The 72,089-nt window shown below is 27.9% G+C and overlaps 2 protein-coding genes across 2 annotated transcripts; both read left to right on the top strand.

The window, feature by feature from the left end:
* The first annotated feature begins 12,818 nt into the window (after positions 1-12,818).
* LOC111623904 (synaptotagmin 1-like) lies at positions 12,819-59,547 on the top strand. Its single transcript, XM_023366636.1, has 10 exons — positions 12,819-12,971; positions 31,634-31,852; positions 31,930-32,105; positions 32,289-32,417; positions 32,490-32,657; positions 33,227-33,229; positions 35,447-35,620; positions 55,705-55,822; positions 58,161-58,294; positions 58,408-59,547. Exons 1-10 carry the CDS (start codon positions 12,953-12,955, stop codon positions 58,597-58,599), a joined length of 1,332 nt encoding a protein of 443 aa, XP_023222404.1. The 5' UTR covers positions 12,819-12,952; the 3' UTR covers positions 58,600-59,547.
* A 455-nt stretch (positions 59,548-60,002) lies between these two features.
* On the top strand, positions 60,003-61,948 carry LOC111623903 (sushi, von Willebrand factor type A, EGF and pentraxin domain-containing protein 1-like). Its single transcript, XM_023366635.1, has 4 exons — positions 60,003-60,242; positions 60,322-60,479; positions 61,017-61,215; positions 61,299-61,948. The coding sequence occupies exons 1-4, from the start codon at positions 60,016-60,018 to the stop codon at positions 61,483-61,485; spliced, it is 771 nt and encodes a 256-aa protein (XP_023222403.1). The 5' UTR covers positions 60,003-60,015; the 3' UTR covers positions 61,486-61,948.
* The last annotated feature ends 10,141 nt before the right edge of the window (positions 61,949-72,089 follow it).

Below are 72,089 nucleotides of genomic sequence, written 5' to 3'. Positions count from 1 at the left end.
GGGGCAACAGTAATGGGGCAAGATAGGCACGTATATAAAATTATGTTATTAACAATGTATAAGTTGGAATTCACTATTAAAACAAAGAAATACAAATCCAACACCCATTTAATATTATTACAACGAAATGCAAGTTCAAAGACATATATACATGAATAACAAATGCAAACATGTTTTCATTTATCATCTGTTTGATTTTTATCCTTTGCTTCTAATGTGGCTTTATGTTGCCGATCTTACCCCGCTAGTCATGATTTCGAAACATTAAGTACAACCCTGAGAACAGAATGCCAAGCCACGATCTGGCCACGTGAATAAGTTGAAGTTACATCCTTCTAACAGAAAAAGTAACTTTCGTTATCATGGAATTATAACAAAACCTGCCAATTCAATATAAATGGAAAAAAAAATATTATATGGAATTCAACGAAAATGAAAATTTGCTTGATAATTCAACTACGCTTGTTGGAGAACAATAAAAACACTACACTCAACAAGCCACTAATAAAACTCAACTGCCTAACCTATAACCAAAGTCTCCTTTTAATTTGTTTTTTAAAAAAAGCGCTTGACAAACTTGCCCCGCTTGCCGAAGTTGCCCCGATCTCCCCTATATTTCTTCCTCTTCTATATGGAAATGAAAAAGTAAATAAAATTATTATAAATAAAAAAATATGCACAAACATATAATCAAGAAAAATTTTAGGAGAAGAATGCACCAAAAATTAATTAAATGATAAATTTATTTCAATTGAAATCAACATAGATTTAAGAATAAGAATGTAAAAATATTGCGACGGAACGTGAGACTCAAGAGAAGTTTACCAACAAAAATATCTGATGCTAATTAGACCTACTTGACAGCAAATTCTTCAATTAGATGATGGTTTTAGAGATAACACCACTGCAATTTTTCTTCTCTTTTTTTTTACACTACTCTTCTTATATAGCTAGAATATATCTATATCTAAAAACGTATTAAAAATAGATTATCTGACAGAATTTAAGAAGATAAATAAACCTGTACGAGAACTCGGTAATTAGAGTAAGTTAATGTAATAAGAGTGAAGTAGAACTAGTGAGACAAGAAAGAACAACCACAGAGTTTTAAGGATGACTTCTGTACATTTATTAGTAATAAACTCCAAAAATTTAGCAAAATTTACTCCTTTTTCTATATAAATAATAACATCTATCGACTTTTTAGTATTAAATTTTTCATTTATACAGAATTTATATAAAAATTTTTATCGAGAAACTCAGGTAATAAAATACAATAATTTTGTAAACATTTTATTTGCCATATAAAACTGAAGATATGTGTTCGATATCTGTATGAATAAACAAACAAAAGTTTTCAGCAGAATCTGAAGTTACTAACTGTACAGCTTGACGTTGGATTTTCGTGTTTAAGAAGCCTATCTCTGTACGCAAATATCTAAGATAAATACAAAATTAAACAAAGCCGAAGGAAATGGATACGAAGCAATGCTATTTTCGTACAAAAAACAAAATAGTTCTTTATCCTTTCTCTATCGAAACTTATAGTAGTGGTAGAAACAAGCGGAAGGAGTTGACTCGAACGCCTACACGTTCTATTCTATCAGATGAGTATCGGTTCCGTGACATTGGCTCCACGTTCTTCATGCAGACATATTTCCTACCGTGACTGTACAAAAGTCACGCAGTCGACCTATAACCTGGCAACAATTAAAGTCCCCCGCCACGCTTTGCAATCTACTCTAGGATCTTAATTAAATTAGACATATTTCCCTTTCCGAGTTGCTCGTGTCTTTTGCCACCCCCTCAATCAAGGTTGTCGTGAACGACGAGTAACCTCTGTCATTTCGATCGCCTGACGTCAAACATGTCGTATCAAAAATGGCGCCCGTAATTTGTTATTACGCTATTCCAGTATGTCAACGCGATAAGATCAGGATAGCGATGGACCCCCCTTTCTTTTTATCTACCGAGAAAGTTTCTTGGGGGTTAAGGTCTTTCTAAACAAAGATCCGAAACGTAACTGTTTTGCAATTAGGAAAAAACCTTATGTATTATAATTATTAAGCACGAATACGTCATCTTATGTTACGTCACTTTATATAATTCGTCAATCAATACTTTCACCTTAGATTACGGAATTTATTTAAATAGCAAAGTGAATAGTAATAATAATAAATTTTCCATGTATTAGATTGATGTTGCGCCTAATCTTGAAAGAGTTGCAGATTTCAATTAATCGAATATTTGGCACCATTTTCTATGGTAAAGCGTCAAGCTATGATTTGTAGGCTGGGTGTAACTCTTGAAATACTTTCGTCGCCCAAATCAACGCCAGCTGTAGAAAAAAAGGCATCAGCTTGAGCAGACTTCGCAAAATTAATTCTATAAAAAATAAATTAATTATATTAATAATTAAAATTTAAAAACAGAACTTTTAAGAAGTCCTGTTATTTTGAATAAATAAACAAATCATATTTTCTGAGCCAATTTTTTAAAACACGAGGGTTGCAGACAACTTTGCTTGAGCGACAGAAATTATACAGTTGGTCCTGTGTGTGTACTGCATATAATTTTACAAGAGAAAACATTCTCACGTAAGTAGTTTGAAGTTTATAGTGCAAAATATAAATTAAATAAAAGGCAACATCTGTCATATTGTCTGTCTGTTACACCAAATTCAAATTCAGATGTTAGGCTCTACTAGAAATTCTCATCTCTCTAAAATCTATTGGAAATAGTTTGTTTAGTCTTTATATCCTCAATCTCCTACTACACTCGACCACTTCCTGCTGTAGGCCTCGATTTATACGAAAAAAAGTTACGAAAAGTAGCGTGTCTCTTAACAGCATTATCATTTTATATTTAACTTATCGAATCTTATCCAAATACAAATTAAAATTTTCACAAAATACTGTAAAAAATGTACAAATTTATGATTTGTAATTTCATAGTACAGTATGTGGTATTTTACTGCATAAAATTAACTCAACTGTAGGTTAATCACCGCAATGCAATAGTGTATTGCATTAATTAACCATAATTATGCCTACATCTGATATTTTATTTAAATGCTTTAACGTTTTTGATGTTTATAACTTTCATTTTTATATTTTTACAAATTTCTGTGTTATTATTTTTTTAAATGAAAATTTTTATGGTTTAGAATTTTTACGTCACACGTTATATCAAAATTTCTACGTAAAAATTAATAATATTATGCCATAATTCGAAAATTTTCTGTTTATGTTGGTCGCCATCTTGGAGAAGCAATTTTTTTCCCCGAAAATCAGGCGTATTCTTGACGAATTTTGACATTTTTATTTATTTATTTTTTACAGGAATTTGACTAAAAACATCTGAGGAATGTAAATAATTTATGTTTTTTGATTTCTAAGAGATCAAAATGCAAGAAAAGAAATAGACTAAGTTTAGTTGTAATATCATTATACTGTAATTTTAATAAACTTACTCATTAACTTTTACAAAGGGATAATATAAATTTAATGTTATAAACTTGATAAATGTGTAATAACTGTGATAAAATAAAACTATAGTCTTTACATTAATCCTGTAGTTAAAATGTAAAGTTAACTTATCATCACGTATCATCAAGTTAAGGTGATGGAGAAAGAGAAATTTCTCTCTTCTTTCTATAAGAATATATTTTTCATTCAATTACATTCAACTTTATAAGTAGTTTAAATAAAATACTTATAAACAGAGCATACATAAATACGAAAAAGTCAACGTCTAGGTCCTCGTGCTTGCAAGGACCTATCAAATTTGGTAGTATATTTTAGTATTTAAATCATTAAATTAGCAACTATTGAAAATATAATTGTACCGGTATCTGCAAATTACTTTATTGTTTTACTCTCTGTTCCTATATTTAAAATTTTCACATCATTGTAGACTGTCTACATCCATCGCTCTTTCAACCAGTCTCAAAAATAAATTTTGTCTAGGGACGTCTCTGCTTATGTAAAATATGAATAATTTTATTTATATTTTAATTTAAATAAAATAATATCGTTGTTACATCATAGAGTACATTGCTTAAGACTTACAGATAGGAAAATACAGTATTTTTAGAAACTTTAAGTCTTCACATGGAAGATCTTCAATTCGATTGATTCTCTGACGATTCTTAGAATACGTATTTTTGTCTTCATCTTAAAGTAAGTCATTGTTATAAACATAAATTATCAGATCGACATGAAAGAAGTGAGAGAAAAACATAGGAGTAATCAAAAATGTACGGTCTCATCCCTCTCCGAAAGCTACAGAAATGTGTGAATGAAATCAAATTTAAAAAATAAAAGCTTCTTTTCTTGCTACTTATTAAAAGAAACTTTATATCGCTTTCGTATCTTTTTTTTTCTACATAAAAGATTAAATTTTGGAGTACGAAGACTAAAAGGCGTGTTTCTGAAGAGGATGTTGGAAGAAATAGAAGGATGCTTCATGAAGTAATAATGAAAAAGGTTTTAGTACAGTACTGATTACGGAATTTCCAGAGTACAAAAAACTTAATAACTACGAAAGAAACACTACAAATAAGTTGAAAGAAAATGAATGTTTTATTATCTAATTATAAGTAATTTATATACTTGAAATCATGAACACATTTATCTAGTTAAAAATAAATGTAAATTTAGTTATTTATTATATAAAATTTATGAATTTACGATAATATTTTCTTTATTTAAGTATAGAAGTATAAATTCATGTAAATACATAATTACAAGTTTTGTATTCAGTTAAACACATAAATATGGTATTATTATAATCATTTATAGGCCTAATATATTTTATAATTATATATTTTAATGTGTTGTATAGGGGAGATCGGGGCAACTTCGGCATGCGGGGCAAGTTTGTCAAGCGCTTTTTTTAAAAAACAAATTAAAAGGAGACTTTGGTTATAGGTTAGGCAGTTGAGTTTTATTGGTGGCTTGTTGAGTGTAGTGTTTTTATTGTTCTCCAACAAGCGTAGTTGAATTATCAAGCAAATTTTCATTTTCGTTCAATTCCATATAATATTTTTTTTCCATTTATATTGAATTGGCAGGTTTTGTTATAATTCCATGATAACGAAAGTTACTTTTCCTGTTAGAAGGATGTAACTTCAACTTATTCACGTGGCCAGATCGTGGCTTGGCATTCTGTTCTCAGGGTTGTACTTAATGTTTCGAAATCATGACTAGCGGGGTAAGATCGGCAACATAAAGCCACATTAGAAGCAAAGGATAAAAATCAAACAGATGATAAATGAAAACATGTTTGCATTTGTTATTCATGTATATATGTCTTTGAACTTGCATTTCGTTGTAATAATATTAAATGGGTGTTGGATTTGTATTTCTTTGTTTTAATAGTGAATTCCAACTTATACATTGTTAATAACATAATTTTATATACGTGCCTATCTTGCCCCATTACTGTTGCCCCTATACCAGGGGCAACTTTAATAAAAATAATTAAAATAATTACAACTTTACAAAAAGAGAGAAGTTGCCGATCTTGCCCCTATACCCGGGGCAACTTCGTCAATTTCTCTCTTCTTGTAAAGTTGTAATTATTTTAATTATTTTTATTTCCAAACTGATTTTAACCAGTTCTATAGTAAGGTAACATTCCAATAGACAATATGCAAAGCTTATTTTTCAGTTTACAGTAGTATTTATTACACAAAATTTAAGTAAAGCTTAACATGCCGATCTTGCCCCGATCTCCCCTATATAATGTTCGGGGGCATAGCCAGGTTTTAAAGTTTGGGGAATGAGAACATTAAAAAATATACATTGTGACACATACCAAACAATTTTAAACATTATATATTTATATTTTGTGTTTAAAATCTTAAAATCACAACGCAATAAAAAATTTACAATAAGCTAATAAATCTCAAAATTTAATAAAAGCACGTGAGTTATTTAATTATTTTAATTTTCAATGTAAAATGAAAACAAAATGAAGCAATGTGAAAAATTTATGAAGGAACTACAAGTCTCTTGTGTCTAGACTTTATTCTAGCAAAGTTATCTGCTACTTTATTATAATCCATCTCACAAGTCAGTAGTGAACTCTCAATAGAGAACAAAGCTAACTCAGACAATCTATCCTCTCTCATCGTAGAACTAAGGTAGGACTTTATGTGTTTCAGCCAACGGTTTCAGCCAACTGAAGGATCGTTCCTCAACTGTGCTAGTTATTGTAAAGTTAAAAAAATGTGATACAATGTGGACAGGTTAGGATAAATGGACACTCCTGTGGAGAGACAACATGGACATCGATAAAATTTCCGAGCCCCTTCCCTAACCACATTTTCTCACCTGTCCCGTTCCAACGATGCAACCGAATCCGACTCAACAATTTTTTATTTGGGAGAGATTTTTTTCCATATTTCTCTTCCACAATTTCACTTTGACGTCTGAGTATAAAACCTCACTAAGTGGCCAAGCGGTCTTCGTACCCTGAATACTGAGAGTTTTCTTTTTCTCAGTTTCTGCCATTTCTGTCTAAATTGAGAAGAAAGAAAACAGACTTTTTCCTTAAAACTTATTTTTGGTCGGTACTGCACTACAAATAAGTGGTCGGTGCTTGACAACTACCATGTGGAACATTTTGGAGATTGTCCATTGTATGTAATTTATATTGTGAAACTAATACGATTTATCTTAACCTAATATTACTATAGACAAAATAAATTTTAAAATAAAATTAACTATGAATAGTTAATTTCATCTCCAAAGTAGAGTTAAAGTCCCGAAAATAACTTTTGATGCACTAAATACCAACAAACATCTTCTTTGGCTCGTGGTTCCCACAATCCGAACCAAACAAAATAGTCCCCAAAATATGTGACCTATAACGATGATATTCTTCTGTGTATGTCTGTAGAATATTGCTATCTATAATAGTTCCAGTAGCGAAAACGTAGTAATCGTCAGTACTGTACGACTCTCCCCTAAGTGTAATCGGAAAAATAAATTTTAAAAACGGTTTAATATTATATGATATTTATTTGAAATTAATTGTTTTAGACAGAACAAACAAAAATATTAATATTTTTCTTATATAATTAAGATGCTATACTTCAATATGATATGTAGTGAAATTTCTGTAGTGGTTTCAAAACTGTAATGAGAAAAGGCACTCATTATTTTACTACCTACTTTTGAAATATTGCTTTTAAATTATGTTTTCAAATGCTGGATAATTGAAATCTGATTGCTCCCCATTGATTGACTACCATCCTTCTTTAATTGCCGAAAGTGAAATCAATCTAAGAGCTGCCATTGACTTGACTAATGCATTTTACTTCAGGCTCATTACTATAATACAAATTTTAATTCTTGAATTTTTCTCTATAAACATTGTATAATAAGAAAGTGGCCTTTATTCGAATCCGGGAGAATTTGATACGTAGAATTAATTGCAGTTATTTCGAAATCGAGTTAACACGTTTGCAGACGAAATTCTGTATGAAATTCAAGGCCAGGCTGCAAGTATTAGCTTTAGGCGGCTTTTCTTAAAAGAAATTAAAGTAATTATAATTAAAATTTAAACATTCTAGCTTTTAAAAAATCTAGCTTTGTATTTAAGATAAATAAATACAGACTGTAAATTGTATTTTTCTTTGTCACTTTTTCAAAATAAAAGGTAGCTTTATCTGGGACGGCAAAATCTAGAGCCAGTGTTTCTTGTGACATTAATCATGACCATTAGATGAAAATTTATGAAGTAATATTTTGTTTTCAACTAAAATTATTTTGAAACTTTTTTTAGATATAGCACAAAACTCTTCAATAGCTTAAAATATACCTAATTTCACGCCTTCAGCCATCTCTACTTTTTTCATTTTTTGACTCTTTTCGTTCTGTAGACATTAAGAGCATTTTTTACTCGTGCTCATTATGGTCTATAATGGGAGCGGCTGGGTGGCGAGGAACGGGGCTCGATATATTCAGGAATATATCGAGACCCGTTATAAAAATTTTCATTGGTTGCTCCATTATCTTTGCTCCCCAGTTCCCAGAGCGTAGGCTGATGTCTTCACTTAACCACCTCGGCCATACAACCATCTATCTAAAATTATTTCTCAGCATTAGTTAATAATAATGATTTGAAAACTAACTACAAACAAAACTAAAAATTTTGGTTTTCATAATTCTTCTGCATAAATTTTTGCTGTATATTTTTGATGAATTCTGAATATTTACTACAGTTTTTACTATCGATTTATGTACGAATATTATTAGGTTAATTTTAATGTAATTATTAGGTTAATTTTAAATTCAAATTTAGTACAAAAATCCAGGAAATAATTACATTGAAAATGTAACTTTTCGAACTTTCGCTGTTACAAAATTCAATCAAATCTGAAATGTTTAAATTATTAACAATGGCACTTTCAATCGTAATCATCGCCATGATTTTAAGTCTTTGTTGACTCATTATAGACATTAAATAGTTTTTAATTATTTTAATCTTGAAAATGCTTCGTTTCGCAGCAGCAACTGTAATGGGTAATGTTAACACGATTCTTAATGCGATAAATCTATTTACGTAAATTTCATTCAAATTGTTTTTGTAAATAAAATTCAAACATTTCTCTGGATCCATATATTCGTTTAGCTGGGATGCAGTTTTAACTCTAATTCTTCTTCGGAAATATCTCGTTTATTTTCATCTGTTAATTTTTTTCTAAATTTTCACAAGATGTCTCTAAATCTTCATCTGACATAAAATAAATATTTTTTATGTTGAACAAAAACTTGAAATGTTCAATACCAGTTTGAAATGTTTTAAATTGTTCTTCCAAAGAAATAAGAGGACAAATAAACATTTTATCACAAATTTCTTTTTCGTATTTCTGAATCTGGCTTAAATTTTCTTCGACGTTTTCCTCATAATCAAAAAACTTTTTCTTTTCCGTCGTCGTCTCAAAGTTTCTGTAGAAAAATCAAACTCGTTTTCCGCATTTAAAATACCAGCAAGTTTTTTTTTTGCAATTGAATCAAATTTGTTTTGATTGCAGTTTTCCTTCAAAAAGTTAATTGTTCGTTTTAGCGATTCTAATCTTTCTGAAATATTTATTAAAAGGGATTTAAGTTGTTTACTGCATATATTGACTTCAAACAAGATGTCATAACAAATTATAATTGAACATAAAAAAGTTAAAATTTGTGATTTTTGATGCGATGGATTCACCTGTAATTTTTGTGATTGCATCATTAGATTTTTTTGAAACGTCTTGTAATGCTTCATAAATTTTAGGTAATTCAAATCTTAGAGTCTTAACAGCATTAATATGAATTTCCCATTGTATATCACTTAATGATTTGGCTGTAAATGATGGACACTTAGATTGTAAGATGTCCCATCTTCTCGTAGAAGCTGAGAAAAATTTAAAAACTTGTTCAATAACGTTGAAAAATAGTGCGATTTGGGGTGAACTGTGCGCTGAATCAACCCCCAGTAAATTCAAAGTGTTATTGAGGCATGAATGTACATTGCTCGTGGATTTTTTTAAATATAGGCTTGAACGCCATTTCAAATATTTTTCATGTTGGCACCATTGTAATAACTTTGACCCCTGATGTTCTCTACTGATAAATTTTATTTTTCCAGTGAATCGCTGATGGCGTGCGTCAATTCAATTCCTGTTGAACCTTCGACTAAATGAAATCCATGAAAACTTTGATTAATTTGAATATTATTATTGGGATCCACATCAACTATCGAACCATAACTGGTATTTGTTCCTGATGGCTTGTGTCTTTTGTACAATCAACGATCGATGCATAATAATTAGAATCTTGCACTTTTTTCAAAATTTTACTTTTGGTGCTCTGTCCGATCAGTTCCAAAATTTCATTTCGAATGGTTTTTCTTAAATAGTGAACAGAATTCGGTTTTCCCTGAACCCTCATTAAATGTTTTTCCAAAACTGGATCAAATTCAGCTAAGAATTTCAAAATTTTCAAAAAATTCCCATTATTTTCTTTATAAACGTTATCTGATGAACTTCTAAATGGAATATTTTGTTGTGCCATTATCATCGTCAATGCAATCAATTTTCTTAAAACCTTATCCCAATGTTCCACTTCTTTTTGCAAACTTTTATTCATCAAACTGTCCACTGATATTGCTGTTTGCAATCGGTTTTTGTGTTCCACCCAATTGCTAAAGCTATCAAAATGTTCAACACTTTGCTCGTGTCTTTTTAAAATTTGAGAAATGTATCGCTAATCGTTGATACAGTTTCGAGCCAACATGATTGTAATCGAACCAAATATTTTACAACAATAACAAAAGACTTTATCAGCCTTTTTCGAATAAACCAACCACGATCTTTGAATGCGTTCGCCATTTTCTATGGTTCGGTGAAAATATTGATTAGAGAAACATACATTTTCAGAGGTTTTAAAATATTGATTGAAATTATTATTGAGAATAAAGGGTCTCTTTATGACAGTTTATTGAAAAACTTTGGTCATAAGTTTCTGCCCAACCAACGATATCATCAAAACAATTTTCTGGTTTCAACTAATTCAGTCGCTAGTTCAATTGTTGGACTAATTTCAACAAGAGAGATAGAATCATTCAATTAGACAACATTTTCAGATGCGGGTGCAAAAAACTCAATCGTTTCAATTATTGTTCAATGGAAACCATTGAAAATTCAGATTCCAATTCATTATTTTTAACATCTACTTGATTTTCGCTTGTCGTTTCTTGACGACAAGCGAAACTGTGTACAGTACAAGTTATAAATGATGAGCGTTTCAATTGTCTCTGTCCCTACGCTCGAAAAACAACACCATCTGTATTTTCAAATCTGTTGCCGAGATCAGGTCGCAACTTTGATCTTTGTCGTATGAAATAATGCAACATAATAAAGCGAACTGAGTTTTTTCCCGGCCTAAAGCAAAACAATTAATCTAAAATATGCACTGTACATTTTATTATTATTATTAACGATTTTATTTAATTTGCTCTATATTACGTTCTCAAATCCTGCAATTCAAATTTCATCCACTACTAATTAACATCTACAACTGAAACTTTGAGGACATATCTAACTTGTAAGTCTGATTATGCATTTTATGTTTTATAGGAGTGCTTCACTCACATCATTCTCCCCGCTTCGAAACCTGATAAACACTATAAACGTGTGTGTAAATGCACTGAAGTGATGTACAGTACAGTACTGTATATGGAGGAATGACCCACCTTCACCATCCTCCACCTTCACGTTTTTTTTTTTTTTAATTTTTTTAAAATACATTAAAATTATTTTAAATGACTAATGAATTCTAGTATAATTATAGTATAAATGTATTTTAGGTACAAATATTTTTTTGAAGTAAAGAAAAAACAGTTCATCTTACAGATGCAAAACGTTATTTTCGGAAAGTATAAAAGCTCAAATTTGTGTAAAAATTGAATAAAATTATTGACACGTTTCAGACTTATTTATTCGTATTTTAAGTAATTTTTAATATTTTCACGCCATTACTTCACACGTGGAAACTGCATTTGCTATTTTATTGTTTATTAACATTGATATTTTCGAATGTCAATAACAAACTCTAAATCTTTATTATCAATCGCAATTGTAAACATATGTCATGTAGAATCAATTTGTCCCTTGGATAAACAATACGTGATATCATATATTTGATTAATAGAAATAGTACTGTACTGCCTGCTCTAGTATTGTACTTGATGAAAGTGTTGAGAAAGTTTCAAATTAATAAATTTTTATTAAAGTGTTTGGAATAAAAAAAAAAGAATTGTTTACATTAGTTAGATATAGGCCAACTTACGTATAAGGGCAAACAATTTAAAATATTTTAATATGTAAATGATATTGCAATAATTGGAATTTTTGTTTTTGCTGTTTTTTATATAGGCCTATTTGTTAAATGTTTAATCGATATAAACATTTCAAAAGAAAATTATCGATTTTATTTTATATCTTCAGTTTTAAAAAATGGGGAAAACGAGAGAAATTAAAGATTTTGGTTTTTATATGAAAGTAAAATTCAATTTTCTTCCAGGCTATTACTCCGTTACTTTAATTAATCATACCAATATGTCGGCCATTTATTATAAAGTTTAATTGTGTACAATTAATTTTATTCGTAATATATGCGCTAAATCTCTAAACGATGAAAAGTTAAAGAACACATTTCAAGAAGCTAAATATATTTTTTATAGCCGGGAGTGAAACGAGCTGTAAATAGATATAATTATTAACACCAGATGGCGACACAAATGAGTAAAAAACTAAGTTTTTTTCTTCCAACGGTATCAAGTTTTACAAATTTTTCTTTCATTCCTATTCATTGATTAACGTATTTGATCGACATTTAATTAAACCAATCAGCAAGTTCTTTTTATTAATTTAAATAATATTTGTCAATACGTTATAAACCAATAAAATTTCTTTTTATTTTTTATATATAAAATAAATTATTCATTAGAATTATCAATATATGTTATTACGTTCGCGCACGTGATTTATTAAACGAGTTAATATTTATGAAAATAAAATTGTTTATAAATATCGAATACATCATTGATTAAAAATTCATTTTGATAAAATAAAAGTTTCGGAGTAATTTTATATTTCGTAGAATTCATTAAGAATTTAGAAAATTTTATTCGAATAAAAATAATTTTTTTGGTATTATATACGAGTATAAATGAGTCGATGTTATAATTTTAAGAGAATATTTTTAAATAAAAGAGAGCTTAATGAATAATTCGTGGGCGAAGCATTGATACTGTTACCATGGCAATCATATTTTCAATTATTGATCGGTAAGGTTAAGTGGTCGCCATTTTGGCGTCTGGTTCCGCAGCAGACGTCAAACAGATGTGTGTTTCTTGAAAAATAATAAGTCCCCCCAACGTCTTTCAATTTTTAAACATAATGAGAATGTTTCATAAAGGTGAGTAAACATTCGATTGATGGATTCATTCAGATTGTATTTAATGTCGCCATTTTGTATAAAGGATCATTTAGATTGTCCGCAAAGTACCGGAAATGTATCAGTATTTAAAGTTATAAACTCACTTGTGGTTTCGCTTACGTTAATTTCTAACATTTTTCCTTATAAAATACACAATAATGAAGAAGTTTGTTCATATTTTAGTATTATAAAAGTATTAAAAATTACGATGATGATTACGATAAATTACAAAATTACGACAAAAAATTACGATAAATTATGATTTAGTTTAGTCCTTTTTATTTACTCCTTTATTCACGGGCGGATCTAGGTTTTTCGGGGCTTAGGTCTTATTAAGTCCAATGGGGCCCCATTTTTTGTTAATACAAATAATACTATAAATTATCTTTATTATTATTAATATTAACTATACGATAACTGCTCATTGTTAATGAAAAAGTATTAAAAATTTATGATAATACAATTTTTGTGGGCCCTTGACACTTGGGGACCCATGGCTTAAGCCCTATTAATCCCTATGTAGATCCGCCCCTGTCTTTACTCCATTCTTTTTACTAAAACGGACGTAATGGATGTTAATCCTCATCAGTTTATTAAAAATCTCCCAAACAATAATTATGCTATACGGCTATACGGATAATAATATCTGATGTTGATTTTTTTACAGTTTCTGCTGTATATTTTATACAAATTCTGCAGAGCGGATAATTTATCGTAGATATTATTGATTAATGCGTCAATTTTGCCGGTTTCTTCTGTATACTTGCATCTATATTTTACAGATTTTTCTCCGGCAATTCTAAATTTAATCTCAAACTTATCTACTTTTAAAATGAGATGAACTTGAATGAATATGATCGAATTGTCGGAAGATGTGAATTTTGTCATCAGGAGGGACCCGGATTCGAATTCCGAGTAGACGTTAATTATTTTTTATTGGATAGTATTAATTGGAACATTGTTTTTCGTCTCTGTCTACGATAGCTGATTAAATTGCGAAACACTCTTGCCCTTATGAGCGAAACTGAGTCCGACTATTGTGTTAGTACCCTGTAAAATTGATCGTAGTTCAGATCTTAAAATAGTAACGTAGTATATTGGAGAACAGTATGATCAAACTGTATTACGAGCATTAAGTTCTGATGGAAGATTCGAAATCTTAGAATCTTTATCATCGCAATAACAAAACATTGAACAGAATAGTGTTTTCGGCTATCATTATAACTATTATTTAGTTTAAAAGATATAATACAAAGATGCAGATACTTATACAGTAGACTCGATAATTCGGCCATTCGTTGTACATAGGACGCCAAATTTGCAAGAATGCCGGATTACTGAAAGTTATAGGCCTGAAGGCAATGAATGATGTGACCTGTCATTCTTCGCTACTGATTCCTTTTGTTTTGGAGACAGACGGCAAATAATGAAGCGTATTGACATACAATAATGTGCAAATAAATGATTTCTTTGCATATTATTGTATGAGTTTATTCTTGGCTCTGTATTAGTACAGGCAAGAATAAACTCATGTTTTAGTCTTCGTCTTAAAATTAAAACTAAATAGATAATTAGGGACTGTAGAAAGCCAGATTCTTCTTCCGTCTATTACAATAACTCCTTTTATCCGCATAATATTAAATTAGTTTCATTCAGAGACTTGGTAAAAAGAGGCTTACACATATGTTTTAACATAAGCCTAATTGATATGCTGCGGGAGATTCATCATATTACTTTGGCACTAAAACACAGTGGTTATAATAAGTAACATATTAAGAATCTAATCAATATTCTTTACGACGACTCGCTTTAACATCAAAGAAAAATAAATACATTTTACTAACTTAAAATATTGTATAACATATATGTACTGTACAGTACAGTTCACCATATGAATAATATACACAAAAAGATAAGTAAAATAAAAAATAAAAAAAACCCAAATGTAACCGTTAATTTATTATATTAAATGGAATGAAAAAATCGTTACAAGGTTAATAATCTGTCTACCAACTTTGCTCTTAATTAATTCATATTATTTCAGATGCATGTCAAAAGATCTTAGCGCTAGTATAAATACAAGGTAACAAATGTGACATTGTAAAATTAAGAAGCACATAACTTTTATTAATATATTATTTTGTATTTCTGAATAATTACATAGTGAAATTGGATGAAATCGGATTATAATAAAAAGTCAGAAACAAACTACGCTATTTGCAAGGAAATATATCATATATATGTAGAGTTGAAAAAATCTCACTATTAGAATTCACTGCATCATTATGCTATTTTCCACATCTGTATTTGTAATATTAAACTTATTATATTTTTTATTTTTTAATTAATAATGTTATTTTAATGCTCTTATTCTTTTAAACGGATTTAGAATATTCTCTTCTAAATAATTTTTTTGTTTTAAGTCGATGCTCATTATTATGGTAGTTGAAAATGTTTATTTCTTTCCTCTCTCTCCTTTTTATAATATAAAATCCTGGATGTAGTGAAAGTTTAAGATCTAATGTATTTATTTGATTAAAATAATATCAGATGTTACGAAATATTTACAGTTTATTCACTCCTACTCACTCCAATTATTCTATTTTTAGAAAGAAGTATTGTACTACTATAGAATTTAATCTTCAGAAACCTAATACCTATCGTTCACTTTTTAATTGATTTTGAACTTTTTACTCTATTTTGAAGTATAATAAATGCTTTTTAGTTTTGTAATAAAACAATACCTACATTATACAATATCTAATTTCATGACAAATAAAAATGAACTTTAAATATATTAAAATATTCAACGTATTAAATAATTTAACAGATTGACATTAATTAATAACAAATGCACAATAGAATACAAATTTTACTGTGAATATTAATATAAACACAGTAATTGTCGTGAGACATAAAGCAGATACGTTTATTGTTGTTGTGTTTTAGACTTTTTTATTTTATGATAAGAGTCAAAAATACAAGTTTAATAAAAATGTTTTGTATTACTCTTGAAAATATAACAACCTTTTACTATATTAAATTAATAAAAAAGTTAAAAGTACTATCAAAATTCTACTTTCGTTAATTAATAATTTTCACTCGTTTTTTCACATTTATGTAATAACATACGAATTTTTTTTTATAATTTTGAATAATTAAATAAAATATACGAATAAAGAGCCGAATTGACATTATTTATATATTTAACATTTAACAATAATTTAATAGTATTTTTGTATATATAATTAGGCCCTATACAGTAAATCTACCTATGAATTTATATTGTGACTTTTTCTGTTGTATTGAAATATAATAATTATTATATTAGTAAAAAGTGTTTTTTAAATGATTTTTAAATATGTAACAGACTAATGAAAGGCTTATCCAAAAGACGCCATATTTAAGCTTGCCCGTAGTACTAAATGCTCTAGCCACGATACATTATAAAGGTCTTGTTATATTAATTATACTCAGATTAAGCTGCGAATAAGTCATTTTACTCGTTATAGGATTTTTATATAATCAAGAAATGAATTATGAGAAATCCGAAATTCGATTTCTCTTTAGGTTTTTATGAGTTTTCTCGAAGAGAACGGATCGACACCTTAACTGTTAAAATCGCAATTATGTATTATTACGACATTGTGTTTTTGTGTAATGTACTTAAGCGAAAAATTTATTTTATTCGAATTGGTACATTTACATGAGCAATTCGAGTTGTCATTTCCAAAACTGCGACCGGAAAATAACATTTTAAAATGCTTGGAAGCCTTTCGAAAGTAAGAATTTCTGCTGAAATGCAATAAATCTTTCGAACTTAATAATAATAATAAATCATTAAATTATATTTTTAGGGATATTTTTATTTCTTTTAAATATAAATATTAATAAAAACTATATTAAATTTGAACAATAAAATCGTTTAATATGAGAGTATTTAGTATGTTGAATGCAAGTCATCCAAATTAAGTAATCTTATTATTTACTATATATTAAATAATAATGAATTACTTGAATAAACTTAAGGGTTTTTTTTATTACTTTTTATATTGTTTTTATTTAAATAACATTTAAGTATGTATACGAATTTTCGTGGACTTCCTGGAGAATGCCGCGGACCCCTGGAAAGTTGCAAATGTTCTCCAGGAGGTCCACACAGTTTGAGAAATCTTTTCTACTTCAACTACTTTCAATCCGGAAGTCAGTCGTAATTTTATATTGATCTAGAAATTTAAGCCACATACGACCTTATTATGTAGTTTGAGTAAACTCGAAAGTTTGCCAACTCGAACTCTATGTTAAATATAGTTTAACTCATCATTCGTATTCAGCAAGAAGTTTGTCAGTGTTTTTATAACTCTAAAATTAATTCATTTCGAACTTAAGGATAAGACCTTTGTAAAAGAAAGTTCGATTGGATATTTTCGTCATGCAGCTAAAGATATTTGAATATTTTTTTTACATTTAGTTGATATATTTTTTATTAATATTTATAAAGAATTTTAAAATAAAGTAACTAACTCTGAGAACTCGAAAAAATCAAATTATTTTTTTTTATTTAAGTTCTGTCATTGTTAAAACTCTGTTTTGTTCTTTATACAGTATTTTATTTTTTATAGAAGCTTTCTAATTTTGTAGTAAAGTAAAATATTAAAGCTGATTTCACTATAGTAATTAAAGCGGAGAGTTAGCGAAGCTTTTTCTATGAGGCTTACAGAATTGTGTTCGTTCTCAAAATTTAATAGATCGATTTTGATAAAACTCTGCCATTTTCCATTGAGACGAAAAATCCAGAAATATAATGTGGGTCCATTTAAATTTAAAAAATTCAGCAACGAATCGCTTAACTTTCCCAGTAACATTTAAAATTCTGGTGGCGCTATCTGTTATGATATTTCATTAAAAAACTGTTTACATTTTTAATTATTACAAAATGCCTAAATTTGAGGGTAGGGCTAGATTTTATAAAAAAATTGTAAATGCTAATAACGAGTAAAATCGTCATTAAATCCGACCCTACTCGAGGTATGACACAGGACCACTCTTTATCTCACCACTCCGTCGATCTTAAACCATCAAAATTTAATAGCATGAATCTTTCTAATAAACAAACCTTCTTGCAAAATTTCAGAAATTTTCGAAAGCACCGGAGTTATTAAGCTTCAAAGAGGGTAAACAAAATCGTGCTACACAAACACACACATTAACATCCATACATAGAGAAGAAAAAAACTGAATGTTTTTGCATTTTTCGACGTTTTAAGGTGCTCTAAGTCAAAGATGTAAAATCTTCGGGGGGTCATTTTTTGAACGATCTCCATACTTTCCTTTTGTTATCTACAACAGATCCAGAAAAGTAAAAATGGGAGTGCACAACTTCGTTTTCGATATACAAAGGTATGTCCATACTCCCTGATGCAAAGAGCGCACCTAACGGAATTTAGGCCTAGGGGTCAAAAATAAAAATAGCATTGCGTGCGCCTAACGGAAAATAGGCGCGAAAAATGAACAAAACACAAGAACAAAGCAATCGATGGCGATTGCTTTGTTTTTGGATCGTCTCTCCGTACCTGGCCAGTGCAAGGATCATGTCTCCCGTGGCCTTCATGTACGAGGATAGCTTCTTTTGTGGCGGCAAGTGCAAAGTTCATCGGGTACAGTACAAGGATTGCCTCTTCCGTGTCTAAAAGGTGCAAGAATAGCTTCTTTCTTTCTGGCTCCGCTTCAATTCTATTGCAATACGACAAAGTCGCGCGATGTCCTAGTATATTAATTATCCAACGAGAAAGTAATATTGATTTTATTATTTATTATTCATGCCTCAATTTGCTATAGTAAATTTTTGAAATCGAGAATATTAATAATGAACTAATTTCTGTTGGACAAAATTACGTAATATGAAATGGAAGTTTAAAAACATCATTATAACGTTTTATAAACTTCACAACTTCTATTCAAATAACGTATAAATTTATCTGAAATATTAAAAAAAAAAACTATTACTATATAGTAAAATATCTTACAGAAAAATATGTCGATAGTTTTAGTTTTATTCGATGATATTAGAATATTCATTTTATTTTTTAGTTTGTTATCATTTAATTTCTTTATAGTTTTTGGATTATATTCAATAGACTATTCCTTTGTTTCCTTTTTGAAATATATACTTAGTTATTCAGCTTAATAAATAATTTATTTTCTGTAATATTGACAATAATATAGCTAGGTTTATTTTTCAGAATTATTTGGATAGTTGTCCATCTAAACATTATCATAAAACGTTCTGCTTGGAACACCATATCCATAAATAAATTCTTTAACAGACATTTTCCACCCTGATGGTTAAAGCGACGTAAAGTACTTCCCCCCACGTATTAATGATTAGAAAATTATTTTTTATTTTTCTTGCAATTATTCAGAATATAATATGTAATAGCTGATAAAATTATATATAGTAATTATTTTTTGTAATGATATCGCAGAGTAGACTGTAATAGCGTCAGAAAAAATGTTTTGTTTAATTTCAAAATTTAATTTTTAATAAAGATTTAGGATGTATAACTATAAGAAACGTGGAATTTAGTATTCGATATGCTAGTATTTTTTTTCTTTAAATGATGATTAAATATCCGATAAATTCTAGACTCACAAGTCAGCATCACATAGCTGACTAGATATTTCAAGAAATATTATCTCAATGTCAGTTACACAGAAATCTTCTTCTTACACAGATACAGTCGAACTTTTTTAAAATTAAATTTATTTTACTAACACTTTTAAATTTTCAGCCTGACAGGAGAAAAGAAAAAAGATGATATATTAGCTTTAACTAGTAATGTTCTTTACTAATAGATATCTAACATTTGATATATGTATCATGTTGCTGGACTAATAGATGAAACTTAGTAACGTATTAACCGATAAAGATAATTATTAATTACATCATTAAAGATATTGGTGACGAGAAATTTCAAATTACATTAAAATTATCCTCTGAATATATTTAAATTTTGATTAAAAATTAGGCGTACTTGTAGATATTTTTAATATGTTTGTTTTTTTAAACAATTATAATTGTACTGTTATTTTAAGAATTGTTTGTCATTCACATTTCAAATGCAAAATAAATTTAATGTGCGACAAAAACTATTCCAAATTCCATATAACAAAATCATTTTTCGAAGAAATGACAAATTTCATTACTATTACATGTATAAATATCAAATTTAGCGCATATATAATCAACATATGAAACCGTAAGTTTTGCTATAACCTGTTTTTGTATGCGTTAAACAGTCATTTTTTAAAATTATTTTTATTTATATTTAATTAATAATGAAATAGTAAGATAAAAAAATATTTTAATTTATTAGATAATGTAAAGTTTTAGTGAGCATTTGGTGCTGTTATGTTAGGGGAGACCGGGGCAACTTCGGCATGCGGGGCAAGTTTGTCAAGCGCATTTTTTTTAAAAACAAATTAAAAGGAGACTTTGGTTATAGGTTAGGCAGTTGAGTTTTATTGGTGGCTTGTTCAGTGTAGTGTTTTTATTGTTCTCCAACAAGCGTAGTTGAATTATCAAGCAAATTTTCATTTTCGTTCAATTCCATATAATATTTTTTTTCCATTTATATTGAATTGGCAGGTTTTGTTATAATTCCATGATAACGAAAGTTACTTTTCCTGTTAGAAGGATGTAACTTCAACTTATTCACGTGGCCAGATCGTGGCTTGGCATTCTGTTCTCAGGGTTGTACTTAATGTTTCGAAATCATGACTAGCGGGGTAAGATCGGCAACATAAAGCCACATTAGAAGCAAAGGATAAAAATCAAACAGATGATAAATGAAAACATGTTTGCATTTGTTATTCATGTATATATGTCTTTGAACTTGCATTTCGTTGTAATAATATTAAATGGGTGTTGGATTTGTATTTCTTTGTTTTAATAGTGAATTCCAACTTATACATTGTTAATAACATAATTTTATATACGTGCCTATCTTGCCCCATTACTGTTGCCCCTATACCAGGGGCAACTTTAATAAAAATAATTAAAATAATTACAACTTTACAAAAAGAGAGAAGTTGCCGATCTTGCCCCTATACCCGGGGCAACTTCGTCAATTTCTCTCTTCTTGTAAAGTTGTAATTATTTTAATTATTTTTATTTCCAAACTGATTTTAACCAGTTCTATAGTAAGGTAACATTCCAATAGACAATATGCAAAGCTTATTTTTCAGTTTACAGCAGTATTTATTACACAAAATTTAAGTAAAGCTTAACATGCCGATCTTGCCCCGGTCTCCCCTACTTTAAACTATATAAATTAAATATACAGTACATTCGAAATTGTAGATTGAATTATTTTAATTTATTTCTAATGTATTACGTATTTTACTCGATTCAATTAAAATTATTTTTTATTAATTATAAAACATTATACAATAATTTTTAAAGAATTCGAAAAATATTTCATTAACGAATTACTTTCCCATAATTGCTACAAATAGAATCTACAATAATTATTGAGGAAGTAAGAATTCACCCTGCAGGAAAGACATTGTGATGTTTCATTTCGAATGAGATACACGTCGAAATTAATTCATCTCTTCTATGTTAGGACGACATTTTCGATTTCAAATATTAAGTAAAGCATCATATTTGTAGCTATCGAATTACGTTAAGCTACACGAACGTGATTAATGTCACGCATGCTCATTCATATCATTTTGCGCGCATGGAAGTACACCAATGTAGTATGAGGATAAAATAAAGCCCAATTTTATTACTCGTATTAATAAAATTATTTTTCTTACTAATTTGATACAGTTATTGAATTTTGCCAGTTTCATAATAATCATATTTTATTCTGTTAACCGGCTTTTGAACCCAATTGTTTCTCTCTTCTTTATTACTCCTTTTGACGTCATCTGTCACCTTAGTAACTAAAATGTCACTCGTCTGTAGCAGATGCTTTGGAAATCAACGCCTACATATACTGCTTGAATATAACAGATTTTTCTGTCATAGAAAGGATGGACCTAGATTTATTTTGGAATTCGTAAAGTCATAGAACTGTAGGCGAGTAAGTTTTAAAATAACGTATTTACGTGAAAGAATCTGAATCAGCTATTATTATTCATAACAACTTTTGAAATAAAAGAAAAAAAAAATATATATATATATATATATATACGTATATATTGATCAAGTAATGGAATTTAAAGCATGAAGATAGAAATAACTTGATATTTTTAGCGTTGTGATTGATAAATTGAAGTTTTATGTGAGGGTTTTCTGTCCTACCTTTTACACATCTGAATGGTAAATTAATCGATAAACGAGTTTGTAAATTCATTAAGCGTCTAATATTGTAAATTTCTCCTATTTATTTTTTTATAGGTTAGAAACCCTTTATTTTGTTTCAGTTATTTTTACTTGAAATGCATTTTTGATTAATAAGAATATTACGACCGTAGTAATATTTTGACTACAACTTGATATAGAAGAAAATTAATACCGATTCAAAAAGGGATTTTATAGGGGGAAAAAAACAAAAAAAATTATTTAAATGTCATTGACTAAAAAGGAAATTTTAGTAAAATGAACATATTTAAAATTATTTAGAAATTTAATGAAGGAATTAATTAAACAATGCACCATCTGTTGTTTGAATGAGTTAGATTTAATGCTGTTATATTAAAGGAATAAGATTTATTCTTTGATTATAAAATTCAATAACCTGATTTATTTATAAGAGTTAAGGAAATTAAATTATTTTGAATGTTATGTAGAAAAAAAAACTGTTTACTATTAAAAATATTTGCAAAATAAATTGATATACAGTATTTTTTGAAAGTTTTCTATGGTTAGTTATAACTGAATTTTTTGCTTAAGAAATGATAAAATGCTTTAAAAATAACTCAAAAATTATAGTTTAGTTTTAGAAAAATTGAATAATGAAAATGATTAAACACGGAGGAATTTTTAAAATATTTTGAAATACATTAAGTTGTTTCTAAAAATTGCCAAGTCTTCTATAAATAGTAAATTAATATTTTTACTATTTTTTAGTAAATATAAAAATAAGATTTTTTAAAAATTAAGATAAATTAAAAATATTTTAAAAGAATATAGCGGAAAATTATTCAGAAATAAATTTTAAAATGTATTTTATAATTTTTGAAAATAAAAATAAAAAATTAAATGAAATTTCAATTAACGACGATAATATCGTAAGTAATTTATTTAAATGAAGATAATTTACGTTTACACATAAGTAATCCGAAAAAAAATGTCATAAAGTGACGAGACGAAAAACATTTCCTGATTTAAAGTACCAAAAAGTGATAAAATTCATAGCAGTGAGTGGAGATGATTTTTAAAAGTTATTTTTAAAATGTAAACGCATTATATGTTCTATTTTATCGTCCAGTAATTTTTTATCTGGTTTTAAATTTAACTGAAATATCCACAATTTTCTTCGAAAATTTAGATAAGCTATACTATACATTTATAAATGAAAAAATTACAACTTAACAATTTAATTATGCAATTTAATTCAAATTATTAATTGATTAATTACCATACTAAAACAATTATCTTCCTTTCTGTCGTCATATCATTAAGCTGACGACAGCATCGACATATTATTCGAGTTTATCAAAGTTGCAATTATGCATAATTTTAAAATATCGTATTAAATAATCTCTGTGTATACATATACAGATTTAAAAGACTATATATAATTTATAGATTTATTTGATTTCGTGATAAATGTCAACATATTTTTACAACTATTGTCATCAGTAATAAAAAAAAAGAAGCGACAATCGAATTTTTCCTAAATAACGCACATTTTAATTATTCCAAAATTTTATAATAATTTCAGCAATTTTAAATTGTCTTTTTATGAATTTTTCCCCTAATAACTGTAAATAAAATTTATCGAATATTAAAATACTTGTGTAATAATTTTTATCGATTTATACATAAATATTGTGGGCTATCAAAATAAGTCATTTAAGTGAGTAATTCAAAATACCATTCCTATAACAAGTACGTCATACGTATTACCAAATTCCCATCCCTCTGCAAATCATTCCACCACTAGCAGTATTTGAACTCGCCCAGGCTTGTGGATCAATAATTCTGAAACGACCTCTGTTAACATAGTAGAAGGGGACAAGTATGATGGCTGCCTTTAGCTTCTTTTAGTTATTTTTTATAATCTGTTCTTAGATCTTTTTATTGATTGTCCAAACAAGTTTAACTTCCAGGTGAGATTCTAATCTGTATTTACAATATAGACACTCTAGCAGAAGTTTAGTTAATATGTATTATAAGGCGAGTCTTGGGGATGTAAGTAAAGCTGTCCACAAAAAGCGTATGTATTTTCACTTATTTGCGTATTATCTAAATGTTCTGTTAGAGTATCTTATTTTTTACGTTAAAAAAAGTTGTTTTAAAGAAACCCATAGTAATGCTTCTCTGCATTACTTCCGTTTTTGCACTGAATATACATGTACAGGCGTTGGTTCGTTATTCTGTAAGTAATCTGCGTTTTATGTACAGTACAGTACACTATGTTCCATTAATATATGTAAATGTCTGTGTAATTTACAAAAATGTTTTTATCCATTTATGTAGGTGCAAGAGCAGAATTAGAGTTAGAATTGCTCTTATATTTCAAGCACGTTTACCTTTCTGTCTCTAGAGAACAAAATAGTTTATTAAGTAGATTATTCCAAGTTGTCGGCCACAGGTTATCAGATTAAGTCATTACATGGTTATTATTTTCGTGTACAGATATTTTAGTTTTTATTTAAGCTTTTCTGCTTTGTATATTCATATTTGAATACACATAAAGTATTACAATAATTGTATTATCGGATTTCCCGCGTGTATTTTGCTGAGTTATTTCAACATGAATTGCTACAAACACTTCACTTATTATTCTGTCAAGAATTGCTCATTTTATCAGCTTCGTTCCATTATTCTCTACGGACCACTTGCTACAGTTGATGTAAGGATAGTAACTCTTTACTATTGCATCGTTCATTCTTCTTTCATATATAATACAAGATTGCTTCGGAGTTTGGTTTTCTTTCAGATAAAAATTGCTTTATACGAGTATTTTGGGAATAGAGTATCGGTAACAAAATGAAATTTGCTTACATAATTTATAAGGTATTCGGAATTTATTTTAAGAAAATTCTAATGCAATTTAATTATTAAAAAATTTTTAAAACATTTAACAGTTTAATCTCAAAATTTTTCTCGCTTATGTTTAAAATTTTAACTTGAATTCTTTTTGAAATTTTTATTATTGACATAGATTCTACAAAATTTTTATAAAAATATGTTTCGTAATAATCGGTATATTTTTAAAAATTATGGATATAAAAACATGAAAACAGTACTATATTATCATTTATACTCGTAGTACGGAATTTTGATGTTCCTAAAAGTGATTAAATGCGGAAGCTATGAATTTTTATTGATTACACTGTAGAANGTATAAATACAAGGTAACAAATGTGACATTGTAAAATTAAGAAGCACATAACTTTTATTAATATATTATTTTGTATTTTTGAATAATTACATAGTGAAATTGGATGAAATCGGATTATAATAAAAAGTCAGAAACAAACTACGCTATTTGCAAGGAAATATATCATATATATGTAGAGTTGAAAAAATCTCACTATTAGAGTTACTTTTCACTGCATCATTATGCTATTTTCCACATCTGTATTTGTAATATTAAACTTATTATATTTTTTATTTTTTAATTAATAATGTTATTTTAATGCTCTTATTCTTTTAAACGGATTTAGAATATTCTCTTCTAAATAATTTTTTTGTTTTAAGTCGATGCTCATTATTATGGTAGTTGAAAATGTTTATTTCTTTCCTCTCTCTCCTTTTTATAATATAAAATCCTGGATGTAGTGAAAGTTTAAGATCTAATGTATTTATTTGATTAAAATAATATCAGATGTTACGAAATATTACAGTTTATTCACTCCTACTCACTCCAATTATTCTATTTTTAGAAAGAAGTATTGTACTACTATAGAATTTAATCTTCAGAAACCTAATACCTATCGTTCACTTTTTAATTGATTTTGAACTTTTTACTCTATTTTGAAGTATAATAAATGCTTTTTAGTTTTGTAATAAAACAATACCTACATTATACAATACCTAATTTCATGACAAATAAAAATGAACTTTAAATATATTAAAATATTCAACGTATTAAATAATTTAACAGATTGACATTAATTAATAACAAATGCACAATAGAATACAAATTTTACTGTGAATATTAATATAAACACAGTAATTGTCGTGAGACATAAAGCAGATACGTTTATTGTTGTTGTGTTTTAGACTTTTTTATTTTATGATAAGAGTCAAAAATACAAGTTTAATAAAAATGTTTTGTATTACTCTTGAAAATATAACAACCTTTTACTATATTAAATTAATAAAAAAGTTAAAAGTACTATCAAAATTCTACTTTCGTTAATTAATAATTTTCACTCGTTTTTTCACATTTATGTAATAACATACGAATTTTTTTTTATAATTTTGAATAATTAAATAAAATATACGAATAAAGAGCCGAATTGACATTATTTATATATTTAACATTTAACAATAATTTAATAGTATTTTTGTATATATAATTAGGCCCTATACAGTAAATCTACCTATGAATTTATATTGTGACTTTTTCTGTTGTATTGAAATATAATAATTATTATATTAGTAAAAAGTGTTTTTTAAATGATTTTTAAATATGTAACAGACTAATGAAAGGCTTATCCAAAAGACGCCATATTTAAGCTTGCCCGTAGTACTAAATGCTCTAGCCACGATACATTATAAAGGTCTTGTTATATTAATTATACTCAGATTAAGCTGCGAATAAGTCATTTTACTCGTTATAGGATTTTTATATAATCAAGAAATGAATTATGAGAAATCCGAAATTCGATTTCTCTTTAGGTTTTTATGAGTTTTCTCGAAGAGAACGGATCGACACCTTAACTGTTAAAATCGCAATTATGTATTATTACGACATTGTGTTTTTGTGTAATGTACTTAAGCGAAAAATTTATTTTATTCGAATTGGTACATTTACATGAGCAATTCGAGTTGTCATTTCCAAAACTGCGACCGGAAAATAACATTTTAAAATGCTTGGAAGCCTTTCGAAAGTAAGAATTTCTGCTGAAATGCAATAAATCTTTCGAACTTAATAATAATAATAAATCATTAAATTATATTTTTAGGGATATTTTTATTTCTTTTAAATATAAATATTAATAAAAACTATATTAAATTTGAACAATAAAATCGTTTAATATGAGAGTATTTAGTATGTTGAATGCAAGTCATCCAAATTAAGTAATCTTATTATTTACTATATATTAAATAATAATGAATTACTTGAATAAACTTAAGGGTTTTTTTTATTACTTTTTATATTGTTTTTATTTAAATAACATTTAAGTATGTATACGAATTTTCGTGGACTTCCTGGAGAATGCCGCGGACCCCTGGAAAGTTGCAAATGTTCTCCAGGAGGTCCACACAGTTTGAGAAATCTTTTCTACTTCAACTACTTTCAATCCGGAAGTCAGTCGTAATTTTATATTGATCTAGAAATTTAAGCCACATACGACCTTATTATGTAGTTTGAGTAAACTCGAAAGTTTGCCAACTCGAACTCTATGTTAAATATAGTTTAACTCATCATTCGTATTCAGCAAGAAGTTTGTCAGTGTTTTTATAACTCTAAAATTAATTCATTTCGAACTTAAGGATAAGACCTTTGTAAAAGAAAGTTCGATTGGATATTTTCGTCATGCAGCTAAAGATATTTGAATATTTTTTTTACATTTAGTTGATATATTTTTTATTAATATTTATAAAGAATTTTAAAATAAAGTAACTAACTCTGAGAACTCGAAAAAATCAAATTATTTTTTTTTATTTAAGTTCTGTCATTGTTAAAACTCTGTTTTGTTCTTTATACAGTATTTTATTTTTTATAGAAGCTTTCTAATTTTGTAGTAAAGTAAAATATTAAAGCTGATTTCACTATAGTAATTAAAGCGGAGAGTTAGCGAAGCTTTTTCTATGAGGCTTACAGAATTGTGTTCGTTCTCAAAATTTAATAGATCGATTTTGATAAAACTCTGCCATTTTCCATTGAGACGAAAAATCCAGAAATATAATGTGGGTCCATTTAAATTTAAAAAATTCAGCAACGAATCGCTTAACTTTCCCAGTAACATTTAAAATTCTGGTGGCGCTATCTGTTATGATATTTCATTAAAAAACTGTTTACATTTTTAATTATTACAAAATGCCTAAATTTGAGGGTAGGGCTAGATTTTATAAAAAAATTGTAAATGCTAATAACGAGTAAAATCGTCATTAAATCCGACCCTACTCGAGGTATGACACAGGACCACTCTTTATCTCACCACTCCGTCGACCTTAAACCATCAAAATTTAATAGCATGAATCTTTCTAATAAACAAACCTTCTTGCAAAATTTCAGAAATTTTCGAAAGCACCGGAGTTATTAAGCTTCAAAGAGGGTAAACAAAATCGTGCTACACAAACACACACATTAACATCCATACATAGAGAAGAAAAAAACTGAATGTTTTTGCATTTTTCGACGTTTTAAGGTGCTCTAAGTCAAAGATGTAAAATCTTCGGGGGGTCATTTTTTGAACGATCTCCATACTTTCCTTTTGTTATCTACAACAGATCCAGAAAAGTAAAAATGGGAGTGCACAACTTCGTTTTCGATATACAAAGGTATGTCCATACTCCCTGATGCAAAGAGCGCACCTAACGGAATTTAGGCCTAGGGGTCAAAAATAAAAATAGCATTGCGTGCGCCTAACGGAAAATAGGCGCGAAAAATGAACAAAACACAAGAACAAAGCAATCGATGGCGATTGCTTTGTTTTTGGATCGTCTCTCCGTACCTGGCCAGTGCAAGGATCATGTCTCCCGTGGCCTTCATGTACGAGGATAGCTTCTTTTGTGGCGGCAAGTGCAAAGTTCATCGGGTACAGTACAAGGATTGCCTCTTCCGTGTCTAAAAGGTGCAAGAATAGCTTCTTTCTTTCTGGCTCCGCTTCAATTCTATTGCAATACGACAAAGTCGCGCGATGTCCTAGTATATTAATTATCCAACGAGAAAGTAATATTGATTTTATTATTTATTATTCATGCCTCAATTTGCTATAGTAAATTTTTGAAATCGAGAATATTAATAATGAACTAATTTCTGTTGGACAAAATTACGTAATATGAAATGGAAGTTTAAAAACATCATTATAACGTTTTATAAACTTCACAACTTCTATTCAAATAACGTATAAATTTATCTGAAATATTAAAAAAAAAAACTATTACTATATAGTAAAATATCTTACAGAAAAATATGTCGATAGTTTTAGTTTTATTCGATGATATTAGAATATTCATTTTATTTTTTAGTTTGTTATCATTTAATTTCTTTATAGTTTTTGGATTATATTCAATAGACTATTCCTTTGTTTCCTTTTTGAAATATATACTTAGTTATTCAGCTTAATAAATAATTTATTTTCTGTAATATTGACAATAATATAGCTAGGTTTATTTTTCAGAATTATTTGGATAGTTGTCCATCTAAACATTATCATAAAACGTTCTGCTTGGAACACCATATCCATAAATAAATTCTTTAACAGACATTTTCCACCCTGATGGTTAAAGCGACGTAAAGTACTTCCCCCCACGTATTAATGATTAGAAAATTATTTTTTATTTTTCTTGCAATTATTCAGAATATAATATGTAATAGCTGATAAAATTATATATAGTAATTATTTTTTGTAATGATATCGCAGAGTAGACTGTAATAGCGTCAGAAAAAATGTTTTGTTTAATTTCAAAATTTAATTTTTAATAAAGATTTAGGATGTATAACTATAAGAAACGTGGAATTTAGTATTCGATATGCTAGTATTTTTTTTCTTTAAATGATGATTAAATATCCGATAAATTCTAGACTCACAAGTCAGCATCACATAGCTGACTAGATATTTCAAGAAATATTATCTCAATGTCAGTTACACAGAAATCTTCTTCTTACACAGATACAGTCGAACTTTTTTAAAATTAAATTTATTTTACTAACACTTTTAAATTTTCAGCCTGACAGGAGAAAAGAAAAAAGATGATATATTAGCTTTAACTAGTAATGTTCTTTACTAATAGATATCTAACATTTGATATATGTATCATGTTGCTGGACTAATAGATGAAACTTAGTAACGTATTAACCGATAAAGATAATTATTAATTACATCATTAAAGATATTGGTGACGAGAAATTTCAAATTACATTAAAATTATCCTCTGAATATATTTAAATTTTGATTAAAAATTAGGCGTACTTGTAGATATTTTTAATATGTTTGTTTTTTTAAACAATTATAATTGTACTGTTATTTTAAGAATTGTTTGTCATTCACATTTCANTTTGGGAATCGCTCTTCGTGCATTCTCTCTTCATGTTCTTTCCATTTATTCTATATTTCAGTAATTTATTGAAAAAATATTTAATTCTTTCTTGCTTCTTTTTATTTTATTTTTTTTATTTTACCGAGTAATGTATTTCCTTTTATATGCCTTAGAAATTTCATCTCTGAGACCTGTGCGCTTGCATTTCTCGCTTTGTCAGTGTCACGTCTCACCTCTATATAGCAAGATATACTTAAGCAAAATTATAATTTAATTCAATAAAACAGAATAGAGTTATTTAATTCTTAGATGAAATTTAGTTAACAATAATCTTGAAGTGATAACCAAACGATTTCCCGGTTTGGTATTTGTTTATGTGAAACGAAGTTACTACACCTAATATCACGAGTCTAAACAGCGAATAATAATAAACACAATTAATTTAATGTTTATCAAATGAGTTTAAGGAGTCTAAGATACAGTTACAAATTTATACGAATTGAATCTATCATAGAATCGATTTAAAAAAAAAAAAAGGATTTAAATACAATTTCAAACAATGGATCATTTGTAAATCAACAAAACTGTTAGGTGATTGAGGTTAGACTTTTTCAAGCAATTCTTAAAAATACATAAAAAAAAACATGGTAAATAAATAAAATAAGTAAAAACACTCAATGAAAGTAGCAATAAAGAATACTATATAATGACAAGAGGAACAGCAAAAATAGCACGCATATATTCGTTTCACTTATTCTTACCTAGTAAAATGCAATAAAACTGATATTTTGAGTAGGCCTACAATAAAATATCTAATTATACCAGTAATAGCCTATATACCTCAAGTGTGTATTGCTCTTACATTAATNTGATTTTTAAAAATATTTAAAATATTTATCATGTTTATGAAAATAAATTCGTCTTTCAAAAACGAAGTGAAGTATTTTAAATATTAGAATATAAAACAGTGATAACATTTTACAGATTGTTATCGTGAAAAATGTAGTTTTTTTATTCTAATCAATATATAATCGATTAATAGTTTCTTTTAAATTATGAAAATTTTCTTATTCCTTTATAGGATCGGGAATGCCTCCTGTGGCTCCAATTGAAAATCTGTTATATCGTTTGCGGAGAGCCGATAATGAACCGAAAGCGGAACATTTTTATTCACCAACACCTGAAACAAACCAAGCTAAAAAAGAAAATAATGAAGTTACCACTCAAAATATTACAGTCACGACAACAGAAGAAAACATTAGCGTGAAAATAATGAATGAATTATCAGAAAAAACACACAGTATGTATTCTGTAACTTTTATTGGTTTCATGTTTTGATAAGTTTAATAATCTGACATTTGTTGTTTTTATTTTTAGTACCAGTATGGGGCATTATTATGATATTAATTGCTGTAGGATTTTTAGTATTGTGCATATGCTTTTGTTGTATAAAACGATGGTGCCGACGAAGGAAAAAAGATACAAAGAAAGGTTTAAAAGGTGCAGTCGATTTAAAAAGTGTTCAGCTGCTTGGAAATGCGTACAAGGAAAAGGTAATTAAATTATCTTTTTTTTTTTTGTATGAAATATGAGATGATGACTATAAAGACCGATTTTAATATTTTTTAAAATATAACTAATTTTATATTTTGGATTTTCACGTATTCAACAAAGTTTTGGGTCGATAGTTCAAATTTTTGACTGGTTGAATTCAATAACCAGTTGTTTTATTTTAGATTCAACCAGATATGGAAGAACTCCAAGACAATATGGAAGGTAATGAAGGAGATCAAGAGAGCGCAAAATCTGAAGTTAAACTGGGACGTTTACAGTACAAATTGGATTATGATTTCAACATAAATAATGTAAAAAGAACTGATGGTTTAAAAAATTTAAAACTTTGGAGATTTTATAAGTAATAAATTATTCATTTCCAGTTAGCTGTAACTGTGATCCAAGCCGAGGATCTTCCAGGTATGGATATGTCTGGAACTTCAGATCCATATGTTAAAGTATATTTATTACCAGACAAAAAAAAGAAGTATGAAACAAAAGTACACCGCAAAACTCTTAATCCAGTTTTCAATGAAACGTTTAATTTTAAGGTATTTGTAAAGTATTAATATCTTGTTAATATGCTCTTATGTATATCGGACTCTAAACATATTTAGCATTACTTTTTAGGTTCCTTATTCAGAAATTACCACGAAAACTCTTGTGTTTGCCATCTTTGATTTTGATCGCTTCTCGAAACACGATCAAATAGGAGAAGTAAAATTACCATTGAATACTGTAGACTTAGCGCAAACGATTGAGGAATGGCGAGATCTGACAAGTGTGGAAGGAGAACAAGGACAGGTTAATTATATAATTATCCTATATATGTTAATTATATAAGCCAACATGTCTACTAATAGCATTAAGTTAATTATAATAAATATTCTGTTATTAGAATTATTAGATTCTTATTCTTATTTGAAATATTTCAAAATCTTGAATAATATATATATAATCTAATAATTATAATAAATTTAATATACACTACATTTATTATAATTATTATTAACAGATGTATAACTTTAAAATTTCTTATCTGTTTGATAGGGGAAATCCAAGTTATTGGAGATTCCGATTTTATGAGAAATAATACAAGTTATATGTTAATAACAATCAGAATGTTTTCATTTAACGTTTCTAGAGTTAAAATTTATTGATTAAATGTTAGAATTGATGAGATTTTATTTGAAAATTAATAAAAAATTCTTAATAACATTTTTTCTCTTCATTAAAACACATTTAGAAAATTCTGTGTTTAAATCAGTAAAAATTTTCATCTACAAATATATAAATTTAAAAATCCCTGTATAATTTAAACTTTGAAAATAATTTATTATATTTTAGTTAAGCAAATACTGTAATTTTTGCCAATAGAAATGTGTGCCAGTATTTGCAAAACCTAATTAAACAACTAATTTTTAACACAGGTAATTCTGGTTTCACAACAATAATTAATGTCAAAATACACTTTTTTGTGTCTAAGAAATTGAAATATTAAACAGCAACAGTTTTTAATAATTATTATTGCTTAATGAAAGTTATGAAATATTGCATTTAATCTGCATGATAGGGTTTATTAGTTAAATCTATTATTTAATAAATAAAACATTATTTATAAATTTATTCTTAAGCAATTGTTTTAATATTTCTTAGATATGTTGTAGGAATAGTAGCAACATGTTTTATAAATTATTATAGAACACTTTTAAAAAAAATAGGGATAAATATATAATTTAACAGATTAACACAAATTTTAAAATGTTTTATGCTTTGTATATAAATTTCAAATGTATATATAATGAGAAATACAATACTTAACTCATACAGATTATTAAAATATAATATGATTCTTTATGTAATAATGTATATCAAATAAAAAATATATAATAAACTGATATGAGACATTTACAACATCATCATTACTGACCTATATTTTATATTTAATTATCATGGCTTAATTTATTTTTTAGTAGATAAATGGTTTTATTATTATATTCTCTATGTAAACTGATTATAACAGATTATTTATAATTATTTAAAACAATTGTTTAAATAGTAATTCTTACATATATTGAAAGTGTTCAGTTTTGTAGGAAAACAAATGTGAATTTCATTAAATTGCATACTAATCTTTGTCAGTTAAAATTAAAATACTGCTTCAGATTTTTTTCATAAATTTTGTTTACTAATCTAATCATCTTTAATATTAGTGCAGATGCAGTTCTAAGAAAGAAAATTTTTTCAAGTGAAAATTTTAAAATATAATAAATTGAATTTTACATATATATTACTTTATCCAAAGAATTGAAATGATGAGATTAAGAATGAAGTAGAAAAGAGATAGTAAATCCGAATTCTTGTCATCAAATTTAGCATAAACATTAATATCAGTAGTAACAATCGATTAAATCTATGAAATCGATAAATCCAAAAATATTACTGTAATTTTTAAATAATTTATAATTTTCCTTTATCTTGTTTGTAGAAAACATTGAAAGAAACTCTCAATTCCAGTTTTGGAATTTTTATATGTGAAACAATTGAATGAAATGGAATATTTTACTGGTTCAAAACTTTCTGATTTTCTCAGAATTAGATATATCTGTGTTATTTTTTTTGAAAACATTCAATTTTTTTATTTTTTTTGCAACAAAACATATCAAAAAAGATGTTCTACAGTATTTTAATTTTATTTAGAAAATTTGCATTCNAAATTATCTTTTTTTTTTTTTGTATGAAATATGAGATGATGACTATAAAGACCGATTTTAATATTTTTTAAAATATAACTAATTTTATATTTTGGATTTTCACGTATTCAACAAAGTTTTGGGTCGATAGTTCAAATTTTTGACTGGTTGAATTCAATAACCAGTTGTTTTATTTTAGATTCAACCAGATATGGAAGAACTCCAAGACAATATGGAAGGTAATGAAGGAGATCAAGAGAGCGCAAAATCTGAAGTTAAACTGGGACGTTTACAGTACAAATTGGATTATGATTTCAACATAAATAATGTAAAAAGAACTGATGGTTTAAAAAATTTAAAACTTTGGAGATTTTATAAGTAATAAATTATTCATTTCCAGTTAGCTGTAACTGTGATCCAAGCCGAGGATCTTCCAGGTATGGATATGTCTGGAACTTCAGATCCATATGTTAAAGTATATTTATTACCAGACAAAAAAAAGAAGTATGAAACAAAAGTACACCGCAAAACTCTTAATCCAGTTTTCAATGAAACGTTTAATTTTAAGGTATTTGTAAAGTATTAATATCTTGTTAATATGCTCTTATGTATATCGGACTCTAAACATATTTAGCATTACTTTTTAGGTTCCTTATTCAGAAATTACCACGAAAACTCTTGTGTTTGCCATCTTTGATTTTGATCGCTTCTCGAAACACGATCAAATAGGAGAAGTAAAATTACCATTGAATACTGTAGACTTAGCGCAAACGATTGAGGAATGGCGAGATCTGACAAGTGTGGAAGGAGAACAAGGACAGGTTAATTATATAATTATCCTATATATGTTAATTATATAAGCCAACATGTCTACTAATAGCATTAAGTTAATTATAATAAATATTCTGTTATTAGAATTATTAGATTCTTATTCTTATTTGAAATATTTCAAAATCTTGAATAATATATATATAATCTAATAATTATAATAAATTTAATATACACTACATTTATTATAATTATTATTAACAGATGTATAACTTTAAAATTTCTTATCTGTTTGATAGGGGAAATCCAAGTTATTGGAGATTCCGATTTTATGAGAAATAATACAAGTTATATGTTAATAACAATCAGAATGTTTTCATTTAACGTTTCTAGAGTTAAAATTTATTGATTAAATGTTAGAATTGATGAGATTTTATTTGAAAATTAATAAAAAATTCTTAATAACATTTTTTCTCTTCATTAAAACACATTTAGAAAATTCTGTGTTTAAATCAGTAAAAATTTTCATCTACAAATATATAAATTTAAAAATCCCTGTATAATTTAAACTTTGAAAATAATTTATTATATTTTAGTTAAGCAAATACTGTAATTTTTGCCAATAGAAATGTGTGCCAGTATTTGCAAAACCTAATTAAACAACTAATTTTTAACACAGGTAATTCTGGTTTCACAACAATAATTAATGTCAAAATACACTTTTTTGTGTCTAAGAAATTGAAATATTAAACAGCAACAGTTTTTAATAATTATTATTGCTTAATGAAAGTTATGAAATATTGCATTTAATCTGCATGATAGGGTTTATTAGTTAAATCTATTATTTAATAAATAAAACATTATTTATAAATTTATTCTTAAGCAATTGTTTTAATATTTCTTAGATATGTTGTAGGAATAGTAGCAACATGTTTTATAAATTATTATAGAACACTTTTAAAAAAAATAGGGATAAATATATAATTTAACAGATTAACACAAATTTTAAAATGTTTTATGCTTTGTATATAAATTTCAAATGTATATATAATGAGAAATACAATACTTAACTCATACAGATTATTAAAATATAATATGATTCTTTATGTAATAATGTATATCAAATAAAAAATATATAATAAACTGATATGAGACATTTACAACATCATCATTACTGACCTATATTTTATATTTAATTATCATGGCTTAATTTATTTTTTAGTAGATAAATGGTTTTATTATTATATTCTCTATGTAAACTGATTATAACAGATTATTTATAATTATTTAAAACAATTGTTTAAATAGTAATTCTTACATATATTGAAAGTGTTCAGTTTTGTAGGAAAACAAATGTGAATTTCATTAAATTGCATACTAATCTTTGTCAGTTAAAATTAAAATACTGCTTCAGATTTTTTTCATAAATTTTGTTTACTAATCTAATCATCTTTAATATTAGTGCAGATGCAGTTCTAAGAAAGAAAATTTTTTCAAGTGAAAATTTTAAAATATAATAAATTGAATTTTACATATATATTACTTTATCCAAAGAATTGAAATGATGAGATTAAGAATGAAGTAGAAAAGAGATAGTAAATCCGAATTCTTGTCATCAAATTTAGCATAAACATTAATATCAGTAGTAACAATCGATTAAATCTATGAAATCGATAAATCCAAAAATATTACTGTAATTTTTAAATAATTTATAATTTTCCTTTATCTTGTTTGTAGAAAACATTGAAAGAAACTCTCAATTCCAGTTTTGGAATTTTTATATGTGAAACAATTGAATGAAATGGAATATTTTACTGGTTCAAAACTTTCTGATTTTCTCAGAATTAGATATATCTGTGTTATTTTTTTTGAAAACATTCAATTTTTTTATTTTTTTTGCAACAAAACATATCAAAAAAGATGTTCTACAGTATTTTAATTTTATTTAGAAAATTTGCATTCATTTTCCTAATTTACATATACTAAACTGAACATGTATATATATTATATAATAGACCTAGATTTATTTTAATTATTTAAAAATAAATGATTATATTTTAAAAACATGCAAATATTTCAGATTTACTTTAAATTAAAATTTAAATGGTCAGTACAGTAATTATTAGTAATTTATTTTGTATTAAATTAGAGATTTTTTATTATCTGCTGGCCATAAAACTGCTATTTTTGTGTTGATTTTTTATTTGATTACATTCCTTATAGAAAAATATAGATAATTATGTTATTAGATATAATTAGTATTGATAGTTAGGATCACAATATTAATACAAGTAGTACTTAGAAAATAAAGTTTTAGATGCACATTAGTCAGGGCAGTCTTCTAAGTTTTAATAAAAGAACTATGGGCCACAGCCTTTAATAATACTTTTGCAAGAGACTAGCCCCGCATGTTTGAAATTCCAACAGTTATTTACACATATAGATTTTTTTTTCACACAATGCATGTGCAAATTTTATTTTCAAGTTTTGCAAAACAGCTATTATGTATATGAGCATTCTTTTTAAAGTATAATTTGTTATTATAAATTATTCTATTTGCATGTAGAATTTAGTTGCATTTATTATTTTAAAACATTAATGCATGTTCTAAATTTTTCTTCAAAAGTTTCCATAAAAATTAAAATTAAAATTTTGCTTTTTATGACCAGCATCCCGTGGTCATCTGCAAAAATATTTAATTATTTATATTTTTGTGTGGCTTAATTCATTTGATTTTTTAAATGATTTCTTTCACAATATTGCCATGCACTTGACTACTACATTCCTGGAATATATGCCACTTGTTCTTCACAACCATACATTTGGCTGCATCTTTGTAAGTACATAAAATTATTAGATTTAATGAAATGTAATTTTTGTTATAAAAATTTTCGTTAGTTATTTGTGGATGATTTACTGATTTTATTGGAGTATCTCTTAATTTAATTTTTTCTTATAGCATATAAAAAGAACTATGTTAATCCAGTATACTATAGATAATATTTACATGAGAAATCAATTTATTAAGTTTTGAATTATTGTATTAGATGTTCTGTCATTATTAACTCAAAGTAGAAAACAAAAGTAATATCTTGTATATTATTGAACACATTAACTACTCAATAGATAATAAATATTTAATATTTAAATTAATCAAGCACAGGCAATAACAGAGCTTGCTGTGAGCATGTTAATTCAAATCATTTGTAAGGAAAAAAAATCTGTTTACTATTGATTTTTTTTCGATCGAATATACGGTATGTTCTGCTGTCATGAAATATTTAAGTTTGAATTTGTTACAATTTTATTTTATGTGGATTACATGATCCTTAGCACCGCTACTTATTTTCTCTTACTCCCAAGGATCCTCTTATTAAACACGCTTATACTAGATGAATGAGACCTAAATATATTTTATAATAGACAAAAGTGAATAAATTTAATCTTTTATTCATTAAAAAAAACTAGAAAATATTACGAAAACATATTACAATGTTAAACAGATTATGAATTTTAAATTGAAGGTACAATTAATCGAAAACTAAGCATTACTACTGTTTAGAATTAAAAGCAGTTTTTAATTATTGATGTTGTAGAAAAAGTAAATTATACCAGTCTCTGTAAAATATAAAATAAGTGTTGAAAATTGTTCAAATGTATATCGTTCAGTATTTTAATAACTAAATTTCTAATTTTTAATTAATAGAATGTAATATAATAGTAATTAGTTGCATTTCATTTAGAATCAAATGAAACTAACCATATCAAAGTATTACAGAAGTACTTGTACAAAAACTTCTTAGAGTATAAATAGTATAAAAGAGTACAATTGCATAAAACATTACATAACCATATTAATTTATAAACATTATAAAGTTACAAAAATCACAGAAAATTTAATCAATTTAAATATTTAATTTCACAATATTATTTTAAAAACAATTTTTATTATGTGAAGGTTTTTAATTAACAAATAAGATCGTGCAAGAATAGTTTATTTTGAATTTCGTAAAATCTTTGTAAAATTTGATCTATTCAAAAAATCATATTTATGTTAATTTAAATATTAAAACGTTATTTTAAACCTGTGTTTCTCAATCTTTTGAGAATGGCAAAGCACTTTTGATATTTTCTCTATTACCACTATATACATATGTGTATTGAATATATGTATGCATATCTAAATATATAAAATTGCTTGTCCTGAATGACTGACTGACTGACTCACTGATTCATCATCGCCCAGAGCAGACCGTTTAACCTAAAGAGGTGAAATTTGGTAGACAGTTAGGGTACGTCATGGAAACGCACACTAAGAAGGAATTTTTCAAAATTCCCCCGCAGGGGGAGAGGGAGAGGATTAAGGCTTAACCGGAAGAACGGCTTCTACTGCACTATTTTAGATGCAATTTTTTGTTTTTATCTGCGTTTTAGTAGGGTATGCCATGGGAATGCACGCTAAGAAGGGATTTTTCGAAATTCTCCCGCGGGCGGGAGAGGGAGAGGATTTAGTCTTCATCAGTACTTAGGTGTATTAAATTAATAACATTTCAGACATTGTTATAAATATTTTTATCTATTTCGATTTTTAAAATGCTCGAACCGTTTTAGATTCGAGTTTGTTATTGCATATTGGTTCGATTATAGAACGATTGTAAACGTTCCAGAAAATTGATCAAATTGAAAATAGTTCGTTTGATTCTCGGCAATTCTCATTATTGTCAGCGGTAGGTGTTATATAACAATTACTATGGTTATTGAAATATTGAATGTAAATGGGGTTTGCTTGCAAAACCTCCGCAGACGAAGTCGCGGGTAACAGCTAGTACAGTATATGTGTGTATGTGTAAGTTAATGAAAAGCATAAAAATAAAAAAAATAAAATATCAGAATAAATGTCTATTTAACAAGAATAATTATATATTTATAAAATATTAATAATTAAAAATAAAGAGAAAAGTAGTAACTAATAAAGATTAAAGAATAAATAAGAAGACGTGCCCATTATGGCCTACTAAGTTTGGATTATTTTGATCAATTTCAATTTTTTTCCTACGTGATAGCTTATCTTTTCTTTGGATTTCACTACCTTTATATGAAAAAAAAAACAATACGATTATAGTAAGATATGCAAAGAAAAAGTTATAATTATGATCATATATTTTGCTGTTTTGCATTATCGAATAGAGTTATTTAATTCTTAGATGAAATTTAGTTAACAATAATCTTGAAGTGATAACCAAACGATTTCCCGGTTTGGTATTTGTTTATGTGAAACGAAGTTACTACACCTAATATCACGAGTCTAAACAGCGAATAATAATAAACACAATTAATTTAATGTTTATCAAATGAGTTTAAGGAGTCTAAGATACAGTTACAAATTTATACGAATTGAATCTATCATAGAATCGATTTAAAGAAAAAAAAAAGGATTTAAATACAATTTCAAACAATGGATCATTTGTAAATCAACAAAACTGTTAGGTGATTGAGGTTAGACTTTTTCAAGCAATTCTTAAAAATACATAAAAAAAACATGGTAAATAAATAAAATAAGTAAAAACACTCAATGAAAGTAGCAATAAAGAATACTATATAATGACAAGAGGAACAGCAAAAATAGCACGCATATATTCGTTTCACTTATTCTTACCTAGTAAAATGCAATAAAACTGATATTTTGAGTAGGCCTACAATAAAATATCTAATTATACCAGTAATAGCCTATATACCTCAAGTGTGTATTGCTCTTACATTAATTGTTTAAAAATAGATTAATATTATTATAATTAGCTATTATAATTTGTTTATATAAGTTATAAAAATATCAATAAATAGCAGCAACCAAATTATTTATTTACGATGATTCTAATACAGATGGTCAGGTTGAAAAACATTGCTTTAAATTGCAACATTATTTGTATAATTCACAATTTATAATCAGAGCCGTAACTAGCCATTCCTGTGCCCTGTGCAAGAATTTGCATTTAGGCCCCTTAATTTATTTGGTTTGGGAAAATAATAAAACAAATATATTACAATAGATTTTTAATAAGATTTATTTTAATTGAACTTTTCTGGCTTTCGTTTCAGCAAATTCATTAATTACATGATTAATATTTTTAATGATAATGTATTCTATTGAAATAATAGAAATATTGGACAATCGTTCTTGCCCGATAGTTGATCATAAATAATTTTTTATTAATTTTAACTTGCTAAAACTTCTCTCGCACGAAGCAATAGAAACGGGAAGAGTTAGAAATATTTTGAAGAGCGACATTGATATTTGGGTAAGATTCAAACCAAAATCATGAAGAGCCTGTAGAATATTAAGCGGAGATGCAGTTTCTATATTTTGTATAAGAGTCGTTACTTCAAACTTAAAACTTTCAATTTCACTTGTGAATTCGTACTTTTTTAAATCTTTGCTATATTTAATAGCGAGATCTGCAGCTGATTTTTTTTAAATCAGCAACACTCATATATTGTAAAGAAGAGCCATAGAGAAAGCAAAAATCAGCCTTTTTCAGTAGCCTCGGGGGGCCCCTTCGAGGCCCTACTCGGCCGCATAGTTCGCTTACCACTTAATCCGTCGTTGAGGTATACAACACATGCGTACCACTACAAAGCAAAAAGTTATGTCAGAATTTCTGCACGCCTTTTACAACCTCGAGACTAAGATTTTATTCGAGAGTTACCACGTCTTCTATTTAGCAATTTATCACTTAAAAAAATCCCCGGGCAGATTTATTTTTCTTACAAAATGTTACCTTTACAGATTTTTAGCTCTGCACACTGTAGAAAAATCTAGAAATACAGTTTTGTATATCATAATAATATTAGTCGTTTCCAGAGAGCTCTATAAAGTAGAGAAAAAAAAATCTATAAATTTAAATTTCTCATAAAATAAACAAACAAAATTTCAAAAGTTGCTACTTTTGGCTGATTTTCTGCGGTCTCCGCTATCTCACTACGTCCCTCTAAAAGTCGCCACGGTTGGGAACACTGGTGAGCAGACATCTAGGGTCTAAAAATAAGGCAAAATGTAATCGCCAGTAAAAAGGAGGAAAAATTTAAGATTTAAAACTATAATTTCTTGTGAACAGCAGTTTGGGCCCCCCCCTTCCAAGTGGGCCCTGTGCGAATGCACCTGTTGCACCTGCCTAGTTACGGCTCTGTTAATAATAATATATATATATATATATATATGAATGTGGAACAAATTATGCATTGCCATGATAATATAAGTTATTAAATTTTGCTTTTAAATTTCTAGAAAAATTTTGCGAAATTGTTTTTATTTTCGTATATTTGATTTTTGAAATCGATTTACGATTATTTTATTTTGTAATAGTATTATATTAAAATTTGATGGAATAAAATCGAAATATACGAATTTATTTTATTTATTGAGTTAAAGTACTTAAATTATCTATCTGTAAAAAAATCCTATATAGGACATTTAATTGAATAGTTTAATGTAATCTTTTTCACATTTTTATTTCGTAAAATTCTTTTTCTTTCATGGATTAACCAAAGTACCCGTTTCTGTTCAAATTCCTTTATTGAATGCTTACGTGGTCTTCCTTTATTCTCTCTTATGAATAGGTAGTACTTGAATTGTCTTCTTTGGGAATCGCTCTTCGTGCATTCTCTCTTCATGTTCTTTCCATTTATTCTATATTTCAGTAATTTATTGAAAAAATATTTAATTCTTTCTTGCTTCTTTTTATTTTATTTTTTTATTTTACCGAGTAATGTATTTCCTTTTATATGCCTTAGAAATTTCATCTCTGAGACCTGTGCGCTTGCATTTCTCGCTTTGTCAGTGTCACGTCTCACCTCTATATAGCAAGATATACTTAAGCAAAATTATAATTTAATTCAATAAAACAGTAGATTCTTCTCACTTTATATATTGAATTGTGTGCAGTTGAACAGAGTAAATTTGTCATATAGTACATTAGTAAATAAAATTTTTTAAATATTTACACCTGTAGAAACAAAATTATAAAATAAATTGACTATTTTCATTTTTAAATTTTTATAAACTTTTCTTTAATAAATTAAGGAAGTTAGACTAAAATTTAGATTTATAAATTATAGGAAAATATTTTATAAACAGAATTAAAGTAAATATCAGAAATTAAACGAATCATTGAATTTATTTGAAGTAAAAGAAAAGAGAAAGATTAACTGCTTATAATTATGTAGGCTACATTTAATGGTAACGAAATTTTTATAAAAAAATTGCAAGAATGATTTTCTTTTAAATAAATTTTGGTGAAAATGTCTGATACATAATTAGATAAAAAATGTTAATAAGACAAGTGATTAGATGATGATTAGGAATTTGAGGGGAGAATTTTATCATAAAACAATTGTATGTTTACAAATGCCCAAAAAGGTTTTGAAAATCATTTAAAATAAGTAGAATTGATGGATTGAATAAAATTTAACAATTTTTATTAACAAATTTCATTTTAATAAAATTGATTTTTAGATTAATTTTATAGATATTTTTAATGAGGTCTTAATTTAAGGAATCCAGTTTCAGCAATAAAATTGTATTTTTTATTTTATAATTATAGGTATGGTACATAATATGCTACGAATAAAATTAATGAAAAAACTAGAAAGAATGATAAATTTACTTTTATTGTTTGAATAATAAACACGAGGAAAGTTATTAAAATAATAATAAAGATATTTTATGAATTGGTAGCCATTTTCAAGTTTATACAAACGTATTTACTGGATAAACAAATTAAGAACAAAATTTAGTTTGCTTATCAAATATAACTTGTTAAAACATTTATATAAGCCTATTCCTGTATAGTTTATCATATAAACGAAGTTATTTTACAGTAGAAGTTGTAATATCCATAGATGCGTTATAACTTTTAAAGTAATAATCATTTATAAAAAAACTTCACATACAAAACATGATACGATGATATTAAATTGAATAATATACGTTGTCCGAGAATTTTTTTCTATTTCATTGCTTTGAATGGTCATCGTTATTGATATGAAATAACGAAATAAAATTTTCCGGACATTCTTCGCATCAATAACGTGATCAATGATAGCATTTAATGTAGGCTATAAGTGATTGTGTGTATTGTATATTTTTATTTATTTATACATGTACTCGTAATATATATTTTCCTGAATTCTGATAAGAATAAAACATATCTGTATATATTTATTATTTAATTCTATTCTGTATTGTTATTGTAGATAATTTGTAATGATTTCATAAACATTCTAAAATTTTTATTTTTAGAAAAATTTTAAAATATTGTATTAGAATTCGAATTGAGTAAGAGTGTTTGAATATGTCATAAAATATCGTATACATGAATTCACATTAACATTTAACATTTACACAAAATTATGTATTGAATCCATACGATTCGATTAATACCGTGATAAGCAACTTCATTAAATTAGGTCTATTTTTAACGTGTGATTTTATAAAGTTAGGATAAATAAAAATATACAGGTATAATATTTGAATAAATCGATTTTTTTTCAAATTATTTTGCTAATTAGCAATGCACTTTTATTTATTACTAATTATTTATCGATTTATCGTTGGCATATAATGGCTACATTCTGCTATTTGTTTTTAGATTTGCTGTGGCTGTTGATTTATAAAAATTTATATTTTGGTGTTAATTGGCTCAACAATTAATTAATTAATAATGATATTAAAGAGCGTAATTGAAGTTTAAGAACAAAATCATGTTAAAGTAAAAGCTAGAATTAATCTTAAGCATTATATGAAAATTAATATTTTAATATAAAACCCGTAATAAATTATCTAATTCAATTACTTGATACATGCAAACTTTCTAATAAACAGTTGTGCTTTGTTTTTCTTTATTGATTTTACGCATATATAAATGCTAAATGAGACTCGCAAATTTCATTCGAAGAGGTCAGCATTCCGCTTGTTGCAATGCATTAATACTTTGTTTTATAAATATGAATGCTTCTGATTTCTAATCAGTAGTAATGTCTTTAAATACTAATATATTCAATCATTTTATTGTAATAAGATAATCTTGTTACAGGGGGTATTAAAAATAACTAGGATATTTATTTAAATTTTGTTACATTAGATTAATGTTACATAACATATTTACNATTTTATATTTAATTATCATGGCTTAATTTATTTTTTAGTAGATAAATGGTTTTATTATTATATTCTCTATGTAAACTGATTATAACAGATTATTTATAATTATTTAAAACAATTGTTTAAATAGTAATTCTTACATATATTGAAAGTGTTCAGTTTTGTAGGAAAACAAATGTGAATTTCATTAAATTGCATACTAATCTTTGTCAGTTAAAATTAAAATACTGCTTCAGATTTTTTTCATAAATTTTGTTTACTAATCTAATCATCTTTAATATTAGTGCAGATGCAGTTCTAAGAAAGAAAATTTTTTCAAGTGAAAATTTTAAAATATAATAAATTGAATTTTACATATATATTACTTTATCCAAAGAATTGAAATGATGAGATTAAGAATGAAGTAGAAAAGAGATAGTAAATCCGAATTCTTGTCATCAAATTTAGCATAAACATTAATATCAGTAGTAACAATCGATTAAATCTATGAAATCGATAAATCCAAAAATATTACTGTAATTTTTAAATAATTTATAATTTTCCTTTATCTTGTTTGTAGAAAACATTGAAAGAAACTCTCAATTCCAGTTTTGGAATTTTTATATGTGAAACAATTGAATGAAATGGAATATTTTACTGGTTCAAAACTTTCTGATTTTCTCAGAATTAGATATATCTGTGTTATTTTTTTTGAAAACATTCAATTTTTTTATTTTTTTTGCAACAAAACATATCAAAAAAGATGTTCTACAGTATTTTAATTTTATTTAGAAAATTTGCATTCATTTTCCTAATTTACATATACTAAACTGAACATGTATATATATTATATAATAGACCTAGATTTATTTTAATTATTTAAAAATAAATGATTATATTTTAAAAACATGCAAATATTTCAGATTTACTTTAAATTAAAATTTAAATGGTCAGTACAGTAATTATTAGTAATTTATTTTGTATTAAATTAGAGATTTTTTATTATCTGCTGGCCATAAAACTGCTATTTTTGTGTTGATTTTTTATTTGATTACATTCCTTATAGAAAAATATAGATAATTATGTTATTAGATATAATTAGTATTGATAGTTAGGATCACAATATTAATACAAGTAGTACTTAGAAAATAAAGTTTTAGATGCACATTAGTCAGGGCAGTCTTCTAAGTTTTAATAAAAGAACTATGGGCCACAGCCTTTAATAATACTTTTGCAAGAGACTAGCCCCGCATGTTTGAAATTCCAACAGTTATTTACACATATAGATTTTTTTTTCACACAATGCATGTGCAAATTTTATTTTCAAGTTTTGCAAAACAGCTATTATGTATATGAGCATTCTTTTTAAAGTATAATTTGTTATTATAAATTATTCTATTTGCATGTAGAATTTAGTTGCATTTATTATTTTAAAACATTAATGCATGTTCTAAATTTTTCTTCAAAAGTTTCCATAAAAATTAAAATTAAAATTTTGCTTTTTATGACCAGCATCCCGTGGTCATCTGCAAAAATATTTAATTATTTATATTTTTGTGTGGCTTAATTCATTTGATTTTTTAAATGATTTCTTTCACAATATTGCCATGCACTTGACTACTACATTCCTGGAATATATGCCACTTGTTCTTCACAACCATACATTTGGCTGCATCTTTGTAAGTACATAAAATTATTAGATTTAATGAAATGTAATTTTTGTTATAAAAATTTTCGTTAGTTATTTGTGGATGATTTACTGATTTTATTGGAGTATCTCTTAATTTAATTTTTTCTTATAGCATATAAAAAGAACTATGTTAATCCAGTATACTATAGATAATATTTACATGAGAAATCAATTTATTAAGTTTTGAATTATTGTATTAGATGTTCTGTCATTATTAACTCAAAGTAGAAAACAAAAGTAATATCTTGTATATTATTGAACACATTAACTACTCAATAGATAATAAATATTTAATATTTAAATTAATCAAGCACAGGCAATAACAGAGCTTGCTGTGAGCATGTTAATTCAAATCATTTGTAAGGAAAAAAAATCTGTTTACTATTGATTTTTTTTCGATCGAATATACGGTATGTTCTGCTGTCATGAAATATTTAAGTTTGAATTTGTTACAATTTTATTTTATGTGGATTACATGATCCTTAGCACCACTACTTATTTTCTCTTACTCCCAAGGATCCTCTTATTAAACACGCTTATACTAGATGAATGAGACCTAAATATATTTTATAATAGACAAAAGTGAATAAATTTAATCTTTTATTCATTAAAAAAAACTAGAAAATATTACGAAAACATATTACAATGTTAAACAGATTATGAATTTTAAATTGAAGGTACAATTAATCGAAAACTAAGCATTACTACTGTTTAGAATTAAAAGCAGTTTTTAATTATTGATGTTGTAGAAAAAGTAAATTATACCAGTCTCTGTAAAATATAAAATAAGTGTTGAAAATTGTTCAAATGTATATCGTTCAGTATTTTAATAACTAAATTTCTAATTTTTAATTAATAGAATGTAATATAATAGTAATTAGTTGCATTTCATTTAGAATCAAATGAAACTAACCATATCAAAGTATTACAGAAGTACTTGTACAAAAACTTCTTAGAGTATAAATAGTATAAAAGAGTACAATTGCATAAAACATTACATAACCATATTAATTTATAAACATTATAAAGTTACAAAAATCACAGAAAATTTAATCAATTTAAATATTTAATTTCACAATATTATTTTAAAAACAATTTTTATTATGTGAAGGTTTTTAATTAACAAATAAGATCGTGCAAGAATAGTTTATTTTGAATTTCGTAAAATCTTTGTAAAATTTGATCTATTCAAAAAATCATATTTATGTTAATTTAAATATTAAAACGTTATTTTAAACCTGTGTTTCTCAATCTTTTGAGAATGGCAAAGCACTTTTGATATTTTCTCTATTACCACTATATACATATGTGTATTGAATATATGTATGCATATCTAAATATATAAAATTGCTTGTCCTGAATGACTGACTGACTGACTCACTGATTCATCATCGCCCAGAGCAGACCGTTTAACCTAAAGAGGTGAAATTTGGTAGACAGTTAGGGTACGTCATGGAAACGCACACTAAGAAGGAATTTTTCAAAATTCCCCCGCAGGGGGAGAGGGAGAGGATTAAGGCTTAACCGGAAGAACGGCTTCTACTGCACTATTTTAGATGCAATTTTTTGTTTTTATCTGCGTTTTAGTAGGGTATGCCATGGGAATGCACGCTAAGAAGGGATTTTTCGAAATTCTCCCGCGGGCGGGAGAGGGAGAGGATTTAGTCTTCATCAGTACTTAGGTGTATTAAATTAATAACATTTCAGACATTGTTATAAATATTTTTATCTATTTCGATTTTTAAAATGCTCGAACCGTTTTAGATTCGAGTTTGTTATTGCATATTGGTTCGATTATAGAACGATTGTAAACGTTCCAGAAAATTGATCAAATTGAAAATAGTTCGTTTGATTCTCGGCAATTCTCATTATTGTCAGCGGTAGGTGTTATATAACAATTACTATGGTTATTGAAATATTGAATGTAAATGGGGTTTGCTTGCAAAACCTCCGCAGACGAAGTCGCGGGTAACAGCTAGTACAGTATATGTGTGTATGTGTAAGTTAATGAAAAGCATAAAAATAAAAAAAATAAAATATCAGAATAAATGTCTATTTAACAAGAATAATTATATATTTATAAAATATTAATAATTAAAAATAAAGAGAAAAGTAGTAACTAATAAAGATTAAAGAATAAATAAGAAGACGTGCCCATTATGGCCTACTAAGTTTGGATTATTTTGATCAATTTCAATTTTTTTCCTACGTGATAGCTTATCTTTTCTTTGGATTTCACTACCTTTATATGAAAAAAAAAACAATACGATTATAGTAAGATATGCAAAGAAAAAGTTATAATTATGATCATATATTTTGCTGTTTTGCATTATCGAATAGAGTTATTTAATTCTTAGATGAAATTTAGTTAACAATAATCTTGAAGTGATAACCAAACGATTTCCCGGTTTGGTATTTGTTTATGTGAAACGAAGTTACTACACCTAATATCACGAGTCTAAACAGCGAATAATAATAAACACAATTAATTTAATGTTTATCAAATGAGTTTAAGGAGTCTAAGATACAGTTACAAATTTATACGAATTGAATCTATCATAGAATCGATTTAAAGAAAAAAAAAAGGATTTAAATACAATTTCAAACAATGGATCATTTGTAAATCAACAAAACTGTTAGGTGATTGAGGTTAGACTTTTTCAAGCAATTCTTAAAAATACATAAAAAAAACATGGTAAATAAATAAAATAAGTAAAAACACTCAATGAAAGTAGCAATAAAGAATACTATATAATGACAAGAGGAACAGCAAAAATAGCACGCATATATTCGTTTCACTTATTCTTACCTAGTAAAATGCAATAAAACTGATATTTTGAGTAGGCCTACAATAAAATATCTAATTATACCAGTAATAGCCTATATACCTCAAGTGTGTATTGCTCTTACATTAATTGTTTAAAAATAGATTAATATTATTATAATTAGCTATTATAATTTGTTTATATAAGTTATAAAAATATCAATAAATAGCAGCAACCAAATTATTTATTTACGATGATTCTAATACAGATGGTCAGGTTGAAAAACATTGCTTTAAATTGCAACATTATTTGTATAATTCACAATTTATAATCAGAGCCGTAACTAGCCATTCCTGTGCCCTGTGCAAGAATTTGCATTTAGGCCCCTTAATTTATTTGGTTTGGGAAAATAATAAAACAAATATATTACAATAGATTTTTAATAAGATTTATTTTAATTGAACTTTTCTGGCTTTCGTTTCAGCAAATTCATTAATTACATGATTAATATTTTTAATGATAATGTATTCTATTGAAATAATAGAAATATTGGACAATCGTTCTTGCCCGATAGTTGATCATAAATAATTTTTTATTAATTTTAACTTGCTAAAACTTCTCTCGCACGAAGCAATAGAAACGGGAAGAGTTAGAAATATTTTGAAGAGCGACATTGATATTTGGGTAAGATTCAAACCAAAATCATGAAGAGCCTGTAGAATATTAAGCGGAGATGCAGTTTCTATATTTTGTATAAGAGTCGTTACTTCAAACTTAAAACTTTCAATTTCACTTGTGAATTCGTACTTTTTTAAATCTTTGCTATATTTAATAGCGAGATCTGCAGCTGATTTTTTTTAAATCAGCAACACTCATATATTGTAAAGAAGAGCCATAGAGAAAGCAAAAATCAGCCTTTTTCAGTAGCCTCGGGGGGCCCCTTCGAGGCCCTACTCGGCCGCATAGTTCGCTTACCACTTAATCCGTCGTTGAGGTATACAACACATGCGTACCACTACAAAGCAAAAAGTTATGTCAGAATTTCTGCACGCCTTTTACAACCTCGAGACTAAGATTTTATTCGAGAGTTACCACGTCTTCTATTTAGCAATTTATCACTTAAAAAAATCCCCGGGCAGATTTATTTTTCTTACAAAATGTTACCTTTACAGATTTTTAGCTCTGCACACTGTAGAAAAATCTAGAAATACAGTTTTGTATATCATAATAATATTAGTCGTTTCCAGAGAGCTCTATAAAGTAGAGAAAAAAAAATCTATAAATTTAAATTTCTCATAAAATAAACAAACAAAATTTCAAAAGTTGCTACTTTTGGCTGATTTTCTGCGGTCTCCGCTATCTCACTACGTCCCTCTAAAAGTCGCCACGGTTGGGAACACTGGTGAGCAGACATCTAGGGTCTAAAAATAAGGCAAAATGTAATCGCCAGTAAAAAGGAGGAAAAATTTAAGATTTAAAACTATAATTTCTTGTGAACAGCAGTTTGGGCCCCCCCCTTCCAAGTGGGCCCTGTGCGAATGCACCTGTTGCACCTGCCTAGTTACGGCTCTGTTAATAATAATATATATATATATATATATATGAATGTGGAACAAATTATGCATTGCCATGATAATATAAGTTATTAAATTTTGCTTTTAAATTTCTAGAAAAATTTTGCGAAATTGTTTTTATTTTCGTATATTTGATTTTTGAAATCGATTTACGATTATTTTATTTTGTAATAGTATTATATTAAAATTTGATGGAATAAAATCGAAATATACGAATTTATTTTATTTATTGAGTTAAAGTACTTAAATTATCTATCTGTAAAAAAATCCTATATAGGACATTTAATTGAATAGTTTAATGTAATCTTTTTCACATTTTTATTTCGTAAAATTCTTTTTCTTTCATGGATTAACCAAAGTACCCGTTTCTGTTCAAATTCCTTTATTGAATGCTTACGTGGTCTTCCTTTATTCTCTCTTATGAATAGGTAGTACTTGAATTGTCTTCTTTGGGAATCGCTCTTCGTGCATTCTCTCTTCATGTTCTTTCCATTTATTCTATATTTCAGTAATTTATTGAAAAAATATTTAATTCTTTCTTGCTTCTTTTTATTTTATTTTTTTTATTTTACCGAGTAATGTATTTCCTTTTATATGCCTTAGAAATTTCATCTCTGAGACCTGTGCGCTTGCATTTCTCGCTTTGTCAGTGTCACGTCTCACCTCTATATAGCAAGATATACTTAAGCAAAATTATAATTTAATTCAATAAAACAGTAGATTCTTCTCACTTTATATATTGAATTGTGTGCAGTTGAACAGAGTAAATTTGTCATATAGTACATTAGTAAATAAAATTTTTTAAATATTTACACCTGTAGAAACAAAATTATAAAATAAATTGACTATTTTCATTTTTAAATTTTTATAAACTTTTCTTTAATAAATTAAGGAAGTTAGACTAAAATTTAGATTTATAAATTATAGGAAAATATTTTATAAACAGAATTAAAGTAAATATCAGAAATTAAACGAATCATTGAATTTATTTGAAGTAAAAGAAAAGAGAAAGATTAACTGCTTATAATTATGTAGGCTACATTTAATGGTAACGAAATTTTTATAAAAAAATTGCAAGAATGATTTTCTTTTAAATAAATTTTGGTGAAAATGTCTGATACATAATTAGATAAAAAATGTTAATAAGACAAGTGATTAGATGATGATTAGGAATTTGAGGGGAGAATTTTATCATAAAACAATTGTATGTTTACAAATGCCCAAAAAGGTTTTGAAAATCATTTAAAATAAGTAGAATTGATGGATTGAATAAAATTTAACAATTTTTATTAACAAATTTCATTTTAATAAAATTGATTTTTAGATTAATTTTATAGATATTTTTAATGAGGTCTTAATTTAAGGAATCCAGTTTCAGCAATAAAATTGTATTTTTTATTTTATAATTATAGGTATGGTACATAATATGCTACGAATAAAATTAATGAAAAAACTAGAAAGAATGATAAATTTACTTTTATTGTTTGAATAATAAACACGAGGAAAGTTATTAAAATAATAATAAAGATATTTTATGAATTGGTAGCCATTTTCAAGTTTATACAAACGTATTTACTGGATAAACAAATTAAGAACAAAATTTAGTTTGCTTATCAAATATAACTTGTTAAAACATTTATATAAGCCTATTCCTGTATAGTTTATCATATAAACGAAGTTATTTTACAGTAGAAGTTGTAATATCCATAGATGCGTTATAACTTTTAAAGTAATAATCATTTATAAAAAAACTTCACATACAAAACATGGTACGATGATATTAAATTGAATAATATACGTTGTCCGAGAATTTTTTTCTATTTCATTGCTTTGAATGGTCATCGTTATTGATATGAAATAACGAAATAAAATTTTCCGGACATTCTTCGCATCAATAACGTGATCAATGATAGCATTTAATGTAGGCTATAAGTGATTGTGTGTATTGTATATTTTTATTTATTTATACATGTACTCGTAATATATATTTTCCTGAATTCTGATAAGAATAAAACATATCTGTATATATTTATTATTTAATTCTATTCTGTATTGTTATTGTAGATAATTTGTAATGATTTCATAAACATTCTAAAATTTTTATTTTTAGAAAAATTTTAAAATATTGTATTAGAATTCGAATTGAGTAAGAGTGTTTGAATATGTCATAAAATATCGTATACATGAATTCACATTAACATTTAACATTTACACAAAATTATGTATTGAATCCATACGATTCGATTAATACCGTGATAAGCAACTTCATTAAATTAGGTCTATTTTTAACGTGTGATTTTACAAAGTTAGGATAAATAAAAATATACAGGTATAATATTTGAATAAATCGATTTTTTTTCAAATTATTTTGCTAATTAGCAATGCACTTTTATTTATTACTAATTATTTATCGATTTATCGTTGGCATATAATGGCTACATTCTGCTATTTGTTTTTAGATTTGCTGTGGCTGTTGATTTATAAAAATTTATATTTTGGTGTTAATTGGCTCAACAATTAATTAATTAATAATGATATTAAAGAGCGTAATTGAAGTTTAAGAACAAAATCATGTTAAAGTAAAAGCTAGAATTAATCTTAAGCATTATATGAAAATTAATATTTTAATATAAAACCCGTAATAAATTATCTAATTCAATTACTTGATACATGCAAACTTTCTAATAAACAGTTGTGCTTTGTTTTTCTTTATTGATTTTACGCATATATAAATGCTAAATGAGACTCGCAAATTTCATTCGAAGAGGTCAGCATTCCGCTTGTTGCAATGCATTAATACTTTGTTTTATAAATATGAATGCTTCTGATTTCTAATCAGTAGTAATGTCTTTAAATACTAATATATTCAATCATTTTATTGTAATAAGATAATCTTGTTACAGGGGGTATTAAAAATAACAAGGATATTTATTTAAATTTTGTTACATTAGATTAATGTTACATAACATATTTACTATTCAAAAATCAAGACCATTGTTCAGCTTATTTAAAATATAAATAAAAAAACTATGAATCTTATACATCTTGCATATTGGTTTTAAATACTAATATAATATAAAAATAAAACTTGCAATTTTAAATATATTTATTATTTGGATAATATATTTTTTGTAGCTATTAAGTTAGAAATAAAAAAATTAAGTTAATATTCCGTAGAAAATTTTAGTAAGATACATACATTTAATATTTTTATTTTTCTTCTCAGAGATATTCAATTTAAAACTTATATGCTATAAGTAAGATTAGATTTATTTGAAATTTTGTGATAGACCTTATATAATTTTTTATTAAATATTAAAAAAATCCAAATTTCAATTATTTAGCATTTTTCACTCCTGTAAAATTAATAAATTAATCACATTTTTTAAAAAATAATCTGTTTTTCTTTCAGATTAAATGAATTGATTCTTAGTTAAATTTTAAATTAATTAAAAATTAAGTGCTCAAGTATAAAATTCCAGTAAAAAAAAATTAAAAATTAAAAAAAATATCTTTGTGGAAAGTATTAATAATTCATTTCATTAAGATATTAATTTACTGTTTTAAAATTATAGGAATAAAATATCAATATTAACAATAACTATCATTTTAATTTATAATTTGTTAGAAATTGAATTTTAATTTAACTCATGAAACAGCAACAAATTCTGTATGTCTTTTATTTATCATACTCTATATATATCTCAAGACTTGCTTTGGAGAATATTAAAATGTTTCGAATTTTAAAGTCTAAAATAAATTGACTTATGTTAATTGTTGTTTCTAAACTTAAACAACTTTTCTTACATTTATACAGTTTATAGAAATCCAATGCAAATTCTGAGAAAAATATCTTGCTTATTATAGAATTGATTTATTAATATGCTAAAAATACATTTAGATGTTTATTTCTCATATGTAAAATTTATCAAAACATTTGGAAATATAATTTTGTTGTTGTAATCAAATTCAGGAAAACAAGCTTGGAGATATATGCTTTTCTTTGCGGTACGTGCCAACAGCTGGAAAGCTAACTGTTGTTATATTAGAAGCAAAAAATTTGAAAAAGATGGACGTTGGGGGACTTTCAGGTTTGTATATCATAGAAAAGTCCTTACTCTGTTTTAACATTTAATATTCTTATATTTATGTAAACTTGCAGTTAATATTCGTCAATAGCCTATAGAATAAACTACTTGAAATTTTGTTTGAATAACTCGAACTGATAATATCAAAAATTTAAAATTTTTGTCTTAATACAATATTTTTTAATATTAAATGACAATATACGCTAGCTATGCTGTAATTTAATTTTGAAGAATAAACCACCAGCTTAAACAGCGATATAATTTCAAACTCAAACGTTTTCGGCCTAGTTTATAGGCCATCGTCAAGAGACCTTTAATAATGAATTTTAAAACATCGGACTGTTTACCATTTCGAATTTTCGTAAACGATAATTTAATTGATGGGTTGGTCGGTTGCCTTGAGAGCGCTGCCTCGCGCACTCAGCTGTGTAAGAGTGCATTTAGACTAGCGAGTAAATTCGCACCAGTTGCTGTCCGACACTACTGTCGTTAATGTGAACAGTTCGTAATTCGACTTACCGGAACATCCGGAAGTCCTAGCGCGACATTTGTACTTGCTTGTCTAAACAAACATAACTATAGTCGCACGATTTCTCGAAATATTTCCAGATTGTTTCGATATTTTTCGAGTTAAACAGTGCGAGTTCGACATTTTGAAGGTAAGAAGATACGGAATGATGCAGAAATAAAAATTTTTATATCTATTCATACACACGTTAGTGAAGGAAACCCGTTAGAGTTTTTATTATAGAATAAGTTATAGAAATATAAATAAAAAGAAAAAAAAGCATTAAAATTAATTGCAACAACATTTAATACCGATAAAGAAAAGTGATTCTAGAATAGGTGACCTTTTTTAAATCTACTTGCCATATTTTTGTGGTAGTGTTAGCCGCGAACGTCCGAATTAAGTTTTTAATTAGTTGTACATCTTCAATTTTTAGCTCATTGTAGTGGCATATTCTGGATTTTGAGAATATAGATACTGCTCGAGGCAGATTCGGAGGACCAAGGCACATGCACTCTTTCTGAAGAATGTTAATTAACTATCTTAGAATTGTTGCCTATACGACCGAACTGGTCGCAAGAAATTCTCGTCTCTCTGCATCCTAATGTAGACAAAAATGTTTTGTATTAATTTTTCAGATGCTCTACGACTTTGTAATTTAAGCTGTGCCGCTATCTTTCATAACAGCCGAGATAGCATTAGGCCCATGAGAAGGGGTTTACGAATGACGACTACATCATCGAATAACCCGTTACTGATTACTTGATTCTCGCACACTTGTATTTAGCTAATGCGGTATTTTCGCATATAAAAGGGGAGACCAGCATGCCGGTTAAACTGCGACTAAAATATAAAATTAATTAGATCTAACAAAACTAGTTGTTAATTAAACGTTAAAGAAAACATAAACAAAAACTCTCTTCCTGATTTAAAATCAGATAGAGTTTTTGTTTACAAGACAATAAAATAATTAATTAACTTTTTACGCCGGCGACTTATTGACTTGACTTATTAACATTATTATTAGTAGTAGTTAGTGTGGGCTACCCTGACCTTAAAAATAACACCTTCCTCAAATGTTACACAAAGCTGATGTTAATGGTGTAAGCTGAGATAATTTACAGCAAGTTTCTTAAATTTAATATGTTTATTTTTGCGTTTTTGATTTAATTAACAATACAATAACATTAAAAAAGCACTTTTGTAATTCCACGAATATTTTACGTCGTCCGAAAGAAGACAAAATGGAGAAATTAAACATATACTGTAATTGTAGTTTTTGATAAAATGCTGACAGTTTCATAGTTTTAGAATAAAAACTCGTTCATTTTTTTTAAAATAAGTCTTCTAGAGAGGGATGTATAACCTCACTTAAACCGGCATGCCGGTTTTTACCATACGGAAATATGTGATTTTATGGTCTCTCCGGATAGACCGACATGCCGGACAATCCGCAAAAATACAGTAGGTAGAAGTAATAGTCTACATATGATGTAATATTTTTATCTACAGCCTGTATACGTTTACAATTTCCAGCATTTTATTTTTATTCAAAAAATTAAAACTGTTTAATGATAACAATTTTAATATGTATAAGTGTAGTTTATTAATTTTTATATTTTAAATGTAAATGCAATTTATTCATTATTATTTTATTACAACACTAGATTAATACCATAATTTATACGTATTATTAGAATTTTAATTTGACCATCATTGAAGAATAAAGCTCAAATTAGAAGTTTTTTTTATTCTCTTAAAAAATATTGTATGTAAAAGTTTATTCACTTAATTAATGAAAGATAGGAAATTTGATTTAGAATTTGTTTTTAGATCCATATGTTAAAATTGCTCTGATGATGAACGGAAAAAGGGTTAAGAAAAAGAAAACAAGTATCAAGAAATGCACACTAAATCCTTACTATAATGAATCGTTCACATTTGAAGTACCATTCGAGCAAATACAGGTATTTAGTTATTTTTTACTTTAGAAAAATAATTCTGTTGAATAATCCGATACTCCGTCTATGTATTATATATTATTCTGTATTATATTGCGTAAAATTTATTTCTCGTGTAGAAAGTACATCTCGTAGTTACAGTGGTTGACTACGACCGAATTGGTACATCTGAACCTATCGGAAAAGTTGTTTTGGGTTGCAATGCTGCGGGAACAGAATTACGCCATTGGATGGACATGCTGGCATCACCCAGACGGCCGATTGCTCAGTGGCATTCTCTCAAAGATCCCACTGACGGTAACGATAATTAAAACTAGTTAAAACAAAAAGTACATAGAATGATCTATTGAAATCATTATTGTAAAAAAGGAAAACTAAAAGTGTTATATAAAAAAAGAATTGTACGTCTACACAAGTGGTGTCAACAAATCCAAAAATTATTTAAATATGTGTATTACGTGTGAATGTGCATGTGTGCATGTTTATTGTTGTTATTGACACTAAGGCCCAGCAAGTCCACTTTTATAGTGTTCTATATATATACATATCAAGCTTTGTTGTAGATTGAATGAATGGTGCTGTCTTAGTAATTATAATAATTGTTTATTTATGAAAGAAAACAAAAACATATTAACTGAAGTGTGTTCACATAACTTTGTAATAATTCTATTTTGCACTGGATATGAGTATTATTATTATTAATTATTATAATTATTGAAATCACTAAATTCCTATTATTAGATTGTAGTAGTTTTTCGACAAGGATCATAAACAGTATTTTTTTTAATTTTTAAATATAGCCCAGTGAGTTCTGGTATCTGTCCAGACAGGGCCGGCCTTATGTCCCGTTGGGTTCTAGACAAGAAAACAATGAAGGTCTTTTATAATGAAATGTTAAAAAGAGTATTATTATATTATATATATATATATAGATATATATAATCAAACTGAAATTTTTAACTTTACTACGCAAAATGGGTATTTTGTAACTCAGATGAAGCCTCCGGAAATGTAAAAAATCTCTGGCCTGGGTGGCTATTTTACTTGTCTTGCCTAAAAGGCCGGCACTGTGTCCAGGAATCAGTTTAGGAAAGAAAAATAATTAATACAATTTTACAAACAGGTATCTTTCTACGAAGTATTTGTATGTCAGAATTATTAATTCCTTTTTATTATACAGATTTTTAAGAACAAAAGATGATAAATTCCTTTATAAAAAGAAAACTTAACAATAACTTGCCATCTATTTTACAATTTATACACGTTTCTAAAAAAAAGTAAATAATTTTTATTAATTCTTTGTATAAGTTGACTCTTTCACCATTCAGCTATCTCTCAGGAGGACTCAAATTTAAGCCTGGAGCAGCTACTCAGAAATTTTTTGGATGGTTTTGTCCAGATAGTCATTTTCTAACTATCTAGCCACTTGTAATGAGTCTTCACAGGTTCAGCCAGGCCCATTATGGAGCTGTTTGAACCATGATAGACATGATAGCTGTATTTTCACATGATCAAAAGCATGTCAATGCACATTTCTTAAAAACTTTTAATTATTTTAAGATTATTTTCTAATACTTTAAAGGTATTATTACTCTAAACAATGCAGTTTTAAAACTAAAAAATTAATTTTTTGTGTGGATACATAATTGTTTACTTTAATTAGAATTCAAATTGCAAAGATTATCTAATTTTTAAAATGAATATTCATAAAAAACGTGTTTTAAACAATGAATTATTATTGTTTATTTTTAGGCCCAGTGTGTCAATATAACATTGACGATTGTCTCAGTAATCCTTGTCAAAATGGTGCAACTTGCCAAGATTTAATTGCCAACTATACGTGCCACTGTATACGAGGTTTCACAGGACGTAACTGCGAAACTAACATTGACGACTGTGCGGATGACTTTTGCCAAAACAATGCTACATGTATTGATGGAATTGAAGAATTTATGTAGGTTGATTATAATATAAATGTTACTTTCCTGTAAAAATTTCTACAGAATCATTCTTATAAAAGATTTTTATTGTAGTTGCCAGTGTTTACCTGGATTCAGAGGAAGATTATGTGAAGATGATGTAAATGAATGCCAGTCAGAACCTTGCATGAATGGTGCTACATGTTTTGACCAAATTGCCCATTTTACTTGTCTTTGTGCTCCTTCGTTTACGGGAGATCTCTGTGAAACTGGTAAGTTTAAATACTTCTTTTCGTTTAATGAAGCAATAAAAAATATTTTATTGTGGCAAAAAGTTTAAATATATTTTTGCTACAATGGGCACAAATAACATTGGTGGCTAGTTGCATGAATATGTATTATAGTTATATTTGAAAAATGACTGAAATTAAGCTTGGAAACTTATGTTACATACCTTCCTGTTTTCACTATTGGGATACATTGTTAAAAATCAGTTAATTTTCCCCAATTTCAAATGTTTCTTTTTTTTCAATATCTGTTTATTCTGACATATTTTTATTACAAAGTATTTTTAAAAATATTTTAGATGTATTGTAACTAAAATATTTTAAAATCTTGTGAATTTAAATGAATTTTTAACACTTATAATATGAAGAAATGCACTCATTTTTAAAATATATTGTTAATTTAAAAATTTATTGAATTATTGGAAAATAATAATTTACTCCTTGTACCATAGAGTTGCTAACTGCAAAATTTTATTTTTTCTCAATATACTGTATATCGTGAATTTATATAATGCTTTTCAGAATTGTCCCAGGATTTTTTTCTTGTGTTTCCATCATCTGGAACATTAGATTTTCTTCAACTAGAAGGTTTTCAACATCCTTTGGATCATGTTACAGTGTGCCTTTGGATGACCACAGTTGACAAGCATAACTATGGAACTCCCCTCTCTTATGCTAATGAAACAGTTGATAATCTTTTCACTCTTACCGATTACAATGGGTATATTTTCTGAAGATATTATTAGTATTATTTATATAATGTTAGACTGTAATAGTTTTAGAATGTTTAAATGTATATTTTAGATTTGTATTTTATATAAATATGCAAGAAGTGGTGACAGATGTGACTGCTAATGACGGTAAATGGCATCACATATGTGTAACTTGGTCTTCACCAACTGGAGCATGGAGTATTTATAAAGATGGTGAACAGGCAGATAAAGGGATAGGATTAGCAGTAGGAACCTTTATACCAAGTAGGTCAAATTAAACACAATATTAATTTTTATAAACTTAGTAATTACAAAATTGTAGAAATTTATTTTATAAAAAGTATTTTTAACTTAGTTATATTTTCAAAACTCCTATTTGTTTTGAGAAATACAGTAAAATTGTTATGTTGTTTCATGTATTGCACATAAACTATTATTGTATAGTGTAGATTGGCATATCTAGAAACCCAAAATATTAGTTAATTTCAATTGACTTTTGCTGAGTTTATAAGATTCAATTTGCCTCTTGAATCATGCATTTGAGGTAGTAAACTTGAACCATAGAACTGCTTATGTGAACAAAGAAGAAGAGAGAACAAAAGAATATGTAACTTTATTTGACAGAAAGCCAGTTGAGAAAGGGAAGAATATAAAGATGATTTAATACATAAAAAATATAAATTCGACTATTAACAAAGCTAAAAACTTTGTATTTGTCCTTCTTTTCGCCGTTCTCACCATCAGCAATACTTTNGTGACTACATTGACAGCTGGCTGAACTCACTGAAATTAAAAAGAAATATATATATATATATATATATACAGATTTTCGCTGTCTCCATTGACCGTGATTTTATTCTTCCACCGTGCCATGCTTTGTACAGTTTAAAGAATTCGCGTTATCAAATTTAATGTAGTCGCTTGTATCAATACTTTATATTATGAGCAAGTTATACATATCTATACTGTAAATACTATATGATAGTGTGACTATAATAATGTATTGGAGTGCGGGTCCAATTACATTTCGAATTCTTTCTGGATAGTCACACTATTGATATAGTATATAGAAGATTAATTTTCCATAATGTAAAGATACTTTTAGTGAAGAAGGAATTGTTTTTAATGTTATATATAAAAAATTTAATTAAATTTTTTAATGTAGATAGTGCTTTTTGGGGGGAATTTAGGGATATATCAAGCAAACCATGCTTAAGTAAACAGCTTCACATATGATCTCAATAAAAGTCCCAGATATTAACTTCCGAAATAGTTCAACTTCAGGTTCCTCAAATATATTTTAGGAGGTAATTATTTTCTAAATAAATAAAAAGAAAATTGGCAAAGTCGATAAATTTGTCGAGGAAAGCGAACGGAAGTTATAATGGGCTTGTTCATAATTAATCCAATAATGTCGTGATTCGTGATTTGTACGTTTATGTGTAGTGATTACGAGATGTGAAAACTGTAAAAATTAATGTTTAAAATTCTGTATACATATATAATAAAGACCAGAATTTAGTCGAGCACAATAGTGTTATATAAATCTGTATCCCAAGGCACAAAATTAAATTTATCATCATCTTTGCCTCGTAGAGTAATATTGATGATAATTTTATTAGAATAATCTTCCACTGATGTGATCATGAAGTCCAGTGGATTATGTAGGAAGTATTTGTAATAGTTCAAAGAGAATGACAAGAAATTGTATAGGAGATAATAGATGTAAATGAAACATTTAACTCAATTTGATGGTTATGATTGACAACTGTGTTGTAAATCAATTTGGCAATTAAATGTTATTTTGCTGGGGAATGTTTATTATGTTGTATTCATTTTTATCGTGCATACATTATTTAATAGCAATATAAACAGTTTATTTATTTTATTATAATTTGTTTTCTTACAGTTTTTCGTAGTCAAGTTTAATTCTGAAAAGGTAAGTTTTTAGGTTAAAATATAAGATATTAAAGTTTCAATTAGCTTTATTGTTATACATACCTTTTGACGAATACTTCTAGCAGAGATATCAAATAACATCTTAAAAACATTAAATTTGAAGTTTAATGGAATTAAAAATAAATCGATTCTAGTAAATAATATTGCTGAAACTGGGGATATTTTTAAACAACGATTAAAATAAAGCGAAAATTATGCGGTTGTTACTTAAATTTGCATGCCAATGACTATTTTGATAGCGAGTTTGCGTGTGTGAGAGTATTTTAGAATATTTCTATAGAGTAGCATGTAACAGTTGATTTTTTTTATTTGTTTTGTTCGAATTTACGTTTAATATTCGAACGTATTGAAAAGCTGTTTTGTTTCTGTTCAAATATTCAATAAATATCCAATTATAATGCAAGAAAAGAAATGGCAGATATTTTCGCTGTTGTATTCTAAAATCACATATTTAATTAATTGAACGAATGAATCGAATTCTATTTATTATGACAAAGTTTAAAATATAAATAATTTAGAACGTATTTAAAGTCCAAATCACAAATAAAACACGCTGCTTATAATCACGCTACTAAAATCATTTCTGGGTTTTCCATTTTCCTGTATTTGTAAACTTACAATATTTATCTGATATTTAGAGGTTTCGCGTTCTGCACTTTGAACAATTTCTGGATTCAAGTAAATCTGCCACAGGTTCAATGCTTTCAAAAAACATTTTATGATCTACGGAAAGTTACGTGATAATTTTTCTAATCGGAATTCTACCAGTTACTGTATGTTTAATTGCAAAGCGCCTGTAAAGCTGGCTTCTCTATCGAGTTGGTCTGTACTGCGGCAGAGTTTCCTACGATAAGAAGTATTCTTAACCAAGTTAATTTGATTTCGTATTGACAAATATTTATCATTTTGTATGATAAAACCCAAAATAAGAAAAAACTGTCTAAACCAAAGCTATTGTGCCCGTTAAACTTATTAAATGTATCAAACAAAATAGAAAACGTTTATCCAATTATGAAATTCCTTCATAGGTGAGACATGATAGTCGCTATCGTTATTCATCGAGAGTCTTTAGTAATCTTTCAAGACGAATTTTTCTAAGAATATATGGAATTCCTTTTTCATACTATATTTTAACAGAAAAAAACTACTACTTTTGATGAGTTATTATTTCAGCTTAAAAACACAAGCTCGTGTGTTCGGTTATTTGGTAAAAAGTAGTAATTTTAATGAACTAATTTTTTAATTTTCTTTTTCTTTAACTATATTCCGTATTGAATAGTTGTTTCCGACTGATTTTTAGTACTTATTAAAGTGAAAAAAAAAACATTTATATTTCTACAATTATTCTATAAAATGAATGGATAAAAACTTAAATGCAAGGAAAACACAAAAACATTATAAGATTTTTCTAAGTTTCTTAATATTCGCCATTTTAAGAACATTTTCCAAGTTACAACTGATTTCATTAAAAATGTTATTCGTACTCTACAGAATTTGCGAAATAAAAAGAAACTCAGCATAAAATCTTGCAAATAATAAGCCAATGAGATCTCTGATTACTTCTCTCAATTTTTAGAGAACGTCCCACGTAATACATTCGTAATTATTTCAAAGTTTTCATAATTATTGAAGCCATATATTAAATTAAAGCATGTCCACCATATAATTTGATATAGGCCTTTGTCTTTGGTCTCCACTTTTTATAATAATGTGAGGGCACAGCATTGGGAACTAGCAACCAGTGCTGTATCCCCAGGTTCCTCAGGGGGCGGATCTGACCGCTTTGTGGATGACTAGTTAAAAAATTGGTGTTACAATAATAATAATAATTATAGCAAGGATAATAACAATAAGGAGAAATTCTAATGATCAACAATAACAACAAAAACCTTCGTGAACAACAGGTTAAATACTAGTAATTAATCAAGATATTAATAAAGGTTATATACTATAACATAATAAAAAATTAGATAATTAATTAACAACGATTCTATTGATGTAATGCAAGAATGCGGAACACTAGTAAAGATCAATTTTACCCAATCTCCAGGCTTCAACTTATACACATTCAGTATATTGACGTTACAACTGCCGCTTACCTCATTTACAAATACTCGTGATTATGTTTCTCGTATTTCCTGTTGACAATAAACTCTAAATTCATGACATTGTTTAAAATTTATTTATCAATGAATAAGATTCAATGGCACTTTTTTCTGTCTCGAGACTGGCTCTTCCGGATTTTGACGGTCATTTGTTTAATTAACCACGTTAATCAAGTGATACCTGTACATGAATGGGTATAAAATAGAATGCTCAACAATGATAAAAATAGTAAAAAAAATCCAGCAACGAGTTGCTTAACTTTCCTGGCAACATTTAAAATTGCGTGTGGCGCCATCTGTTATTGTATTTCATTTAAAAAACTTATATTTTTAAATATAAAATGGCAAAAAGCTTAATTTTGAGGGAAGGATGGTTTCATTAAAAAAAATTGTAAATGTTAATAACGAGTAAAATCGTCATTAAGTCCGACCATATTCAAGATATGACACACGAACCTGTTTATCTCCCCATCCCTTAAATAGCATTAATTCCCTAATACAGAAACTCCCTGCAAAATTTCAGAAATTTTTGACAAAAAGCACAGGAGTTATTAAGCTTCAAACAGGATGAACAAAATCGTGCCACCCACACACTAACAACTATCCATACATACAGAAAAATCCGAACTTTTTCGCATTTCTCGACGTTTATAGGTCCCGAGTTCAAAAATGTAAAAATCTTGGGCGGGGATCATTCTTTGACCGATCGCCATACTTTCTCTTATATAAAACAGAGCCGGGAAAGTAATAATACAAATAAAAATAGTGTGACAAATGGAAAGTTCTCACTTGTCATATATTAACCCCTTATTGTCATTTAAAGTTCTTTGCTGACCTGAATTAATATTTTTTCTTTATAATAGTTATAGCCGAAAATCTTCTTCTTACAAATGTAAAATTGTATATAATCAATAAAATTTTCATGAGATAGTAAAATGACGAATGTTTATATATAAGATTCTCGTTCTTATATATTTATTATCTGTTGTATAATTTGCATTGTTATATAAATTTAAATAATATCTAATTGACGAGTAAACATAAATTATATTATTTACGCTGCAAGAAAATATCCCCAAATTTCTATTAATGTGTAATAATTTATGACTAACCTTCATCACTTGTTCAACTTCAGAATTTAAATTCCGATATTCGTTGTCAATTTTCTTTAATGTTTTTTCTCTCAACTAAAATTTAAAAATAAACAAAATAAAGTCCTATTAATAAACAATGTTTAAAGTAGACAAGGGTGTAATAAAAATCAATAAAAGTATGGGCATAGAGTCAAAAAGAATTAAAGAAAGTAAAATTCAATTAACGAATATCTCTAAATTAGGCCACATTTTTTAAATCCTTCCTTCCTCCTCGTCACATTTTATTCAGATTATTTCACTACAGAAAACTTTGAAATTAATTTTACGCGTTTAGCCCGTGATGCGAATTATATTCCTTACGGAAGGTCTATAGTTCGCGAAGCCATCGATAGAGCGGCCGACTTCTAAAATAGTTCCACGCAAAACCATTTAACTAAACAACAAAATTTAATGACATAACGAACGGGAATTACAAAATAGAGTTACAAATGAGATTAACATCTCCATCCAGACTACAATTAGAAAGTTCTAAACTATTATCGAATCTGATTAATCACACCTCTACTGAAGAGAGAGAGTTTACAAAATATTGCATAATACTGTACTTCTTAACAGAAATTCGATGATTTTGGTCTTCACTTCCTTCTTTTGTCCATGGTAAAGATGAGGAGGAGGGAGAATTGTACGGTCAGGCTAGTCGAACAACGGACGAGAGCCACGAAACTGGGCTGTTTGCCCTTTTTATTTTTCCAATCTTCCCCAATCAGGAGTCAATTTGTTGGTCCCGTGACAGGATTCGCGAAATGAGTCTCCTGATCAATAGAATAGATAAAAATCTTTCCTCGGGAAACTGATAAATGAAAGGAAGTTTGACTTCCCTCTTCTCTCCGATTTCGAAAGTAAATGAAAAATTTTGTAGATTCGTTAAATAATTAAAACAAAATTTTAAATAACTTCAAAAACTCTGATTTAGCTTTCCAGCTTCTCACACAGATGTCAGAACTTACACTTATCTAGAGCATTCGTAAGAGCTTCGTCACGATCATGGCAGTCTGATAAGGCATCAAATTCGCTGAAATGTTTTCTGAGATAATCTGATGTGAGAAAAAATATACTTTCACTGCAATTTTCAATTCCTGTTGTCTAGTAGCGACAACAGAAGAGTTGAAGAATTTACCGATTATCCTTGAAGCCCCACGAGATGTCTAGTGTCATAAGATCGTTTGGCGGTCATGGAGGATGCTTCCGATCCACGGCAAATTTAGAAGCAGTTCGTCCAAACACCTACCGACACAACGTAAAAAGAGCATGAACACGGTCGCTATTTTTGCCTTTTCTTGTGAAGGACAAAGCCACTTTCGGAACACAAGTATCCGCATCAAAAAATATAACGGTCTAAAAATTCAATGATTTTTAGACATTTCGATGATGCTTCGTTAGAGTCAGACAACAGCACTACCAGACAATAGAAAAGTTGAAGTGCAATAAATTATCTTCGCAAAACATCTCGCAAACTTGGCGCAGTATAAGATCACAATGGAGCTTATACGAATGTTCTAGACAAGTAGAGTACAAGACGTGTTGTGACATGTATATTTCGGTATTTTCTTGTTCTTATAAAGGACTTACAAGAACAAGAAAATGGATAACACGATTTCCCGGACACCCTGTATAATAATTAAAAATTAATCATGTAAATGATTAAACTTCCCCAGTCAGTCTGATGATCACGCGATTTATCCTACAACTAATTACGAGATCCCATATGAACCTCATAATTTATCATGGATTAAAATATCATTCTACATTCTTTATCCCTGCCGGTTGATTACGTTGAAAATCAGGTTCGCCCATTCTTAAGGTTGATTCACACTGTCAAACAAGGAACAACACAACAAGTTATTTTATTAAATTTAAATTGCCATATTTCCGCTAACCGTAGTCGGCACGGAAAAGACGCGACCGACCAACAGTCGGAGAAGCAATGTTGTCGTGTCTGTGAGTGTCTTTGATGTGCGGGTGCAAACGATTTTGCAATCCGGAATCATCACGTTCGCGTTGCATAGATACATTATATTTTAGTATTTTGGAAAAATGGACTGAAAAATTAATAGAATTTGTACGTGACTTCCACGTATCTCATCCAATATATAGCGATAACAATCGGGAAGAAAATCATTAGTTTAGAATAAAGTCTGATATATACCCCCTATTTTGCGTTCTTCAACATTTTATGTACCCAAATACAGTATGCTTTCTTTTGATTTAGGATTCGTCTTCATCGGTGGCTATTATAGCCAAGCCATTGGTAGGAAAATTCTGAACGAAATAAAAAGAAATGTACAGTACCTCGTACTTCGAAGGACTCTAACTTCAAACTCTAAATGTGAGGCCTGCCGATTACGGGTGAGGTGCTTTCGACAGCCGAGCGGTAAATTCTGTCGTGTGGACGCGGAATGACTCACCGAGACAGGTTTACCATATAAAACCGTTTAATAATATACATAAATTGTTCTTACAACAATTCAAGAAGTCAGGCGAACGCCTATCCAACGATGGGTTACTAAAACAGTTCCCAAACAACACGGAAAAGTTCGACAGTTCGGTCGGTCCTTGGGTGTTTCGCACGTCGGACGCAGAGAACGATGTCCCCGGAGCACGCACCAGCACTTGTTGCGATGTCCTCGGTTAACGAGTTGTACCTCGGCGATTCTGGACAGAACGGGTTGTCGAAACCAGCTCCTAGGGTGTCGAAAGAGCCTTCGTTGTGTCTCTGTCGTGAGCACCAAATCCCAGCAGGGTAGCGCTACGCACCAAAACCCAAGACTCCGTAAAGTTTCCGAAAACGCGGTTTTATCGATTTTTCCCCCGCGGTCGCCTCTCCATTGGTCTCTCCTCGTCACATGGTGACAATTCGAAACTCCAGGAAGGGCGCGGGAGAGTTCAACGTCGCGTCGGAACACGACTCCTCTCCAACCTCGTTTTCCTCGACTTTACTCTATCTATTGTTTAAAATCTTTTAACAAGACAAAAGGTTCATTGTTTAAATTCGATCTTTAAGTTCGCTCTTTCGCACTACGAAACTTGACTCATTTAAAAAGTCGTTAATGGCCTGCTTTCGGACCCCGTTTGGGTCCTCACATAAACGTTCTAGAGTTCGAACGCGAAATTCGATCCGAAGTTCGAACAATGCTTCTACGTTTGAACTACTCGCGCAGTGAAATTAACCACGACGAATTGCTCCTTTTCTTTCCTTTTCCTTTCCTGGGTACAGAGGAGTGTATTGCTATTCGCTTGTACTCCGAAGGGAAGAAGACAGGTGATAGATCGCAAGGCGACGAAAGAGCTGGCCTTATAGAAGACGGCCGGAAAGTACTGTACACGGAGGGAGATAGAATGCCTTCCGTGAGGACTTTTATGGGAAGCTGGCCCCTATTTAGGCGTTATCTGCAAGGAGAAAACCCGGAAAACTCCAAGCTGCCAGCCTGTCCGATCGAGGAGCGAACCCACAACCGAACTTCCCAGTCGACTAATTGCTCAAATTTCCCGGCAACATTTAAAATTTTAGTAGCGCCATCTGTTATCATATTTTATTTTAAAACTTTTTATATTTTTAACTATTACAAAACAGAAAAAAAGCTTAATTTTGAGGGTAGGGATGAGTTTTATAAAAAAAATTTGTAAATGTTAATAACTAGTAAAATCGTCGTTAAGTCCGACCCTACTCGAGATACACACGATTCCCATTGTCTTCCCACCTCTCGACCTTAAATCACAAAATTTAATAGCATCAACCCCTCTAATAAACAAACCTCCCTGCAATATTTCAGAAATTTTCGACAAAAAGCACAGGAGTTATTAAGCTTCAAACAGAGTGCATAAAATCGTGCCCCATACACATACATACTAACATCCATACATACAGAAATTATCCATATATACAGATTTTTTTGCATTTCTCGAAGTTTCAAGGTTTCCTAAGTCCAAAAACGTAAAAATCTGAGGGATCATCTTTGGCCGGATCGCCATACTTTCCATCTGTATAACAGCCGAAAAAGTAAAAATGCTCTCACTGCGAAAATTCCATGTGTTGTATGCCCAAGTCGACTCGCGTTCTCGCTGTGAAACTATCTCGCGTCTCGCTCCTATATTTTCAGTGCGGTTTTTTTGCTTTATTGCTAGCATATTTAGTTATATATATGTTACCGCTAACGCTCGAAACTCGTTAATCTGCAGATTAACTAGCGTGATCCGTTAAAGTTGTGAAAATTGTTCCATTTCTCAAATTACCTAGATAATGTGCAGAGTATCTAGGTATTCCGCACATTACCTACTACACACTCGGTAAAGTGAAAATAAGATCTTTGCCACAAATGAATGTACCACAAATAGGTGTGCTTGTCGCAGAAACCAACTGCTATGAAAATCAAAGTGTCACCAATCTTTAAACTGCACTAATAAGTAAGCACAATTGGATAATGTTACCTACGGTGAGTAAAATGGCGGCTCGTCTCTGATTCCAGCAAACAGAAGAAAGGAAACAGTGGGATCGCACGTTCTAACCTAACCTAACCTATTCTAATAATTTGGTTGGTAATAATTATGGTAATTTATTAAAACAGGTTAGGTTAGGACAGAACGTGCGTCCTCACTGTTTCCTTTCTTCTGTTTGCTGGAATCAGAGACGAGCCGCCATTATACTCACCATAGGTAACATTAACTGCACAATTACATCATGCGATCACCAGAAAAAGTATGATAACTTTATTATTTTTCGTCTCCGGTCCAAAAGTAGGGTATCGCTGAAGTCGTCTCGGTCCCCTCAGTTCAGATAGATACTCAAAGTCCCGAAATTCCATAGGTGGTTATCTATATAATAATTTCCCTAATTGTATTAATATTTTAAATCGTTTGAGTTTTTGTATGTTTTTTAATTGGTTGATGATTGATTCTATCAACTAATTTGTCGATTGTTTGATTGTATTAACTTGATTCTTTAGATATCCAAAATTAAATAAAGAGCATTATGTTAATTTAAGCGTACAGAAACGTTGCTGTTGTTCCAGCAAAAATCTTATTTTCACTTTACCGAGTGCCTAGTAGGTAATTTGCAGATTACCTAGATAATCTGCACATTACCCAGGTAATTTGAGAAATAGAGCAATTTTAGCAACTTTAACGGATTACGCTAGTTAATCTGCAGATTAGCTAGGTAATCTGCAGATTAACGAGTTTCCGAGCTTTAGCGGTAACATATACACTATACAACCCCTATCTATTAACCATGGCATTCAAGAAGAGTATGAAAACAAAGTCTGAGAGGAAGGTGTGGTATCGGCAATTGAAATGAGAAAGGAACTTATCGTAAAGCGTAAAGCTGTAAAAGTGGTACACATATGGCGGATCTGGCGGCCGTGTTTAAGATGCTGAAATCGACACAGCACACCATTCTTAATAAAGAAGCAATAAAAACAGCAAATGTGGCTGCAGGTGTGGCAATGTTGACGTCTAGATCATATGTTATTGAGAAAATGGAAAACCTCTAGTGTAGATAAATGAGAAGAAATTAGTTGGAGATATTATCTCCGAAAGGATTATTTGTGAGAAAGCCAAGCTAGCTGCATAGCTTGTAAGAAACGGGACATCACCGCTCCTAAGATACTGTAAATGCAATTTTTATTTTATTATATAATATTTACGTATTTTATTTATTTTTTCGCGTTT

This window comes from Centruroides sculpturatus, unplaced genomic scaffold (genome assembly GCF_000671375.1).
Source record: "Centruroides sculpturatus isolate CEXI.00-Female unplaced genomic scaffold, Cexi_2.0 scaffold250, whole genome shotgun sequence".
NCBI classification, from domain to species: Eukaryota; Metazoa; Arthropoda; class Arachnida; order Scorpiones; family Buthidae; genus Centruroides; species Centruroides sculpturatus.
This window is presented reverse-complemented; position numbering and strand designations above follow the sequence as displayed.

What these genes read in the sequence shown, in the direction of transcription:
- LOC111623904 (XM_023366636.1), top strand. An exon ending in ATGATTTCAACATAAATAAT is followed by an intron (nt 32,418 to 32,489) that starts GTAAAAAGAACT and finishes ATTCATTTCCAG; the next exon opens with TTAGCTGTAACTGTGATCCA. An exon ending in GGACGTTGGGGGACTTTCAG is followed by an intron (nt 55,823 to 58,160) that starts GTTTGTATATCA and finishes ATTTGTTTTTAG; the next exon opens with ATCCATATGTTAAAATTGCT.
- LOC111623903 (XM_023366635.1), top strand. Translation starts at nt 60,016, where the DNA reads ATGAATTATTATTGTTTATTTTTAGGCCCAGTGTGTCAATATAACATT. An exon ending in GGGAGATCTCTGTGAAACTG is followed by an intron (nt 60,480 to 61,016) that starts GTAAGTTTAAAT and finishes AATGCTTTTCAG; the next exon opens with AATTGTCCCAGGATTTTTTT. An exon ending in ACTCTTACCGATTACAATGG is followed by an intron (nt 61,216 to 61,298) that starts GTATATTTTCTG and finishes TGTATATTTTAG; the next exon opens with ATTTGTATTTTATATAAATA.